Source organism: Muntiacus reevesi, chromosome 14 (genome assembly GCF_963930625.1).
Source record: "Muntiacus reevesi chromosome 14, mMunRee1.1, whole genome shotgun sequence".
Classification (NCBI taxonomy): Eukaryota; Metazoa; Chordata; class Mammalia; order Artiodactyla; family Cervidae; genus Muntiacus; species Muntiacus reevesi.
This window is the reverse complement of record NC_089262.1, coordinates 337,626-407,843: the sequence shown is the minus strand read 5'-3', so window position 1 is coordinate 407,843 and position 70,218 is coordinate 337,626. Positions and strand designations below refer to the sequence as shown.

General features: G+C 53.3%; 2 protein-coding genes across 6 annotated transcripts in view; one reads left to right on the top strand and one right to left on the bottom strand.

The window, feature by feature from the left end:
• TPPP (tubulin polymerization promoting protein) overlaps positions 1-10,459 on the top strand; it is a 17,905-nt gene extending 7,446 nt beyond the window's left edge. The window contains exons 1-4 of one of the 3 annotated variants that reach the window (XM_065905650.1): positions 3,728-3,819; positions 4,920-5,237; positions 9,844-9,997; positions 10,098-10,459. In XM_065905650.1, coding sequence (XP_065761722.1) covers positions 4,921-5,237; positions 9,844-9,997; positions 10,098-10,292 — 666 coding nt within the window. In that variant the 5' untranslated portion in view covers positions 3,728-3,819; position 4,920 and the 3' untranslated portion in view covers positions 10,293-10,459. Of the gene's footprint in view, positions 1-3,727; positions 3,820-4,916; positions 5,238-9,843; positions 9,998-10,097 lie in introns of those variants that run through there. The other 2 variants (XM_065905648.1, XM_065905649.1) reach the window with 2 other exon arrangements.
• A 6,351-nt stretch (positions 10,460-16,810) lies between these two features.
• Positions 16,811-50,585, bottom strand: CEP72 (centrosomal protein 72). 3 transcript variants are annotated; one of them, XM_065905530.1, is made up of 12 exons: positions 50,507-50,585; positions 43,580-43,707; positions 42,550-42,742; positions 39,959-40,067; positions 32,514-32,692; positions 30,989-31,153; positions 28,100-28,371; positions 26,210-26,348; positions 25,556-25,752; positions 18,891-19,017; positions 18,034-18,145; positions 16,811-17,171 (listed from the first exon to the last, which is right to left on the bottom strand). In XM_065905530.1, the coding sequence occupies exons 1-12, from the start codon at positions 50,583-50,585 to the stop codon at positions 16,997-16,999; spliced, it is 1,875 nt and encodes a 624-aa protein (XP_065761602.1). In that variant the 3' UTR covers positions 16,811-16,996. The 3 variants fall into 3 exon arrangements, with proteins under 3 accessions (XP_065761602.1, XP_065761603.1, XP_065761604.1); XM_065905531.1 differs by having other exon boundaries at positions 26,210-26,309; XM_065905532.1 differs by lacking the exon at positions 18,034-18,145.
• Positions 50,586-70,218: the final 19,633 nt, after the last annotated feature.

Here is a 70,218-nt window from a genome sequence, read left to right as displayed (position 1 = left end):
GCAGTCTCGCTGCAGGACGCAGAGTGGTCCCGGTCCTTGGTGGACGCCCACCCGCCCACCTGCCCCTTCCTTCTCGTCCCGGAGACGTCACCTCTGACTCCGTGACCTGGACCAGTGTGGCTGTGACCAGGCTGCTCCAAGGGACACCTCGCCCCGCGCGGGAGCCCCACCGCTGTGGGCCTTTCCGGGCCCCTGGCTTGAAGTGCATGACACGGGCCCTGAGTGTCTTCCTCGTCAGATGGGGCAGTCACCCGCCCCTCTCTGCGGGGCCTCCGCGGAGCCTGTGACCGGCAGGGTGGTGCGGGGGGCTGTGTCCACGCCGAGACTCCAGGCCCCATCAGCTCCGCGGGGCAGGTGCCTGCCTGGGACTCCGCAGACTGGGACGGGTGGGCACTCACCCGTCAGAGCTGGGTGGCCATGTCGTGATTCGAATGTGAACAGCTGCCAGAAGGCCGTGTTGTGCCCAAGTGGACTCTGGAAGAAAGAGAAGCTTCAGGTTGCAGGCAGCCAGAGGGTCTGCAGGCTTGGCTCCACCGCTCCCGGGGCTGTTTGCTCAGGGACTGTGCCCTTGCCAGGAGCTGGACCCGACCCTGGGAGCTGAGCTCTGGTGGGTGGGGGGCCGCAGAGTGGTGGCGTCCGCTCAGCTTGGTCTTTTGAATTTACTGTCCACCTCCTCCCCCCACCTGCAAGCTCTTCTGCAGGGGTCCAGTGCTCACACCTGGCGGGGACCTGGGGGGCGGGTGGGGGTCCTCCCCAGCCCAGCTGACCCGGTGCCCGGCCCCCTCTGCGTGGCTGCGGAGCAGGCATGCTTGGGGCTCCCGTGAGGGCAGCAGGCGTCATGCCCCCAGCCTCCCTGCTCTGCCACGTCTGCCCTGGAGGCCGAGCTAGCCAGAGGGCTGAGGTGCCCTGGGAGGCGGCCGCTCCTTCTGCACTGCCTCCGCTTTGTCCGCCCACTGCACAGGGCCTCTGGGTTCCCTCTGTGTCCTGCGGTGTCTGGCGTGGGGCCTTCTGTGGCTCAGCCTTCACGGGGCCGCGGTCAGGCGCCCTCAGCAGATGGTCAGCCTGGCCGTTGGCTGGTGCTCCGTCGAGGTCCAAGTGCGGCCTGCTTGTCAGAGGCTCGGGGGCCTGCTGTTTCCAGGGCCTGTGTGGTTCTTGCACAGAAGCTGGTCAGCCGGGCCCTGGGCCTCGGGGTCATGCTGCCTGGCCCAGCTGTGGCCCAGGGACTCGGGCTCCCGGCCCGGGCGTGGGTGCTGCCTGTGACCCAGCTCGAGGGGGTGGCCGGCCGCCAGCCGCCCTGAGGAGTCCACAGGAGCTCCAGGGCCCAGGGCCCCTCCCAGCCCAGCCCCCACTCCCGAGTGTCTTCCTGGGGACATGGCCCCCGGGGGGATGGGCTTGGCCACGAGAAGCCCAGTGGAGCGCCAGCGTGTGGTTACTCAGCGGGTGGGTGCCCCCCAGCTCTTTAAGTAGGGGTTGGGATGCCGGCCCAACAGCCCTGTCTGGGGACCTGTCTGAGCCTGAGGTGGGGGTCCAGCCACCATGGTTCCTGGGCCATGACCCCAGCTCCCCATGTTGCCAGCCCGGCTCGCTGGGTATGAGGTGGGAGAATCACAAAGCTTGGAGTTGGGGCATCCTTAGGCCTGGGGACCCCTCGCCTGCTTGGGGCTGGTTGGTCCTGGGTTTTGCAGAGCAGGACCTCACACAGCTCCTGGGGAGGTGCTGGGAGCCTGGGGTGTGGGGGGCGGAGGGTCCCCTGTGCAGGTTTGAGCTCCAGACGTGCACATCCTGCCCATCTGCACACCAGCCGAGACCCGTCCCCAGCAACGCTTGTCCTCCCCCCAGGGAGGCCGGGCCATCCGGGCATAGCCGGCACCCGCGGGAGACGGGATGGGCGCAGGGAGGCGGTGCGTCTGGTCTGCCCCAGAGACTTCAGCCCAGAGCACGCCGAGGGGTGGGAGGGGTGGGATTCCCAGGGCCAGATGCTCTGTCTGATCAGGAAGTGCCTGCAGGATGGGGTGTAGACTACGGGCAGAACGAGGGGCTGAAAGCCGAGGGAGCCAGGGGATGGAGGCGTGTTCACACCTGCAGAAGGAGGAATCCACACTCCATGTTTACTCGCAGTGCAGACCTGCCTTCTGCTCCAGGAAGGAGAACCAGGAGAGGCAGAATTGATGCTGCCTTCAAAATACCTGGTCCAGCTCACAGGCACCTGGTTCAACTCACAGTCACACCTGCCCAGCTCACAGACACCTGCCCAGCTCACAGACACACCTGCCCAGCTCACAGACACCTGGTCCAGCTCACAGACACACCTGCCAAGCTCACAGACACACCTGCCCAGCTCACAGACACCTGGTCCAGCTCACAGACACACATGCCCAGCTCACAGTCACACCTGCCCAGCTCACAGACACCTGGTCCAGCTCACAGACACACATGCCCAGCTCACAGTCACACCTGCCCAGCTCACAGACACACCTGCCCAGCTCACAGACACACCTGCCCAGCTCACAAACACACCTGCCCAGCTCACAGATACCTGTCCAGCTCACAGACACACCTGCCCAGCTCATAGACACACCTGCCCAGCTCACAGACACACCTGTCCAGCTCACAGACACCTGGTCCAGCTCACAGACACACCTGCCCAGCTCACAGACACACCTGTCCAGCTCACAGATACCTGTCCAGCTCACAGACACACCTGCCCAGCTCACAGTCACACCTGCCCAGCTCACAGACACACCTGTCCAGCTCACAGACACCTGGTCCAGCTCACAGACACACCTGTCCAGCTCACAGACACACATGTCCAGCTCACAGACACCTGGCCCAACTCACAGACACCTGTCCAGCTCACAGACACACCTGCTCAGCTCACAGTCACACATGTTTAGCTCACAGACACACCTGCCCAGCTCACAGAAACACATGTCCGGCTCACAGACACCTGGCCCAGCTCATAGACACCTGTCCAGCTCACAGACACACCTGCCCAGCTCACAGACACCTGGCCCAGCTCACAGACACCTGGCCCTGTTGCAGGCACATCACTATCATGGATTCCCAGCCCTCCTGGCTGGGACACTGTACTGATATCCTGCTGAGGCGGTGACTATGGTGTGTAAGGGTCTGTCCTGTGTGACCTTCTCTATAGGTTTTGCTACGGACACCAGTCCTAAGGGCATTGCCAGGGAGAGTTGTTCTGGATATACAGCCCCTCATCATTTCCCTGCCCCAAGGCCTCGGGGGTCTGCAGGCCGCAGCAGGGCCGGCCGGGCCATGCTCACAAGGCTCCCTCCAGGTCACCTGCCCACCCACCTGTCCTCCCACCCCTGGCCCTGGTCCACACCAGGATCAGCTGCTGAGAAGCCTCCCCTGCAAACCGGGACAGAGCCTGCTGGGCATCTTGTCTGCAGGCACTCACCTGCTCTACACCCCTGTCGGCTCCGACACGGGCTGTGTGATTTCTGCTCTCCCATCCAGACCGGCTTCTCCCCAGAACACCTAGGAGTCTCCAAGGAGTCACCTTGGAGAGCGTCCCACCCGCGCACTGGGTCTGACTGCTGTTATTTTTTGTTTTTGGCTGCGCTGGGTCTTTGTGGCCGTGCGCGAGCTTCTCATTGTGGTATCTCGTCTTCTCTTATTGTGGCTCCCAGGCTCCAGGCACCCTGGCTCAGAAGCTGTGATGCTCGGGCTTAGCTGCTCTGTGGCGGGCGGGACCTTCCTGGATCAGGGGCCGAACCTGGGTCCCCTGCACTGGCAGTGGATCCTGGACCACTGGATCTCCGGGAAGTCCTGACTCCTGTTCTTTTTGTTAAAGTAACTTTTGATTATTAAGATACCGTGTGTTCATGGTGAACATGGAGCCCCGAGTGGAGAGCTTGGCCCTGGGGCTCACGGCCACGTCCACAGCCATGGCCATCCGGCCCTGAGCCCCGGGCCCCGGGCCCCCGCAGCAGCGATGGGGCCTCCGGCACGTCTCAAGCTGTGCCAACCTTTCTCTTCGGGGAACTCGTAGGTCCTGAGTTCAGCTGGGTGTGGCGGGGACTCCCGCCATGCCAGGCGCTGCATCCTGCGCTCTGACTCAGACTTGAGGGTTTTCTGTGGGTTCAGCCGTGAATGAGCTCGCTGTCCGCGGCTCTGACCGCCCAGCCGGACCCTGTGCTCGGGCCACGTCCTGCCTGTCTCTCTGCTCGCTGACCTGGTGGTTCTCCTGAGGCCGCTGCTCCTCTGGGGACTGGGCTCTCGGGTCCTGCCCCAGCCACCGGCATAACTCTGGGGTGTCGATGCCCAGCTCCGGGCTCCCCAAAGCTGCTGGAGGTGGAGATGCCTCAGCCCCATGGGGACCCGGGCCCAGCCTCGGGGATTCACTGGGCTCCGGACACTGTCCAGCCGCCCCCCAACACGGGGCCTCCACCCTGGGCCTGGGTGCAGCTCTGCTCAGCCTTGGGGTGCCCCAGACGCCTGCCCTCACCTGGGGCCCCCTCTCCCCCCAGCACTCCGCTCGGCCACCCGGGTGAGGAGCACCCTGGTCAGCAGGCCGGGCCCTGAGGTGGGGGCAGTGGTGTGACTGCTCTGGATCCTTGCCACAGGACGGTGTCTCCCCACCGGTGCCCAGAGGGGTGTCACTCAGGGAGCCCCCAGAGCAGGAGCAGCCGGCGGGAGAGGCGAGGGGTTCACTGGAGGGGCCCTGCACCCCCTGGGCTGCTGCCCCCGTTGCTGGGGCTGTGAGCTTGGGGGACAGGTGGACAGGGTGCCAGGGCTGGAGGGGCCAGGCTGTGTCTGCAGCAGACGCGGGACCCTCGGTGTCCCCCACGGTCGCGAAGTCACTTCCGGGCAGGGCTGCTGTCCGTGGGTGGCAGGGAGTCTCACACAGCCGCCCACAAAGCAGGTGACCTCTCGTCTCTTCCTCCCAGCAGCATGGCTGACAGCAGGCCCAAGCCCGCCAAGTCCGCCAACAAGACACCCCCCAAGTCCCCGGGGGACCCCACCAAGGACAAGGCTGCCAAGAGGCTGTCGCTCGAGTCAGAGGGGGCCGGCGAGGGGGCGGCCGCCGCGGGCGCGGAGCTCAGCGCCCTGGAGGAGGCCTTCCGGAGGTTCGCGGTGCATGGGGACACCCGGGCCTCGGGCAAGGAGATGCACGGCAAGAATTGGTCCAAGCTGTGCCGGGACTGCCAGGTGATCGACGGCCGGAGCGTGACCGTCACGGACGTGGACATCGTCTTCAGCAAGATCAAGTGCGTGCTGGCTCCGCCCGGGGCCATCGGGGGTGGGTCTGGGTCCCGGCGGGCGGGGCAGACCCGTGGGGCAACCGGGTGGGGCCAGGGCCTCGGGTCGGGGGGGGGGGCAGTCACAGCCGGCCGTGGGGGCCCGAGGGTCTCGCGTGCCCGAGTCCTGCCTGCGGGGGGTGGCGGGGGTGGGAGCTGGAGGTCCATGGTGTGGCTCCTCAGCTTTGGGGGCCGTTCACGTGTGAGGAAGGGCAGGGGTAACCAACAGTGGCCGCCACATGCATGTCCACGTGTGTGTCCACACGCATGAGCACATCCAGGCTTCAGCGCGCCCCTCCCCCTCTCCTGCCCGCCACACCCGGGACCACACCCGAGAAAAGCGCCCGCGGCATCACACACGTGTGCACACACGCAGAGCTCAGGGTTCCCTGGTTGGGGCTCACCTGGAGGACGAGTGCTTTGGACAGGCCCCGAGGCTCTGTGTGCAGGACGCCTGGGCGGTGGGGGACATAGGCCCTCCTGCCCCAGGAAGGGTGACCCCAGCCCCACTCCAGAGGGCAGGACGCCAGCTGCTCGGACACGCGGGCCACCCCCGCCCCCCGGCTGCCTGGACCCCAGCGTCGCTGCCTCAGCTCGCAGGGTGCCGGCCGTCTGGGGGCGCGGGCCCAGCGAGGGTCGTGATCAAGACACAGTTAAGAGCAGCCTGTGGCTCCTTCCCGCTGCCCTCCTAAACCCAGGCTCCCCATGGGATCCCTGTGACCTGTCCCGGGGGCGCGCCCCCCAGACCTCCCGGGTGTGGAGTGAGGGGCCCACCCTCACGCTCTTGTCCTTGGGGAGAGGCGGGCGGTGCTCCGGGCAGGGTCCTGCAGGCCAGGCCAGGGACCCCAGGCGCCCAGGTCTGCAGAGCGCGGGGCAGCATGGACCTGCGCGTCCTGGGTGGAGGGTCCCCAGGTGGCGGCCCCGGCAGAGGTGCCCCGGCTCGTGGGAGCCGTGGCCGTGGACGCGGAGCCGCGGGCGCTGACAGCGACTGCTGTTTCTGTTTGGGGCGGTTGCCATGGTTCAGTGGCTCTGCGCCCGCCGGTATCTGCAGCCTCTGTTTGGGCCTGTCGCCACGGCAGCGCTTGTTTGTTTCGATGTTACTATGTGTTAAGTTTTAAACAAACTTCTTGCCGCTCTTCCCCAGGCCTTGATTGAAAACTATTGTTTCCGAGACCGGGGCTCCCCACCCCCACCCCTGCTCCGCCACCCCAGGGCCGAAGGAGTGAACTCAGGACGCCTTCCCACAAGCACGTTGGGGGTCCGACACCACTGTCGGGGGGGTCCGTGGACGGCGGGGTCCCTGCGTGTGCGCCCAGGTGGGGTGGCCGGGAGGCAGGGGTAGGGGAGGCTTCCCCTCCTGGCCCTGACTCACAGCTTTCTGGCCGATGGTCACGTTCCCCATGATTCCGGAGCCTTGTCTGGGTTGGTTAGGACAACACGGGCTGGGGCGTGACGGGGACTGTCCGAAGTGTGGAGCGTGGCGCATCCACGGGGCCTGCGGGAGCAGGTGGGGTGGGCTGAGCTCCTGGGACGGGGCATCCCGGGCCCACCAGGGCCCCTGCGTCCAGGCTGGTAGGGATGCTGCCCCTAGGTCCTGCCCTGTGGTGTTGAGGTCTCACAGGGTCCGGGGGTCCCTCTCCCGGCCCCCCGAGGCCACGCAGGCCTCCAGCAGTGCCTGTCCTGGCCTGCTGCTGCCCGCCCGGCGCGTCTGCAGAGAACCAGGACCTGGGGTGGGGGCCCAGCACCCCAGAGCTGCGTGTGAGCACAGTCGCCCTCGGGCCCCAGGCCCAGGCGGGGGTGAGGCCAGGATGCGGCCCGTGGACCTGGGAAGGAGCAGGGCCAGTGTCTGCCCGCGCCCGTGCCTGGTGCCTCTCGTGTGGCAGCCCGCATTTCCCCCGTGGTCCAGTCCCCCCAGGGGGCCCCCTGGCCCGGGGCTGCTGGGGGTCAGGCCCCACTTCCTGCTTCTTGGACGTGTCGCCGGGGTCCGGCTCCTGCAGGTCAGGGGCACCTGGAGTCGGCTTCCTCCAGCCCCGCAGGTGGCTGTTTATCTGTGGTCTGGGGGGGCCTTGCCCCGTCCTGGGACGTGTCGGCCAAAGTCCAGGGCCCTTCGTGACGCTGGCCCTGGAGGCACCGACCTCTGTCCTGGGAGGGCTGACTGGCCCCCGCAAGGATCCCTGGCCACCTGGCGTCCCCGGGTGACCTGCCCTGGGCCTGCAGAACCGGGAGCACACGCCTGAGGAGCTCAGCTCGGGGGCCACGTGTGTGCCCGGTGAGCCGGTTACCGCCAGGCCAGTGTCCCCACAGGACAGTAGTGTCTGGGCCGGGCGCCAAGTGGGAGCGGGGGCCTGCCGTGGGGACCCTCATCTCTGTGCCTTGCAGAACAGGCTCCTTGTGTCTGCGCAGCTGTGTCGAGTAACCAGGCGTCTCCGGGGAAGAGCTGGCATTGTCCCTGGAGATCTTGGGGACTGCTCTCAGCGGCGGGCCGCGGGGCCCCGGGAAAACTCCCTGCTGGTCCCAACCAGGCCCTGAACCCTGCGGGGCAGTCACGGCGGGGACGCCCACCCCCGCCCAGCGGGGCAGGCAGGTCAGCCCTGGGCCCCCCGTCCACGCGGTCTGAATGCGGCCTCTGATGGAGACCGGGCGGCTGTCCCCCCGCCCCGGCCGAGTGACTCACGCTGGTGGTGCCTGGCGCAGGGAGGGCTGTGTGCCCCCCGCTGGACACCGGGCTGCCGGTCGGGCCTGGAGCCCGTGAATAGAGACAGGCGCGCCTTTGACGACTCGGTACAAACAAGCGAGACCCCATGGCCGCGGAGGGTCACCCCCCAGCTGGGAGGGCAGGGCCGGGCCCGCAGCCTCACAGCGGCCGTGCAGGGTGGCGGGGCTTCCAGGGGCGGGCGGAACCCACGGCCCGGACGTCCAGTCTCACGAGGCCTCTCCGCTGTCGCCCTGACCTCGGCGTGGTCGGTCAGCGTGTCCTGAGTCCTGAGGCTCATGTGTCAAGCGTGAGTCCCCGCGTGTGCTGGGGCTGTCCCGAGGTGTCTGTGGTCGCCCAGCTGTTCTCAGTTCTGGTGACTGAATAGGTCGGTGAACAGGAGAGTGAGCGAGTGGGCCAGGAGGGGTCACGGGGCCGTGTGGGCCGCCGGCCTCCCCAGGGGCCCCGCCACGCCCTGCTGTGCACTCATCCGGCCTTCACGGCAGCTGTGGTGGCGGGTGTGTGCTGGCAGGGGGTGCCACGTCCGGCCACACTGGGATTCCCTCCCATTTCCCTCACGCCTGGCAGCGTGGAATGTCCTTCTTGGGCTGGTTCGCATCTGGTAGATCTTGGACAAAGCGTCCGGTTCAAATATTTTGCCCAACTTTTTACCTGGGGTTTTCTTCTTGTTGTTAAGGTGTAAGAGTAATTTGCATACTCAGATACGAATACTTTATCAAACTTTCTCCAGTCTGTGGCTTGTCTTTTGCTTCTCTTAACAGTATCTTTTTGAAGAGCATGGTTTTAAAACTTTTGGTCCAGTTCATTTTTTTTTTTTTTCTGGACTGTTTTTTGGGGATTGTTTCTAAGAAGATCTCTGCCTAAGCCAGGGTCACAAAGATTTCCACCTGGATGCTCTCTCAGAAGGTGGACAGTTCGGGTTCTATGGCAAGCGCAGGACTGTGGTCTACTTACTACTATAGGTGGTGGGGGGCAGCCCAGGCCTGCTCTCTGCACGCCGCCCACCGGTCGCTGTGGCTCTGTTTGCTGAAAAGATGATATGCGACCACTCACTGCCTCTGTGACGTTGTCGAAATCCTCCTTGTGCCCCATCTCTGACACCGTCCTGCGGCCGCTGTGGCCAGTGCCGACGTGGGCGTGCCACCTTCCACCCAGGGTGCCCTCCAGCCAGGACCCCGGGCACTGCAGCCACACTGACCCTGGAGCTCTGGGCCCCTGCAGGCGGCCTCTCTCCTCCTCCCAGGCGCGTCCCCCACCTCCTCTTGCTGTAAAACACTGAGGCCCTCACTGAACGGATTAGCCGGGGGAGATCCGCTCCAGGGGGCAGTTAAGATTCTCAGAGATGGAGAGCCAGTTCAGAGCCATCTTGAAGTTGGCAGAATGACCTACTGGGTCCAGGCAGCCGGGGTCTGCGTCTTTGCGGAGAGCTGCTCCCAGGCCCCTGGTCAGGCCGGGACATGGGAAGGCGGCCCCCAATCCTGTCCCCAGGGGATGGTGCCTCCGTGCAGGCTGGGGGGGCCCCTGGTGGGACTGAGACGCCCTCCACACTGCAGGGGGCGACATGCTTCCCAGCCCCTCTCTCTGAGGATCCGTCTCCCACGGAGGCTGCACGGCCGCCTGCTTTAGAACCAGACGAGGCCGTGTCTTGATGTCCAGTCTTTGATAAACAATGTGCTTCCTTTAAGCTTCTCTCCAAGGCAATTTATATTTGCTGCCGTTGCCAATGGCAACCAGCCACTGGGTGCAAACGCTGCAGACTGAGGTGGGCTCTGCGGGGGAGGTGAGGGTCCCCGATGTCACGGGGCCCTGGGCAGGGTTGGGGGGGGGGTCCCTGGATGCCCCATGAGACTCTGCTCCCTGCAGGGGCAAGTCCTGCAGGACCATCACATTCGAGCAGTTCAAGGAGGCGCTGGAGGAGCTCGCCAAGAAGAGATTCAAAGACAAGAGCGCGGCGGAGGCCGTCAGGGAGGTGCACAAACTCATCGAGGGCAAGGCCCCCATCATCGCGGGGGTGACGGTGAGCGCGGGGGTGGGCAGGACGGGGGTCCCCACGCGGGCTGCCCCTGCCTGTGGTCTGGGCCCCGGGCTGACCTCCCCCACGCCCCGCTCTCTTGCAGAAAGCCATCTCCTCACCCACCGTGTCACGGCTCACGGACACCACCAAGTTCACGGGCTCCCACAAGGAGCGCTTCGACCCGTCAGGCAGGGGCAAGGGCCGGGCGGGCCGCGTGGACCTGGTGGATGAGTCGGGCTACGTTCCGGGCTACAAGCACGCGGGCACCTACGACCAGAAGGTGCAGGGGGGCAAGTAGCCGGCTGGGCCTCCCCTCGCCTGGCCCCCTCACCACCTCCACTTCGTTACATTCCTGTGCTCACCGGCAGAACTCGGACCTGGGGTTGGGTGGCCGCAGGGCCGCCGGCCTCCCTCCCGCCCAGCCCTCGCGCCCCCTGGACCCCAGCTTTGGCCCCTGAACTCACCTTTCCTAACACACCTGCCTCGTCCCTGCCAGGAAGTAGACAGATGGCCCTTTCCAAAGTGTCTCCCAGAACCAGACCACACCGGCCACTGGCTCGCAGCAAAGTGGGTGTCCAAAGGAGCTGGCCGACAGGCCCTGTCGGGTTTGTGCTGACGAGGGCACCAGGGCGCCGACCTGCAGCCCCGATGACACGGAGGAGCCCAGCCAGGGCCCCGCAGAGCCCGGAGAGCAGCGTGCAGGCAGGGGAGGCGGGCACACGCGTGCACACACACACACACGCACGCATGCACATGCACGCACACACACATGCACATGCGCTCAGGCACACACGCCCGTGGACCAGGGCTGTGCTAAGGGCGGCCGCTGAGCTGAGGGCTGCTGTGCAAAGGAGGGAGCCTCATCCGTCGACCAAAGTGACTTGAACCATGAAGTTACAGGATTCTAAAACTAAGGGCAATTCATTTCATTTCACTTTTCTGAGAAGAAATAAGAAATGGCAATTAGAGTTTGCTCTCAGAACGGCTCAGGGAAGACTCAGAATGGCCCATCTCTGGGCCTCTCTCCCGCAACCCCTGTGCCCTGAGTCTTGGGCCAAGGAGACTCCTGGGCTCAAGGCTGTGGGTGGCCTGGCTGCCCCTCCCTCCCCCTCCAGCTGGCCGCTGCGGCGTCTGCGAGTGGCCCCCTTGTCCACTCCTACCCAGGAGAGCGGAAACCGCAGGGCAAGACTGGCCCGAGGAGGGCCCGAGCCGGCAGTGTCTGCGTTCGGGGTCTCCCAGAGGCCAGAGGCAGGGCCTCCTGCTGTCGCACTGGCTCCTTGGCCACGTGTCCCTTGTGCGTGAAGACGGCCGCAGCCTGGCACGTGACCCGCTGGGCCCCAGGGCCCTGGTGTCAGTCTTGGGAAAGCCCATGGCAGCCCCTGGGGAGTGCCTCGTGGAGCCCACGGCCCCGCCGCTGTCTGTCCCGTGTCCAGGGCAGCGGGCCACCTGGGGCACCCCTCCCCAGATACACGGCCGGCCCACAGCACAGGTGGCCGTGGGAAGGCCAGCACTGCCACGCACGCCGGTCCCTGCTGGGCCTGGAGGCCTGCCCCCCGCAGAGGGGCTCAGGCCAGCGCTGGACACGGACCCCGCACTGGGCTCCCCGGAATGGCAGTGGCTTCTGCGGGCAGCTTTGTCCTAAGACCCTGGGACCTCACTGCAGAAACACCTGGGAAGTGAGGGATGGAACACAGGTGTCCGGAAGCACTTGGAGGACACAGTCACTGCTATCTGGGAAGTCTGCAACTCGGGGAAACAAGGCTGCCCGCCAGGCCCTCGCTCTACTGCCGGGAAGCCGAAGGCTGGGGTGGCAGGCGGGCAGGACACCGGCCCCTTCCCTGGGCTCTCCTCTAGGAGCTGTCAGGTGGGGAAACACGTGTGCAGACAAGAACATGCAGAGTCCCGTGTCCCACACCCCCCTGGGCTGGCCTGCAGGGCAGCACAGCCCGCTGCGGGAGATCGGCTCCCCACGGCCGCGCGGCCCTGCCCCCGGGCCAGGGAAGGTTGATGCACGGTGGCCACCCCGGCCCAGCCCCATGCTCTTGGGCTCCTGAGGCGTCCAGAGGTATCCGGGTGGGTCTTGTGTGTCCCTGGCCCAGCTGAGGTTCCCTTCCCAAAGTGCAGCTCTGGAAACGCACCTCCAGCTCAGGGCAGGGCGAGCGGAGGTCCCGGGCCTGCCGCCCCGTAACTCAGCACAGATGCAGATCCCACGCTCAGCACGGACGCTACGGACACAGGCAGGTGTGCATCTCGCTGCATGTTCTCTGCATCACCCGCTCGCTTCCACTAACCGCAGTCATCTAGAAATCACGTGTCTGTGAGCCAAGGAAACTGCACAAGCCCGCCAGGACGCGGGGACGTGGTCGGGGCACTCCTTGTGGATGGCGCCCAGCCAGGACCGCAGCGCGCACGCGAGTACTGCCGCCCCCGTATTTATTTCTATTTAACGCTGTAGGAGAAGCAAGCAGGCAGCAGTCAGGTCGCCAAAACTGAAACCATGTACGTTTAAAATATTACAGGAAGAGGTCTATATTTGTACTGGAGTATTTTTACACCTGAGTGTCCTCAGTCTTAAGGTTCGAGCAGGTGGAAACCAATCAGGAAGAAGCAGGTGGGGGCTCGGGCCCGTCCACACCCCAGGGGCCGCCAGCTCAGGGCAGGCCGAGGCGGCCCCTCGAGGCCCAGGGGCGGAGGCTCCACGGGAAGCCCAGTGGCCTGCGGTCAGGAGGCTTCTGCGGCCCTGTGGGTGGAGGGTGGCGGCGAGGCGCAGGCCCATGAGGCCTGCGGTCACTGGGAAGGCCGCCGGTGCCGACCCCCCAGGACTCAGCGGGCGCCCCTCGCGAGCGGTGTCCCCACACAGGCGGGCACACCCCATCCCGTGGCACACGCGGGTGGGGATGCACTGTCACCTGTTCCCACGGCACAGGCTGACGACTCAGCCGTACTGTGAAGTGGCGAGACCGTCCTCAGAGCTCTGACCCCGAGCGGCCTCCCTCCACGGACTGACTACTGAACGCTCTGGGGCTCCGCGGCTCAGCGGTGTGGCCTCGCCCGGGGAGGGAGGCGGCTGCCCTGCACTCGGGGGTGCTTTGGCTAACGCTCTTCCCCAGACCAAGCCAAACAACAAGGAAACGCACATAACTCAGACTTGAAAGGGATCATAGGCTACTAGTTTGTATTAAGTCTTTTCAGGAAAGGGAAATAAATGTACATAGAGATGCGGTCTATTTTTGCACTGTTTTCTCACTGTGAGGGAGTGAGGAGAGCGTCGCCTGGTCAGTGTGCTAGGACTCAGAGCCTCTCTCCAGGAGCTCCGGGGGTGTTGGGGGGGCTCGGAGCTGCTCTCCAGGAGCTCTGGGGGCGTCGGGGGGGCTCAGAGCCACTCTCCCGGAGCTCCGGGGCATCAGGGGGGCTCAGAGCCGCTCTCCCGGAGTTCCAGGGGCATTGGGGGGATTCAGAGCCGCTCTCCCAGAGTTCTGGGGGCATCGGGGGGACTCGGGGCCACTCTCCCAGAGTTCCGAGGGCATCGGTGGGACTCGAAGCCGCTCTCTGGGAGCTCCGGGGGCAGGCACGGTGCTCCGCCCGAGCCGCTGTCCGAGGCCTGCTCGCTGTCCGAGGCCTGTGGTGAAACAGCTCATGTCTGTCTGCATACCTCCTCGTGTGCCCCCTGTTGTGAACATTGTGTCCGGTTGGTGACAAATAAAGGTGTTGAATCGTGGCCTGTGGTCCTCCAGCTGCGCCGTGTGCGGGCATCACGTGACGCCCAATAGGGCCCGTGGGTCACAGCCGCGCCTGCCGCGGGCCAGGTGTGAGGCGGGGAGCGGGGTCTGGACACAAACCACGTCACGAACGCCCGCAGCAGCCCCGGATGCGGGCTGACGGCGCCCTCAGGAATGACAAAAAGGGTGTTTTTGGACCATAATGGGGGCACGCCAGTCAGTAGGTGAGAAAGGAGATTCCAAATGCAGAAGGCAAGTCTGAGCCCTAAAGGGGAAAGTGGGACAAAGAGTGAATGGTAAATAACCACAAACAGTGACTGTCCGGTTACACAGAATACTTCCCTGCGGCCGAGCGCTGTGTAAGCCGGATGGGGGCACGGGGAGTCACGTGCTCAGAGCTCCTGTGTGGTGTCTGCCATGCCGATCAGACACACACAAGCGTGCTGTGATGCCACCCTCACCGGGAACAGGGCACACAGTGTCCACACTTGTAGAGGTGACAATGTGAACGATAGAAAACTATCCAAAAACAGCAAAACCAGAGAGGAAAAAAAATCACACAAGTAGAACAAGCAGCACGAAATGAGACGGCCGATTCAAACTCAAACCTGTAGGTTACATTAGCTGACAAAGCAACAGACACCGGAGTGGGCCGTGGCACCGCCTGGCTCGGGGGGACGCAGGAGGGAGCGGGGCCCTGCCCACGGCCAGGCTCGCCAGGGTCTTGGGCAGTGACCGGAGGAGCCCCTGGCCCTGCTGGGGTCACTTGGCTACTGGCTGGGGCACAGGCAACAGCACGTGTGTGAGGAAAGGTTTATAGGACAAGGGAGAAAAATCGCATGGTCATCCCAAAGTGGCAGAAGAGTGTCTTATTAATAAAATTCATCCATTCATGATGACAAATTCTTAGCAAACCAATAACAGAAGGAGCAAGGTCAAAAATCCTATTTCAAATTTATCAGAGAAATGGTGAAAGGCCTCCTTGGTTCTGCATCAAGACAGGCGCCCTGTACGGCCCCATATAATCCACACTGCACTAGATGAGCCCGCCGGCACCGAGAAGCCAAACTCGGAGCAAAACCAAAGCGAGCGCATACAGTAAAATCGAGTGACGGCATGGAGCAGAAGAGCCACTTCTCACAGGAACCACAGGTGTCCTAGGGAGGTCGGGACACCTACAGGAAAACTGGTAAGAGTTTAACAGGATTGCTGAGTATAAATTTAATGTACCAAAAAATCAATTATATTTCCATATAATGAAACACATTCTAAAAATATATCTTTTAGATATGGCATCACAAAATAAGAAAAACCTAGGAATAATAGACAAGAGGTAGATAAGACCCCCACGGAGAAAAGTATAGAAGTGTAATAGAGGAGATCTGGTCACGGCCTCTAAGACCCGCTCTTACCTGTGTCCACTCTTTCCAAGCGACCAACGCAGTCTGAGACAAGACCCCAACTGAACCAGCTGATTGTAAAGCTCATGAAATTCTAAGGGTCACAAGTAGCGCAAACGTCCTGAGAGGGGATGGGAGGCCCTGACCTGCGGCTGTGGTGCTGTTCAGGGATGGATGGGATAGCGTGGGGAGCAGAGAGAAACCACTCTGACCGAGCGGTCGTGCGAGTGAGGACCTAGGTGGAGGGACCCTGGAGCTGGGCTGCTAACCCACACCACGTGCAGTCAGCTCCGGGGGTAGCACGTGTCTAAAACTCAAAACAGAGCTGTGCACTCTTTTAAAAGATACACGCAATGTGTTATGACCACAAAGAAAAATCATCATGAAAAAGACTGATTAATTGCCTCCTATTCAATTTTCTCTTCCTCAAAAGACACCATTAAAATGTGGAAAGACTTGAAAGAGCTATTTGCAAACATATTCCACAAAGTACTAGTATCCAGAATTATAAATAGCTCCTACAAATAAGTAAGAGACAGACCGTCCAGTAGGAAAACAGAAGGCCTGAAGAGGCCCTCTGGAGACCCAGGTGCTTGCCTGGGGCAAAGGGGTGCAGGCCTCAGGGAGGGAGGCGGGCTCGGGAAGCTGCGAGGGGGGGCAGGGCCCCAGACCCGCTGGCAGGCGTGTGAACTGCCTCAGCACCGCCGTTTCCCAGGACCTGCAGTAAGGTTGTTCAAAATACGGTTGAACAGTTACATGAAACGTGAACATACGGGAAATAAAACCTTTACAAGAAAGGCTTCTTTCCTTTTTATAAAAGAGGACCAAATGGAATTTTAGGACTAAGAAATATAGAATCTCTGAAATTAAAAACTCCTTCTACAAGCCCACAGCACATCAGGCAGGTGGAGGAAAGGGCAGTGAGCTCCAACAGGATGGGAGAGGCTGAGAACCAAGGAGGAGATGTGAGTGCAGGGAAGTGGGGGCCAGACCCAGTGCTTTAAGCGGCACTGTGGAGTCCCAGGAAGGAGGGCGGGAGGCTGGGTCAGGGGAGAAACACCGAGACATGGGGGCCGAAACTCTCCCACGTTTGATGAGAAATACAAACTCAGGTTCCAAGAGGCTCAGCGCAGTCCAAACCAGAAACTAACGGCACGGTGACAATTTCCTACAGGTTGAAAATGGATTAATGCAAATATCTTTAAATTAAAAAAAAAATCTGATGATGACCCCCCTCCCCCAACTTCCCTGCGAAGTTACAAAAATAAAACATGACCTGCAGGTGGGTGATGCTCCCCGCCCGGGACCCACACAGCCCCCATCTCCACCTGGAGCTCTGCCCCAAAATCTACCATAGGCCATTTCAGCAGATCACATCATTTCACCAAAGACAGCAAGTATCCCATGACATACGTTTCCACACTCAAAATCTAACTCCTCTGTTAGGACGCAATTCTCAGAAATGCCCTGCAAGCAAGAGCCAGCGCTCACGCAGGCATTCCCCCCGTGGGACGCCAGCTCTGCAGACAAGTCTCCACAGCCCTAAGGGCGCCTTGTATTCAGTCTGGGTTCTGACGGTTCCTGCTCATCAACCGTGGAGCACAGCTTATTTCATAACAGAATTCATTGTGAAACTCAGTTACAATTAGAGCCAATTTCTAGAACAACGTGTTTATTAAATAAGGTTGTCTGTTACACAATAAATTATATTCTTTAATCCTAAAGACCTACTTTCTTACATGTTAGGCAGAAAAATGCAACATTTTCTTTACCTCAAGATAGTTGATAAAAAAGTAAAGATCTGACTGTCTGACACATGAAAGGCGTGGATGAATCTGTCTTTTTAGGATACTTCAGGCCGTGAAGACACGGTGGAGAGGTGCTCATAGGGCGCGCGGCTGGGAGGCGGGCCTCGCGTCTCGGGGGCTGCTGGGGAACAGCGCAAGGGTCTTCTTGAGTTCCTTGTAGCTCCAGTGCAGCTGCTCCACCTCGGCCTGGTGCTGAGCGCGCATCTGGTCCAGCTCCTGCAGCAGGCGTGCGTTGGTGCTGACCAGGGAGCTGGAGGGGCAGCGACAGCACTCAGCCCGGAGTCCGTGTGCCCTCGGGCCCCCTGCCTCCCCTGCCGCTGCCCACTGCCCCTCGGGGCTGGGTCTCCTTGGACCTGCGCTGGCGGGGGCCCACTGGCCTGTGAGCTGAAGGGGCAGGGAGGGCCCTCAGCACTGACAACTGTTTCACTTCTAAAAAAGGCTCAAAGATGGAGACTCTTCTAATTCCTGGTCAAACACAATCCTGATGTGGACACAGTAAACTGGAAGTCCGGATTCTGGGTCACTGGGGCCGTCTTTAACTCTGGAGGGATCTCAGGAGGAGGGTGGGGGTGGACCCTGCCGACCAGGGCCGTCACTGACTGAGGGCCTTCATGGCATCACTAGCAACTGATGGTGCAGGGCCATGTTCTCCACAGAGCTGCCCCCAGGGACAAACCCTGCATGCCAGGACGGCAGAGAGCCAGGTGGGCGCCCAGCACTGCCCGTGGCTCCCAGAGGCACCGCAGCCCCACCTGCCCACACTAGGCTGTGGCGCTCCGTGGCCAGGACCTGCATGGCCCTCCCCTCTGGGTCAGGGGCTGGGGTGGGCAGGGGCCGTGGCCCTCCATCCCCACAGGGTCACGGTCTGGCTCCACTGGCCACCCCCTGGCCGGTGTCCCCTCTGCAGACCTCACCCCCTCTCCCCACAGGTCTCATCACAAAAACTGGGCCAGGGAGTGAGGTGGGATCTCCACGTTCTAGGAGAACAATCGAGAACCACACCAGGGGCCACGTGTAGGCCACCAGGCGGCACACTCCCCCCCAACCCAGGAGACTGCGGCAGGAAGGGCCTCGCTGCTCGGGGGCCGGGGTCCGGGGCCCGCTGGCAGAACCTGTGGCTCTCCTGCAGCATCTGAGTGAGCTCCTGGATCTTGTCGTAGTGCTCCAGGTGCTGCTTGAGCTCCACGAGCTCGCCTGAGAGCCGCTTCACACTCGCCTGGAGTCCTGACGAGACAAGGGTGGCCGTGCTCAGGGAAACCATTGCTGTGCTGGGAGACTAGACGATTCTAGGGCATCGGTGAGCCCGGGGAGGGTGGGGCGAGGTCATCGGGGTGGACAGAGTGGCCCCGCCTCCTCATCCTACCAGGCTCAGGGCCAGCCCTGCTGGGGGTGAAGCCCCGGACCCCGCCCCCCTGGACACCCCTGAGGGGCACGTGTGGCAGGAGCAGAGAAAGGCAGAGCGGGCTGGATCAGTTGGATGGGATGGCCTTCAGGGAGAGCCCAGAGCCAACGTAGCTGGGGTGAAGGTCGGAGGGGTCGGTCACCGAGCAGGCAGGCCCGGCAGAGCCTCTGCTGTGGCCGTGCTCCTGCCTGAGATGCATCTGCCCGGCCCTTCAGGGAAATGCTTCAGGCCTCTGAGAGGTCAGAACGGAGCAGGTGCTCAGACTGAAGCCCCCCAGGGGACCTTGTGATACCTCACCTACCCCAGGGCAGGCCACACCCCAACTCCAAGTCCCAAGGGCACACCTGCAAAACTGGCAAAACAGAGTCCAAGAGAGGGAAGAGAAGAAACCAACATTGACCTGGGTACAGACCGAGCCATGAGCAAGGAGCGCTGGGCAGGGTCCTGCAGCCTCTCGGGGTCAGTGGGCTGGCCCTGCACACGCCCACCCAGACGCGCTCACAGCTCCTGCCGAGCCTGGGCCCAGTGACACGGGGCGGCACACACGGATGAGAGCCTCGAGCTCACCGGAGATCTGCAGGTTCAGCGCGGACGGAGCATCAGCGGTCCTCACGTCTTTCTTCATGCTGAACAAAAGCGACTTCAAGCTACTGCTCTCCTCCAGAGATCTGTCCAGATGCTGCCTCAGGTAATCCTGGATGGAGCAACGCATGCAAACAGGTCAAACTCTGTCCACCACACTGCTACAAAGCCGGCACCCCGGTCGGTATGCCTGGATGCAAACGGTCCCAAACTGCACAGGGTGAGAAGCGGTGCCAGCTGATCATCCTCCCAAGCCTCCAGATCCATGGTCCTGCTTCCAGGCCGCTCTGCCCCAAGGGACGACGTGGGAGCCGTTGGTGTGCAGACACCCAGCGGCTGCCGGTACCACATCACTGCTTTCACGTGTCCCTCTAAAAGAGGCTCTGTGTGGGGTCTCTGTCTTGATACAACAATGAGCACCAAACGTTTCTGACACTTGTCTCCAGCAACCTCCTGGCTACTGTCCCTTCTGTTCCACAAACGAGGGGACGGAGCAGAGGGTGCTCTCACCCTGGGAGGCAGCCCCTCTAAGCGGGCCATCCCCACTGCACACACAACACACAGAAGCCACAACGCACACCCTCAGGGTGGCCTTCCGCCTCAGCATCCTTGTCAGCAGCTGTTGCGCTGTGACTCCCAGGACTGCCTGGAATAAGTGCAGAGGCTCCCTTGAGCCTTCGGAGGTGACCACAGCCCCAAGTTACAGCCTGATGGCAACTTCAGGAGACCCCGAGTCAGACACAGAGCTCACCTGCGTTGGGCCCTGACCAGAGACCACACGGGGAAGCATGTGGTGTCTGAGGTGTGACCAGGGGGTACTCTCGGCAGCAACAGACAACCTGACACAGAGGGTTCGGCACCTGCTGCCTGCCCCACGGCCCATCCTCTCGACCACGGGGCAGAAACCGAAAGCTTCTGCACAGCCAAGGACACCAGCAACAAAATGCAAAGCCAGCTTGCAAACTGGAAGAAAGATATCTGCAAACCATTTATCTAATAAGAGGTTAACAAAAAAAAATACATAAAGAACTCACACAACTCAACAGTGAAAAAACATCTGATTTCAAAATGGGCAGAGGATCTGAACAGACATGTTTCCAAAGCATACAGATGGCCAACAGGAACATGAAAAGACGCTCAGCATCACTGATCATCAGGGAGATGCAGATCAAAACCACAGTGAGGTACCCCCATCCTTGTCAGGATGATCATCGTCAAAAAGACAAGTGATAGCAAGTGTTGGTGAGGGTGTGGGGTAAGGAGAACTCTCCTCTGCTGCTGGCGGGGATGTACACTGGTACAGCCACTACGTAGAATTGTATGGAGAGTCCTCAAAAAGTTAAAAACAGAGCTACTAGGTAAAGTAATTTCATTTCTGGGTATTCATCTGAAGAAAACAAAACCACTAATTTGAAAATATATGTGGACCTCCATCTTTCACAGAAGCATTACTCAATTCCCAAGATATGGAGCAACCTAAGTGCCCATTAACAGATGAATAGATAAAGATGTGGTATAGATACAATGAAGAAAACAAACGCCACACAATCTCACTCTTACATGGAATCTAAAAGAACAAACAAAAGAAGTGAAGCTCGTGGATGTAGAGAACTTGGTACCTGCCAGAGAAAGAGGACATGGGTGGGAGAAATGGGTCAATTGTTTTGGTTTTCTAGTTTAAATCAACTGAATTTTTAAAAAATGCTACTGCAAAGAAAAGGTAGAGGTTGTTAATTAGATAAAAACAAAAGACCCAAGTGTATGCTGCCTACAAGGAAGCCACCTTAAATATAAGCACTATGGCAAGACTAAGGTGGCAATGCTAACTAACATCAGACAGAGCGGAGTAAGACAGCAAGCACGTGCGGCCACAGAGGGGAAAGCGTGAGGGGAAGGACGGCATGCTCAGGGCGCTGACGGGAGTGACGGCAGGTGGGAGTCAGGTGACGGCGCCGCACGGAGGGAGAGGCAGAGAGGGGCCTGCAGGGGCGCACACGGAGCGGCAGCTCCCAGAGGACTCTCACTGCAGACACCAGGCTGAGCACAGGGGTGGCCACGGCAGCTCGCCCGCAAACGGGGGCACAGTCGTGGGCCTGGCCGCACGGCACAGGGTGGCCAGACTCACGCCACCAGGCAGCCTAACTCCAGCGCCCACACACTCAACCGGACGACACCCGAGTCTGACCACAGCAGCAATTATAGTGTGTGAGTCGAATCTACTTTCTTGTTATAAACTATAAATAAAACTGAAATAACAGAACACTCTAAATAGTTCCCACACCATTAACCTGAACCCTAGTGATTAGAGGTGAGTGCATGACGGTCTCCCTTCCAAACCGCACGCGGTCGAGGCACCCCGATGACACCACGTGATCTGCACATGCAGGGACGCAATCCCCAGACAAGCCAGCGCACACGTCCTCACAGAGCAAACATATTTTGGAGATGGGAGCACCAGGACTCTGTTCTCAACAGAGCTCCAGGGTCAACGTGGCCTGGCTGACATGACTGTCAGCCACGCATTAGAGCCCTGGACTAACCCCTAGAGAACTGCCGCTCTGCCTGGGCCCACAGCTTCCCCACCTCCCGCTGAGGGTGACCATCGGTCTACCGGCTGCTTCTATAAACTCAACTCTTAGATCCCAGGTATGAGATCACGGAGGTTTTTCTTTCCATGTCTGACTAACTTCACTTAGACAATGCCCTCAAGGTCCATCCAACATGACCAACTCAAGAGACACAAGTTTGAGCAAGCTCTGGGAGATGGTGAAGGACAGGGAAGCCTGGCGTGCTGTAGTCCATGGGGTCGCAAAGAGTCAGACATGACTGAGTAACTGAACAACAACAAAAGCTGAATAACCCGGAGTAGGAAACGGCAACCCACTCTGGTATTCTAAGCTGGAAAATTCCGAGGACAGAGGAGCCTGGCACATTAGAATCCATGGGGTTGCAGAGTCGGACATGACTGAGCATGCACACACAACAACACAGCTGAATAATATCCCACTGTACACACATCACCTTTATCTGTTTACTCATCAAAGGCCTCAGGCTGTTTCACACCCAGGCTGCTGTGAATATGCCACATGAACACAGCAGTGCATTTCTCTCTGAGATCCTGATTTCACCTCCTTTGGATAAACACACAGAAGTGGGATTGCTAGAGCATACAGTAGATGAAGCCTGAATATTCACTGGAAGGACTGATGTTGAAGCTGAGGCTCCAATACTCTGGCCACCTGATGTGAAGAGCTGACTCGGTGGAAAAGACCCTGATGCTGGGAAAAACTGAGGGCAGGAGAAGGGGATGGATGACAGAGAATGAGATGGCTGGACGGCATCACCGACTCGATGGATACAACTTTGAGCAAACTCTGGGAGACAGTGAAAGAGAGAGAAGCCTGGCGTGCTGCAGTCCATGGGGTCGCAAAGAGTAGGACACGACTGAGTGACTGAACAACATGATGGTTCTACTGGCGGTTTTTGAGGAATCCCCACACTTTCCCACGGCGTCTGTATCAAGTCCCATTCCCGCCCACAGAGCGCGAGTGCTCCCTTGTCTCCACGCCCCCACCTGCTGCCTCCTGTCTCTTGACGAAAGCCACTTTGCAGGTGTGCAGGGGCACCTCGCTTTGGCTTTGACTTGTGCTTCCCTGATGATTAGTAACACCGAGCATCCTTTTCATATGTCTGTCTGGCCACACCACGTGGCTTGTGGGATTATAGTTCCCGGCCGGGGATGGAACCCACACCCCCACAGGGGGAGCAGAGTCCTAACCACAGGACTGCCAGGGACTCCCTTCCAGGAGTTTGACAGTTTCAGGTCTTATCCTTAAATCTTTAGTCCGTTCTGAGCTGGATTTTGCGTGTGCTGTTAAGACAAGGCTACAAGTTCATCTTCTGCATGAGAACATCAAGTTTTCTCAACACCATTTACCAAAGAGATTACTCTTTCACCACGGTGTGCTCCTGGTGCCTTGGCCAAAAATTAGTTGACATCTATGTGAGGGTTTATTTCTGCGCCCTTTATTCTGTTCCAGCAATCTATGCCTTTTTTTATGCCAGCACCATACTGTTTGATTACCACAGCTCTGTAACACAATTTTAAGCCAGAAGTGTGATCCCTGAAAAATGATCTTTTTTAAGATCACTTTGGTGATTTGGGGTCTTTGTAGAACTAGAAAACGAAAAATACAAATGATAAAAATAATACAAATTTTAGAATTGTTTTTTATATTTCTGTGGAAAATGCCATTGGAATTTTTACAGGGATTACACTACATCTGTAGATGTCTTTGTTTAAGATCTTTAACCTTCTTGGTTAAGTTTATTCCTGTTTTATTCTTTTTGACACTATAAATGGAATTGTTCTGGAATGCTCATTGGTATAAAGAAATAAGAATGATCTTTGTTATGCTTTGTATTCTATAACTTCACTGAATTTATTCTAATTTTCTCTCATGGTATCTTTAATGCTTTATACATCATTTACAAGCAGAGGTGACTTTACTTCTCCCTTTCCAATCTGGATGCCTTATATTTCCTTTTCTTGTCCGCTTGCTGTTGTTAGTATACCCGACCCCTGAACAACGGCGGGTGGAGACGGTAGGGGCGCCAACTCTCCTTGTGGCTGAAAATCCACAAATAATTTATAGTCAATTTACAGTCAGCTGCCCAAATCTGCAGTGCTGTATCCAAAGATGCAACCAACTTCCAATTGTACAGTATTACTGTATTTACTGGGCCTCCCAGGTAGTGCAGTGGTGAAGAGTCCGCCTGCCAATGCAGGAGACATAGGAGGCACAGGTACTATACCCGAGTTCAGAAGATCCCCTGGAGGAAGAAATGGCAACCCTCTCGAGTATTCTTGCCTGGACAGAGGAGCCTGGCAGGCTGTAGTCCATGGGGTCACAGAGTCGGGACACAACTGAGCGAGGGAGCACAGCACATATACCATTTACTAATTAAAAAACCTGCATATAAATGTATCCATGTAGTTCAAACCCACATTGCTCAAAGGCCAACTGTCCTTCCAGTAGAAGAGACGATACAAGAGTGGACATCCTTGTCTCATACTGGATCTTACAGGAAAAACTTTCAGTTTTCTCCACTGATCGTGAGGTTGGCTGAGGGCTTCTCATAAACAGCCTTTATCATGCTGAGGAAATTTTCTTTTACACCTATTTTGTTGAGTTTTTTTTAAAATCATGAGTGGATGTTGAACTTGGTCAGATGCTACACCTCAGTGAATTGGGCCGACAGTGTTTTATCTCTCCATGTGTTAACGCATCTGTGTACACAGCTCCCTCAGGGGTGTGTACAGTCTTCTTGATGTGTTGCTGGACCTGGGATGCCAGTCTTCTGCCGAGTCTCAGATCCATTAATATGGTGTGTCTGTGTACAGCCTTGTTCATGCGCTGCTGCACTTGGGATGCCAGTCTTCTGTTGAGTCTCAGATAGCGTCTGTAGTTTCTCTTCTTGTGAGTCTTTGCTTTGGTGTCCAGGTAATGCTGGCTTCATAAAACAGTGTGAAAGTAGGCTCCCTACTTCTATTTTTTGGAAAAGTTTGAGAAGGATAAGCATTAATTTTTGAGTATCTGGCAGAATTCAGCCATGAAGCCGTCTGGTCCTTGCTTTTGGGGCTTGTTTCTTAAGAGGTTAATTACTGTTTCATCTTATCTGTTATTGACCCGTTAGGCTTTATTTCTTCTTAACACAGCCTTAGTAGGTTATGTTTTGAGGAATTTATCCATTTCTTCTAGGTTCTCCAAAATGCTTGTAAATAATCATTCCTTGACCTCATTTCTGAGGCATCCATTCTAACGTATCCTCTTTCAAATCTGATTTTGACTCCTCTCTTAGTCTACCTAAGAGTTTGTCAGTTGTGTGTATCTTCAAAATCCAACTCAGTTTTGCTAATTTTTTCCTGTCGTCTCCTATTCTCTACTTATTTCTGCTCTGATCTTTATTACTTCCTTCAGCTTACTTTGGGTTTAGCTTCTCTCTAGTTCCTCAAGTTGTAAAGTCAGGTTGTTTATTTGATATTTTGCGTAGGCATTCATGAAGACGGTCTCATGTTGACGTTACAGAGGATGAGGGTGGCCTGTCCGGCTGGAGTCAGGCCCCACTGCCAGGTCCGTGCCACGCTGGCTCTGGCTGCCCAGTGGTGCCACCTGGTGGTGGAGCCCTCGTAGGTCCAACAGGACACCCCAGCCGCGCCGCTGGCCAGGGCAGGCAGGACAGCAGCAGGGACCCAGGTCACCCAGGTCCCTGCAACCTCCTTGCCAGTCGTCCCAGAGCCTGGGACAGGGAGCACCGGGACCAGAGAATCTCCCCCTCAAGCCAAGCCTCGCCCTCTCGCCTCTCTCAGAACAGAGCGAAGCCGCCCGGGATAGGCAGAGCTGGGATTGGCGGCAATGCAGATGTCTACAGCCAGTGCCATGAGGGGTCCTGGAGCGAGAGCCAGGCTGCGTGCCTCAAGGGCAGCTGGCGTCCTGGACGGGGAAGCCTGGTGGAAGAGGGGGCTCCTGTTCTGCACAGGCAGCAGGGGCCCCAGGGTGCCCGACAGCTGCCAGGGAAAGCAGAGCTGAGAAGCTGCTCTCTGTGAGGTCAAGGCCGTCTTGGCCCTACTGAGAATAAACGGAACTGACCATCTCCTTCCGCGTGTCGCTGAGTTCCAACACCACCTCAGTCATCTTCACGCCGTACTGTTGCTGCAGCTCAGCAAGGCGACTGTGCAAAGACTTATTTTCCAGAGTCAGGGAACTAATTTCTTCATTCACAGTTGTCGAAGTGTCCTGAGTGGTTGTAAACTCTTGAGCAGATGACAAAATGTGTCTTGCCTGAGCTAGAAGAGAGAATGTTGGGAGGATGAGTGTAGATAAAACGTGTTCAATGCATTTTGAAAAACACAGGCTGCACACCTCAAAAACAGACAGGTATGAAGACTAGAAAAGGGACATGTATGCCATTGAAATGACCTTGTCAGGTCTGTTTACCCCCAGGAGTGGATGGGGACGACAGGCAGACAGCAACAGCTCTAGGGACCCAGAGGAAGGAGCCAGCATTGCTGGCTGCTGATGCCTTCCAGGAAGCTGGGCACCAGCAGGTGCGGAGCAGCAGCCACTGGCCACTGGCGCCTCCTTGTCTGCCCCTCCCGAGCACCCAGACACCCTGAGCAGGGCCCGCAGGACACCACCACAGCCCAGAGGGCAGTGAGGCCAGGGATGGGGCCAGCGAGGCCAAGGGACCAGGGCCCAGCAGCAGGCACAGGCGCCAGCCTGCGGAACCCTGGCCCAACTCACCAAGGAAGACTTCACTGCTGTGCAGGGACCCACGGCCGTTCCAGTGCACGTCCACCAGGTCGAGGAGTGCTTCCAGGAGCAGCATCTCCAGGGTGGCCTTCTTCCTGGGCAGCACGGCGGAGTGCAGTTTGGGACATGCCTGCCCGGAGACAAACCCACCCTTGGCTCCCGTGCCCGACCCAGCAGGTGCGATGCAGTGTCAGACTGCCGCCTCGTCCGCTACCTACGCCACGGTGGAGGGTCACACCGCACACACCTGAAGGCGTGGTACATGGGACTTGCCTCCCTACCCTCCGCATGCCTGTCCATGTCTGTGGGGCAGGAAAACCATCCCGCAGCGGGAGGAACGGCTGAGCTGTGGCCTGTGTAACAGTCAGGAAACCAGGCGGTTCTGAGCAAGGGGGTCCTGGGCCCTCGTGACCAGCCCCTGCCACTCTTGCGGGGTGGGGAGGGGACAGTCTCAGCCCAAACGCTCACTGGAGTCCCAAGGCCCGAAGTGTGACCAGCGCACACAGGCCCAGAGGGCGGGCTGGCTGGGTAGGTGCCACACCAGGCTGCCAGGCAGAACCCTCACGGGCCCACCTGGGCCCGACCATGCTGGGCCCACAGTCACTGGCATTTCCATCAGTGCTCACTTTTCTTCCCTTTAGAAATCATTTCATCAATTTTAAGGGATTACTGCGGAAAGGGAACTGGCTTCTGCCCTCCGGCCCACTTTCTGAGTCTCCAGGGAACATTTCCTGAGAAGCAGGGATTTAGTGAGTAAACGTCAGCAGGGCCAGAGCTGGGATGAGGCCCGGTGCCCTGTTAAGACAAAGCAAGGGTTTCCTCATAAAGAGCCTCTGGGACAGCCAGCCAGACCCGGAAGGGGGTGTGGGAGCCACCGGACCCCTCACTCCCGCCGCCCCCACCTGCGGGAACCCAGGGTATGGGGACGCACAGGCCCGTGCGGGGTCATCGGGCTGGGCAGCTGTCCCCTGGGACTGGTCGGGGAGACGCTGAGGCCAGCAGCTGGCCACAAGCACGGAGGGTGAGAGCGTCCAAGGGCACCAGCATCAACACTTCCATCAGAAGCTGCACCGATGCAGCCTCAGGCGCGGGAGCAGAGCCCAGTGGGGTCAGGCTTCTGCCTCCCAACTGAGGAGCGGGGGCCAAGTCCTCTCCAGGACAACCACTTGGGGCTACAGTGCTGAAGGAGGGGCACTGCAGGCAGCATCCCCTCGTGCAAAGTCCCAACCCCATAGTGAGGGGGTCCGTCAGGGCGGCTCTGCCCACGGTTAATGTCCATTCGGGGACAGGAAAGCCCCAGCACGGTCCCAACTCGCACAAACCTCTATTTTCTCTCCTTCCCTCAGTCCAGTGAGTGACTGAAGACGCAGCCAGACCAGCTGCGGAAGCAGACCTCAGCCCACGGCCTGCGGTAGCCACCCAGGAGTCACCCAGCACCTACGACCCAGCGTCCTCTCAGCCGGGTGCTCTCCCCCCTGCCCACGTGGGGGTGCTGTGGCAGGGCTGCCCGCCTCCGTCTGCACGGCGGTCCTCACTAGAGCCTCAAGGCTTTGAGAACATCTCAGCCTCCAACTTGGCCGTAAGAGTGGCAGCGAGCCACCGTCTAAGACTACTCTGGGACAATCTGGGGAGAACCTCCTCTCGTGAACCAGAACCACAGAATGCACGGCCGGGACTGTGTTCACAACAGCCCCGGGGGGCACCAACCGCAGGACGAGAGGCCGTGCGGCCGGCAGGCCCAGACGACACCTCGTGGTGCCCTGCACCCAAGGACAGCCCGGAAGTGCACTTTCTAACGACAGCGGTGACGACACGACGGAGGCGTCCACGTGAGGCCGTGTCCACCCTGGGGGCTGGGCACCTCGCCCCACACCGGCTCACCTTGCTCGCGCTGGGCGGCCTTGGGGTCTCGGGCCCCAGGGTAGCCAAGAGGGAAGAGGCGGCCTGGCCCCAGCCCTCCGAGCCGCTCCTCCGGCTCACACTCAGGCTCCCTTCCAGAGAGCTGAGACACGCCTCATCCATGGGCCCCTGGAACCTCCCGCCAGGCATCCTCCGCTTCCTGTACTTCTCAGCAGGCAAGGGGTTTAACATCTTTTGTGTCGACACACTGGACTTCTGAGAAGAAGCGCCTGAGTCCTCAGTCTCCGTGGCGTCTGTAACAGAGAAGTGGGCAGAGCCCTCCCCATCAGGCTCCCGGGGCTCAGGGCTCAGCACTGCAGTTCTGTGCACACAATACGGGAAATTAACCAGAAAGTGACGAAGCTGACCAATTACTGTGTCTTCCTGCCAAAACTATGTATTACAAACTGGGTCAACCGGGTCTGTAAGTGGATGAACCACTGTGGTCTGGCTGCCTGGGTCAGAGACCACCTGGACACCAATGCCCCCCGGTTCCATGTCCGTCACCAAGTCCACCTGACCAGTGTCAGCAGGCCACCACCGCCGCCCTGCCAGGACAGGTCTGACTCACCCCAGAGGGACCCAGTCACCCTCCATGCGGCACCCCCACCACATGACACTGCCCCATTTCCCCCTGACCTGCGGCAGCCCGGGGCTTCTGCATGACCCCACCTCCCACAGCAGCGCAGCCGAGCCTGGCCACAAGCAGCCTGCAGGGCAAGCCGCCTGGCACTGAGGGCGACCCCACAGAAGCACAGTCTGAACGCTTCAAAAACCCAGAACAGACTCGACGGGAACCGAGGACGTGTTCTTGCTCATAAGCATCTGAGACATGACAGGAAGAAACTCCACATGTACTGGATGGATCCTGGACCAGAACACGCACACAGGCACCCCCACGTGAATCCGTGTGAAGGGACACGTGTGAGATCTCATGACACAAAGTAAATGAAGCTGGTGCAAGAGGCCTTGACTGCAGTCCACAGGCACCAGGCAGCCACCACCACGACCTACCCTGCCTCCAAGGTCCCCACAAGCTCACCTGGATAAAACTCAGGAAGGGACTAGGTTTGCTCACACTTTGGAGGTTTTGATGCTTTTTCCACATTCATGCAAACAACACTCTCAATTAACTTATTTAGCTTCCCTTGTCTTTGTGTTATTCAGTTGCAAAGTTGTGTCTGACTCTTTGTGACCCAAAGGATTGCAGCATGCCAGGTTCTTCTCTCCTCCAGAGCAATCTCCCAGAGGTTGCTCAAATTCATGTCCATTGAGTCAGTGATGCTATCTAACCATCTCATCTTCTGCTGTCCCCTTCTCCTTGTGTCTTCAATTTTCCCAACATCAGGGTCTTCTCCAATGACTCAGTTCTTCACATCAGGTGGCCAAAGTATTGGAGCTTCAGCTTCAGCATCAGTCCTTCCAATGAATATTCAGGGTTGATTTCCTTTAGGATGGGCTGGTTTGATCTCCATGCAGTCCAAGGGACTCTCAAGGGTCTTCTCCAGCACCACCATTCAAAAGCATCAATTCTTTACACTCAGCCTGCTTTACGGGTCATACCTGAATGGTCTAGCGGTTTTCCCTACTTTCTTCAATTTAAGTCTGAATTTCGCAATAAGAAGTTCATGATCTGAGCCAGTCAGCTCCCGGTCTTGTTTTTGCTGACTGTATAAGGCTTCTCCATCTTTGGCTGCAAAAAATACAATCCATCTGATTTTGGTGTTGACTATCTGGTTATGTCCATGTGTAGAGTCTTCTCTTCTGCCATTGGAAGAGGGTATTTGCTATGACCAGTGTGTTCTCTTGGCAAAACTCTATTAGCCTTTGCCCTGCTTCATTCTGTACTCCAAGGTAAAATTTCCCTGTTACTCCAGATATTTCTTGACTTCCTACTTTTGCATTCCAGTCCCCTATAATGAAAAGGACATCTTTTTCGGTGTTAGCTCTAAAGGTCTTGTAGGTCTTCATAGAAACATTCAACTTCAGCTTCTTCAGCGTTACTGGTCAGGGCATAGACTTGGATTACCTGATATTGAATGGTTTGCCTTAGAAACAAACAGAGATCATTCTGTCGTTTTGGAGTTTGCGTCCAAGTACTGCATTTTGGACTCTTTTGCTGACTATGAGGGCTACTCCATTTCTTCTAAGGGATTCTTGCCCACAGCAGTAGATATAATGGTCATCTGAGTTAAATTCACCCATTCCAGCCCATTTTAGTTCACTGATTCCTAAAACGTAGACATTCACTCTTGCCATATCCTGTTTGACCACTTCCAATTTGCCTTGATTCATGGACCTAATGTTCCAGGTTCCTGTGCAGTATTGCTCTTTACAGCATGGGACCTTGCTTCCATCACCAGTCCCATCCACAACTGGGTGCTGTCTTTGCTTTGGCTCCATCCCTTCATTCTTTCTGGAGTTATTTCTCCACTGAGCTCCAGTAGCATATTGGGCACCTACCAACCTGGGGAGTTTATCTTTCAGTGTCACATCTTTTTGCCTTTTCATACTGTTCATGGGGTTCTCAAGGCAAGAATATTGAAGTGGTTTGCCATTCCCTTCTTTAGTGGGCCATGTTGTGTCAGAACTCTCCACCATGACCCATCTGTCTTGGGTGGCCCTACACAGCATGGCTCATAGTTTCACTGAGTTAGACAAGGCTGTGGTCCATGTGATCAGATCGGTTAGTTTTCTGTGACTGTGGTTTTCAGTCTGTCTGCCCTCTGATGGAGAAGGATAAGAGGGCACAGATGTTTTACAAATGTCAGCTTCCATTTGTAAAGGAGCTTCTTCCCTTAACACACCTCAGGGCCACACATACACACAGCCGAGAGAAGAGGACCACAGCACACCCGGGGTGGGGGTCACCTGGGGTGAAGTGCTGCGGGGGGAGCTCGCCGCAGCGCTGGTCCTGCAGCCTCGGCTCCACGCAGCCGGCCCTGGAGCTGCTCCTGCGCCTCTCGGGGCCTTTCCACAGGGCGTCCCCGCACTGGTGCTGGGCTGACTGCGGGCTCAGTCGGTGCCGCGACTTTGCTGTATTAAAGAACAGTTAAAAGGTTTACTCCATTAAAACTTACATGTCAGGTTTCTGACAGTGTAGCATACATGTCAAGCACACTCCTATGTGAGGTAAACAGGGAAAAAAGTTGAGTGGATAACACAGCACCAGCCACCCTATGAGGAACCTGCAAGCATCACTCCCACAGCACCCAGGTGAGGTGACCCAGCCCCACATCCAGCGGGAAACCGCATCTAGCCGAGGAGTCAGGACAGACACAACAGTCGCCAGATCCAGAGACTCAGGTCACTGAACAAACAACACTGCAAGGTTGTCTTTGCAATAAATGTCACTGGTACAGCTGGATACACACTGGGACAGACGGACAACCTGAGCCGCGACCTCACACCACACCCAGAAATTCCCTTGAGAGAGCAGCTCTCAAATCTAAGTGCAGGTCCCCAGGACGTGGACAGGTCTGTGGGAGGAACCCTCCGCAAGCACAGTCAGCACACTGAAAAGCACGACCATGAAGGGGAACAGGGTGAAGTGATTTCACTCAAATAAAACCGCTCCTGGAAGCACTGTTTAGAAAATGAAAGGCAAGCCACAGGGTGGGCAGAAATCTGAGACAGGCTATGTTCTACCAATATGATGGAGTCCGGGGCATCAATATCAAGAAAGGAATGGAGAGAGGGCCAGCGGGAACAAAAACTGCTCAAAGATGACGTGAGCGCATGAGCAGGCTGCTGGGACTCGTCTCTAAGAAAAGCGAACTCAAGCCCTGAGGAGACACCACCAGGCAGCCAGGACGGGCACCACAGTGGAGAGCCCGGCGGGCCCAGGAGGCGGCGGGGAGGCTGAGGCGGGGCGCCACTGCAGCAGGAAGACCCAGCCGCTGTGACCTCACGAAAAGCTCCTGGGACCCACGAGAGGAGCAGCAGCAAAGCAGCTGAAGCTCACACATGGGCCCTGGTGGAGAAGCCGGCACGGGCGTGAGGAGCTCACACACCTTCCTCGTCGGGTCTCAGCCCCTCACCCACATGCAGCCGGAGTCAGAGAGGAGCCCCCTCGCGGCCGGCGGGGACTCAGCCCCTGCAGCACAGGACACCTCCTCCTCGTCTGCTCAGACTCCTCACATGTTTGCTACCCCTACAACTGACCTGAGAGGGACTTGAAGTAAAAGACTTGCAGTATGACTACATCCACCTAAATATACTGACTTCTCTGCCTTTAATTCCATGATCAAATTACTGATATTTACAGGTGCACAAGACTTCCTGAAGATTCTACATTTAAAGGTAAGTTCTCTTAAAAAGACAGCGTGGATCCTGAGGCAGCAGTCAGCCTCCCAGCCGGGCTGTGTGCCCACCCTCTCAGCGAGGAACAGCCTACCTTGGGAGCTCTGGAGGCTGGCCTCTGATTCCTTCTGACTGGAACTCATGCTCCCAGGAGGGTTGCTGAGGTCCCACTCGCACTCGGCAATGAGGTTCAGGACCGCCTCGTCATCAGCGTCCATGACCAAGCACTTTTTGGCGGAGGGGTCAGTGCACTTGACCCTGGAGTGATGAGGTCTACAAAGAAAAGCAAACCTGGTCTGGTCCTCCTACCTGCACCCGCGTGTGCAGACCCGGGACACAGATGCCTGCACCCCTGACAACTGCCTCAAGGTCTCTGACGAGGAGAAGCAGGGGCTTCTGCCACAGGGAAGGTGGAGTGAACTCAGCCAGGACGACTGGTCACCACACTCGGCTTCATTAAAGGGTGACAGTTCCAGGAACCCCCCCGTGCGAGGATCTCCTAGCACTGCGGTACATGTGACCAACAAAATTCAAGGAGGGACTTGCCCAGCAGTCCAGTGGTTAAGATCCCATGCTTCCAATGCAGGGGGCACGAACTCTATCCTTGGTCAGGGAAGTTAAGATCCACATGGACCAACCAAAAAACAAAACAGAAAGTTCAAGAACATGGTGTTTCAAATTTCTATTTTCACATTAAGTGAATATATTTCTCTAGTAACTGAAATGTGAGGTTGTAGAATAGGATGTCCTTCCACACAAAGGTAAACATTCACAGCGGACCTAATTTCTAACAAAGGCAGCTTAAGAATCACTCTTCAAAACAGAATTCAATCACACACTACGGATGTTGGCCTTATGACCCTGATCACACGTTGAGAAGTCAATGACATTCTATTTTCTACAGCCAAGAGTCTTCCAGGTCCCTGCAGAAAGAAGGGTCTGGGTTCTCCTTCGAGGTCTGCCCACAGACACCTGACGGTGGACACATACAGCCTGTTCGGGTCTCTACTGTCACCTCTGGATAATAAGGTCATTGCACCAGACCATTTAAACTCTGTGATAACTTAGGTCTTGAGATAATCAAGGACAGGACAACTGAAAACACGCTCCCCAGGTGGCTCAGTGGTAAAGAATCCATCTGCTAATGCAGGAGATGCAGGAGACACGGGTTTGATGCCTGGGTTGGGAAGATCCCCTGGAGGAGGAAATGGCAACCCACTCCAGGATTCTTGCCAGGATAATGCCATGGACAGAGGAGCCTGGCGGGCTACAGTCCATGAGGTCGCAAAGCATTGGACACGACTGAGCACACACACATACTGCAAAACATTGCTGAAACAAAGTGAAGATGACATAAGTAAGAGGAAACATGTGCATGGACTGGAAGACTCAACACTGTTAAAATGTCCACTGCCCAAAGAAATCTACAGAATCAGTGGAATCCTATCAAAATCCCAATGGTATTTTCCCCAGAAATAGAAAAATCCATTCTAAAATGCATCTGGAATCTCAGGGGGCTCCAAATAGCTATAACATCATTGAGAAGAGCAAGCAATAGAACCAGGTTCAGAAACACTGGATGAAATCAGGCTCTGATTTTAAACAACTATGAGTGATAATGCTGTAAGATCTAATGGAAAAAAGAGACAACATGCAAGAATGGATGGGAAATGCAAGCAGAGAGTCTAAGAAAGAACCTAACAGAAATGTTAGTTAGAAACACTGCCAGAAATGAGAGGTGCCTCTAACGAGCTCAACAGTAAACTGGACATGGCTGAGGAAAGAATCTCTGAACTTGAGAATGTAACAATAGAAACTCTAATATTCAAAAGCAAAGATTAAAAAAGACTGAAAAAAAAGAAAAGCCAGAATAAAATATCTAGACTCGTGGGACAACACCAAAGGGATAACATTCACATGTGAGAACACTAGCGGGAGGAGAGAGCGGAGCTGACACCAGATCACAAAGCCTCTCAGCTAAGTGACGCCTGTGCTTTCTCATGCTGTCTAGGCTATCCAGCCAGTGCATCCTGAAGGAGACCAGTCCTGGGTGTTCATTGGAAGGTCTGATGCTGAAGCTGAAACTCCAGTACTTTGGCCACCTCATGCGAAGAGTTGGCTCATTGGAAAAGACCCTGATGCTGGGAGGGATTGGGGGCAGGAGGAGAAGGGGACGACAGAGGATGAGATGGTTGGATGGCATCACTGACTCGATGGACATGAGTTTGGGTGAACTCCGGGAGTTGGTGATGGACAGGGAGGCCTGGCGTGCTGCGATTCATGGGGTCACAAAGAGTAGGACATGACTGAGCAACTGAACTGAACTGAACTGAGGTTTGTCATAGCTTTTCTTACAAGGATCAAGCAACTTTTAATTTTATGGCTGCAGTCAATGTCCACAGTGATTTTGGAGCACAAGGTAAGAAAAATCTGTCACTGCTTTCACTTTTCCCCCTTCTATCTGCCATGAAGTGACAAGACCAGATGCCATGATCTTAGTTTTCTTACTGTTTTCACTGTACTTAGTTTAATTAAGGGAGAAACAACATTATGTTAAAAAACAATGTATACACTTTAATTTTAAAATGTTTTATTGCTAAAAGTGCTAACCATCATCTGAGCCTTTCACAAGTCATGGCAGAAATGAGATCACTGATCACAGATAACCATAATATAAAAAGCTGAAGAAGTTTGAAATACTGCAAGAATCACCAAAATGTGACACAGAGACATAAAGTGAATAAAGAACAAATGCCACTGGGAAAATGGCATGACAGACTTGCCTGACTCGAGGTTAACACAAACCTTCAATCTATGAAAACATAGAATCTGCAAAGCACAGAAATGAGGTCTGCCTGCCCTGTGTGCTCAGGGTGACCACCAAGTGAAGCGATGAGCATAACTGACGTGCTGAGGGGGAAAACGGAATCATTGAAAGATCACGTCAAGCCATGAAAGGAAGGGAAAGACCAGAAGACAAAGTAAGAACAAGGGCATCAGAGAGGAACAGTGAGCACAGCAGCTGTTAACCCAGCTGCATCAAGAATCACTTCACACATCAGGGGTCTAAACGCATCACGTGAAGGGCAGAAACGCTCAGCGCGGATCAAAACACAAGGCCGACTGCATGTTACCTACAGAAGTCCCCTTCAAATATAAAGATACATAGGTTAAAAGTAAATGGATAAAGAAAGAAAAACAGAGTATGCTAACACCAATCAGGACAAAGTGGAAGTAGCTACATCACTCTCAGACAGAGCGGACTTTGGGCAGAGAGCAACCTGGGATAGAGGGGTAAGGACTCAGGGCAGCTCTGCCAGAAGACGCAGGAGCCTGGACACGCTTGCACCAATAAGACAGCATCAGGTTACACAACAGAGACACTGAGGGAGCTCAGGAAGATGGCTCCACTTCCCCACCCCTGCATCGGAGGGGGCAGATCCCGCAGGCAGACAGTCACCAAGGACACAGCTGGCTCGAGGCCACCACCGGGAGGTGCCGGCATGCCCCTTGTCCAGACAGCAGGATGGGCTGTTCCCAGTCACACGGAATACCCACCAACACAGATCCATCCTGGGCCACAGAACACACCTCCACGCGTTAGAAAGAAAACAAATCATGTGTTTGTTCTCAAGGCACAATGGAATTAAATTTGTAGTAAGTAACAGAAAGATAACTGGAAAATCTCAAAAAATGGGAGCTTAAACAACATATTCCCAAATAGCATAAGTCGAAGAAGTCTCGAAGTATTTTGTACTTCAAAATAAAAATATTTTCAACTAAATTAAAAAGAATATACACCTCACCGAAATTTGTGGGATGCAGTGAAAGCAATGGGTAGAAGGAGATACATAATATTGAATGCATAGCAGACACAGTACAATCCAACATCAATAACCCTAGCTTCCACCTTAGGGAGCTAACAAAATGAATTAGATCCAAAGCAGGAAGAACAAAAGTAGTAGTAAAATTTAGAGCAAAAATCAATAAAGTTAAAAACAGGAAAAAAGAAAATCAACAAATCCAAAAGCTAGTTCTTTATTAAGATAAATAAAATGGAAAAACCTCTATCTATACCAGGTTAACTAAGAAAAAAAAAAAAGACACATCATTAACACAGGAACTAAAAGCAGCAGCTCCACTAAAGAGCCCAAGGACATCAAGAGGGTAACAGAGAACACCAGGACACTCTGCCCACAGATGTGATGACCTGGATGAGATGGAGTCACTCCTGGAAACACACAGTCTTCCAAGACCCACACCAGGAAAAGTGGGAAATAAGAACAGATTTGTACGGATTACAGACCTTGAATCAATAATTGATAGCATCCTAAAATACCAGGTCCAGATGGGTTCACTGGTAAATTCTACCAACATTTAAGGAAGAAATTATACCATTTCTCTAAAATATTTTCCGGAAGGCAGAGAGGAAACAGAGGGAAGGCATGCTGACTTATTCTGTGAGAGCAGCATCACCTTAATGCCAGAGCCAGCAAAGACAACACGAGGAAACTACAGACCCTTCGCCTCCCGTGAACACGGATGCAAAAAAGCCCCAACAAATACCAGCAGTTTGAGGCCAACAATGCATGAAAAGAAGTCTGCACCACAGCCGAGCAGGATTTATTCCAGGTATGCATAGCTGGTTCAACATTTGGAAAAAAGTCAGTGTAATCCATCACATCAACAGGCTCAAGAAGAAGAGTCACATGACAATATCAGTAAATACAGAAAAAGTATTTAACAAAGTCTAATACCCATCCATGATAAAATGGTCAGTAAACAAGGCATTGATGGGAACCTGCTCCATTCGATAAAGAGCACTGATTAAAGCCCTCGGGTGACGTCGCACCGGTGAAAGACCAGCTGCCATCCCGCCAAGACCAGGAACAAGGCGAGCACGTCCCGCTACTCACTGCCTTGACCGCATCCTGGAAGTCCCAGCTAACGCAGTAAGACGAGAAAAGGAACTTAAAGGCATACAGACTGGGAAGGAAGATATATAGAACTACAGATGGTATGTTCAAAGATGACACACCATCTACAGGAAATCAAACAATCAATTTTACAGCAAGCTCATAAAATTCAAGGGTTACACTGTGTCCCTAAAAAGGGATGCTGAAGTCCCAACACCCCACACCTCAGAGCACGACCTTATTTGGAAGTAAGAGTCTTTACAGAGGTAATTGAGTTAAAATGAGGAAATTATGGGGAGCCCTAACCAATATGACTGATGTCCTTAAGAAAGGGGAAATCTGGACACAGGACAGACGAGCACAATGGGAAGCTCTGTGAAAAGATGCAGGGAGAAGACAGCCACGTGGAGAGAAGGAAGGACTGGAGAGAACGCTGGAGAAGGCCAGCAAACCATCAGAAGCTAGAGTCATGGAATGGATTCCCTCTCAGAGCCTCCAGGAGGAAGCAGGGCTGACAACACCTTGATTTCAGACTTCCAGTCTAAGAACTGTAAGGCAATACATTTCTGTTATTTTAAGCCACCCTGTTTGTGGTACTTCATCACCAGCAGCTGCATACAAGTCAAATGCTTTCATATATTATCAGCAATGAAACGGAATTTTAAATTAAAAAGCCTAAATTAGCCTCAAAAAAACAACATACCAAGGCATAAGCCTAACAAAATATATATAGCACAAACCTCTGATAAATGAAATCAAAGAAGAACTAAATAAATGGATAGTCCATGTCCATGGATGTGAAGACTCAATAGCCTTAAGATGTCAGTCCCTTCTCATCTGTAATTCAACACAATCTCAATCAAAATTCCAGCAAGGTATTTTGTGGATATTGATAGGTTAATTCTAACAGTTATATGGAAAGTAAAAAGACCCAGAACTGGCAACTCAATATTAAAGGAGGGCAAAGTCACAACACTGACACTGCGTGACTTGTAAACACACGTGGATGAGGACGGGGCTAGAGAGCTCTGCGGGGTCTCTTTTGTAGGAGGCTCCACCCGCGGGACCTCATCGCCTCTAACAGGCCCTATCCCCTAAAGCCACTGTGTTGAGGTCGGGACTCCAGCGTGTAAGTCTGAGACACACCATACTCAGACCATTCTGCAGGGTCGGTCAGCCGGGTGAGGAATAGGGACGTGAGGGGAGGGGAACTCCAAGCGAGGCAGCTGAGGGAAGAGGAGATTCCGGGAATTTGGAATTGATCTTAAGATGTTAGAACAGAAGTTGGCAAAGTATGGCCCACAAGTCAAATCCGACCCACCGCCTGTGTTGTAAATAAAGTTTTATTGGAACACAGTCATTAGTTTATGTATTGCCTATAACTGCTTTCATCTACAAAGTCAGGGTTTAGAAGTTAAAACACAGATCTTACGGTCCACGAAGCTGAAAATATTCTCCCCAGCCCTTTACAAAAAAAATCAGCTGACCTCTACATTAGAGAAACTTACAGATGAACTACGGTGTATGATGCAAGAGAAAGAAAACTATTAAAAGCTTCAGACAAAACAAAACGGTATCTAAGAAGGAATATATAATCCTCATACATTACAAGCTAGGTAAACACCACTGACTGACTTACACCTCTAGAATCAACCAAACACATGAAGACTATGCTTTCAGAACACACGTGCTACCACCCTGACAATCTCAAGTCAGACATAAAAATGCAGACGACAGGCGCTGGGAGGTGGTGAGAAGCCAGGCACAGGCGGCAGAGGCTCCCACAGCCCGTCCCAGCCAAGTGGGAGCCCTGGCCGCAGAGCACAGAAAGGAAGGGAGACGCCGGAGAACTAACACCAGCGGGGTGGGAAGAGGCGGCTCCAGCAGCTGCCAGGTCTGTCAAAGTGCTCCCACCCACAAACAGCAGTGTCTGCACTGTCTGAGATCAGAAAGGAACACACAGAACCTGGAAGCAGCAACGATTAGAGAAGGGCAAGCGGCTGCCCCTGAGGAGTGGGCGGGAGCTGGGAGGCGGGACCGAGGCTTCTCGCCACAGGTCTTTTGTGCTGTGTCTCTGACATCAATTACTTACAACGTTTTCAGTATTGGGTCGGCCAAGACGTTCACTCAGGTTTTTCATACCATTACAGAAAAACTCAAACAAACATTCTGGCCAACTTAAGATTGAAAAGTAACCTACAGAAAACGTGGTCGACAGGAACAGAGACTGTCCAACGGTATCCTTTATCCAGCTGATATGGGGCGTTTCTCCCACCCCCCACCACGTCCCCTGCATGTCTGCCCTCTAAGTGGCAATCCACAAGCAAAGTTTACATCTTCCATTAATACAGAAGTTGCAATTTTTCTATCAACAATAAACACTTCTCAAGATGTTTAAACACCACTTCTATTCAAGGGCTTCCCTGATAGCTCAGCTGGTAAAGAATCCACTGGCAATGTGGGAGACCGGGGTTTGATCCCTGGGTCAAGAAGATCCCCTGAAGAAGGGCAAGGCTACCCACTCCAGTACTCTGACCTAGAGAATTGGAGTGTATAGTTCATAGGGTCACAAACAGTAGGACATGACTGAGCAGCTTTCACTCTTTTTCTAAAAAGTTCATACCTTTCTTCTCTGAAAACAGACAGGAAGCTCTGCTTTGAGTCCAACGATTCCTCTGAACCAAAATGTAGCCGGGACGCTCTCCGCTCACTCTCCCTCACGGGGCGGTCATCTATAGAAAAGACACCAACGGGAAAGTAGCAGACCACGAGGCAGGTGCCAGGCCCCTCCATGGCGCGCCTGCTGGCCTCCCCTCGGGAGTAAAGGTGTCCTGCTGCCCACTCAGCCTCACACGCACATGACCAGGGGCACTGCCCTGTTCTGAGGCCCTTCCGTCCCCTGAGGGCTGACCCACCACAGAAGCTTGTGGAGATGCTGAGCGTGATCCTCGGAGGCGGCAGCTCACACCCGGCTTGAGCCTCAGACAGGAAGCAAGATACACACACAAGTTCACATGCAGGCATGCCCTTCGTGTCTCCTCTTTACACATATCCTGGGTGCTGGGCAAGGACCCAAACCACACTGAGCACCCCTAATAAGTGTCCACGGGCGAGGAGCCCAACACATTGGAGAGAAGACGCCCAGGCCACATGCTGGCATCCAGGGCTTACCTCCTCAGATTCTAGGGACTGGAACAGGAGACAGAGCCAAGCTTAACTGTCTGCGCATGTGCCCTGGACCCAAGAAGACCTCACGTATCCACATCCACACCTCCTCAGGAGTACCCGAGGGAGGCTGCCCTCCCAAATGCTGGAGGTCGGCCCCCAGGATCTTGTCGGGACTGTCTCAGAATTGCTCAGGAAGCCGAGTTCACAGCACCCAGGGGTGCACATCCCAGTGAGAAACAAGGACCGAGCTGTGGACTCTGCATGGCAGCCCCGGCCCCACGCGGGGTGCTCCCAGGAGCCCCCTCCACACACTGAACCTCTGGCCCTGCCGCCGCCTCCCCGCAGGGACCCCATCCAGCACACGCCATTCTGAGGCCTCCTGGTCTCTGCGCTCTCACAGCCTGGACGCGGCCTTCATGCCAACAACTCACGACCCTACTTGCTCAGCCTGAATTTCACTGAGTCAGCGCCATGCCCCTCACCTGAACTCAAGCTCCAAGTGGCTAAGACCAGTGCAAACCCGTCTCACCCAGACCACACCCTCTCCACACAGCAGCGGCCCCCAGGCCCGGCGAGGGCCTCCTCGGCTCCTGGTCAGAGCGCTTGGGTTACTCCCTCGGAGCTCCCATGGCGCCCTGCGGGACAGCGGGCCTTCTAAGAGCTCCACAGCTCCGGCAACATGGACTCCAATGACTCTCCTTTTTCATGTCTGAGTACCTTTCAGACTGGAACAACTCTGTAAGACCGAATGTGAAACTTTTATCACAAGTGGAAACTGATCATTTAAGACTGAAGACTGCACAACTTTCAAGGATTGTAATGCTTCAATTGTTGACAGAATACTTACAGTCAACTAAGGACACAAGCCCCCAAGTATCTAAAAACCAACGTAACGTTGAAACCCTAAGTAGGTCTGAACAAACAGGGTGCCTCTGGGGATCAGCGCCCCAGGCCCAGGCCGGTGTGGCCTAACCATGCAGCCGGGCTCCCCAGAGCCGGGGCCATCAGCCCGGGGACAAGGAGGAGAGCCAAGGCAGGCACAGCTGGGGTGCTTGTGAGAGACATTCTGTGCAGCTGAGGGGGCAGAACCCAGAATGTCTGCAGGCCCTGTGGACACTGAACAGGCAGGAGCCATGGTCTGCCCGCTGCCCAGCGTCCACCTGCAAGCGCTGCTGTGTGGGTCTCACTTCATTATCTCAGCACCTGGGAGGTGGAGACACCCTGAATCCCTCCAGCCTCCCCAAGCGGTCAAAGGCTCTCTGAATGGAGAACACGCTGTGATCACTGGGGGCACAGAAGGATCACCACCCTGCAGTCAGACAGTCCTAACTGCCCCCACGTGGCACGTCCACAGGAGGACCAGGTCCGAGACCCTAAGCCCCCCTTCCCCAGGCCTCCCGGCCAGCACACCCTCATCTCCAGCTGCAGCTCCCTCCTCTGAAGCAGGATGCGGGGCGGGGCGGGGGGGCGGTCACAGTGCCTTGGGCCACCGTGCTCACAGCACAGCAGCTCCCGAGAGCCAGGTCAGCAGGTGAGGGCTTGGCCTCCCTGAGCACAATGCTCCTGACCGGGCATGGCTGGTGGGCACCCTGGTCACTCGGCCCACAAGCCCAAGAGATTCGGTTCTTCTCGGGCCAGAAGCCACCAAGCCAAGGCGGCGGCTGCACCTGCCAAGAGGACTTCCTGCTCTCACACTGTCGCCCGGGGAGTGTGCGGCACAGTAACCTCTCGTTTCTGTGCTCCAGGCGGACACAAACCCAGGCTGAATCCAGCCGTCCGGCTGAGCCTGGGGCAACGCCCAGGAGGTCATGTGAGGAAATAGACAGCAAAGCTTGAGAACAGCTGGAGAGCCGAGCCAGCCCACACCTGTGTCCGGGCCAGCCCAGCAGGCATTCGTGACCTCCAGAAGTGACTCCCTGCCGCCTTCCCAGGGGGCTCTCCTGTGACAGGAGGAAACCAGTTCCCCTCTCCAGAAGGGCCAGCAGCATGACTGCCCCAAGAACACGAGCGGGGCGCCGAGCGAGGCCGGGAGCACGGCCGGCCTACCCAGCTGCTGGAGTCCCGGGAGCATGTGCACCACGAAGAGGCGGTAGTCAGACTCGCTCTTCACCACGGGGTTCAGCCGCAAGTCCACATCCGAGAGCGCTGCCAGGGAGTGGAGCCGGAAGACCTCCGCTAGCGAGGAGATGCGGTTGTAGTAAAGGTTGAGGCTCTCCAGCGCCGTCAGGCACTCAATGCCCTGCTGGGACAAATGCAGGGTGAGACGGGTGTCAACACACACACACCACACACACACACACCCCCGCCACACACCCCCCCCCATCACCGGAGAGCAGAGCAAAGATGAGTTCTGCCGCGAGCTCTGCTCCGGGGCTGTAAGGTGGCCGAGTGGGTCAATCCCTCCCTGCAGGGCCTCATGTGCCAGCTGAGCAACGCATCAACCATCACGCTTCCGCACCCAGCCCTGTCAGCGGAACCACCGCTGCCCCCATTTCACAGATGGGAGGACTGAGTGCAGCCTGGATGAGAGAACTTGCACCAGACTCTGACTCAAGGCTGAGGGCTCCTAACCCCGGGTCAGGGGCATCCCTTTCTCCCCACCGCAGGCCCTGGCAGTTCACACTGTGTTCCCACTCGCCATTGCCTGGTGACTTCTTGCGTTCTCTCCACCACCAGCGCCTGCCGTGTCAGGCACGCAAGCCATTCAAGGGCCCAAGGCCACTAACAGCCGGACACACACACGAGAAGTGCAGTGTGGATGCAGAGGACAGCTGAGCAGGATGGAGGACGGGCACACACACGCTCATCTTTCAGGCCTTTTCTCCTTTACAGACACAACCATCTTCAGAGTGCGGTGGTTTCATGTTATAGTTGGAACACAATGTGATGCAGAAGAAATCCAGCTCACAGCAAACACAAGAAAAGCAGCGCAGCACTTACAGTCACTTACGTGTACAGTTTACACGTTTCAGAAGCAGCCATAAAACAGATTGCTTTTTTTTTTTTTACCATAAATGTACTTCCCACTGCTATTATAGCAATAAGTTTTCTGTTAAGAAACAAACCTAAAACTTACCTCTAGACTAACCAAGGAGTTTCGTGAGAGATCTAGAGATTTTAGACCTGTTAAATTCATCAAAGAATTTCCTAGGTGAGTAATCTTTTCTTGGTAAGTTCCAGGAATAGATAATGACCGAAGTTCAGCTAAGAATAGAAAATTAAGAGATTTTAACTTTATTATTTTACTGAAAATAAATTATTATAGTAATTTATTCTCCCTCCAAAACTCACTCACCAGGAAGCCCTCCTAAGGGGGCTGCCACTACCACACTGCTTAGCCCACTGCCTCCGAGCCTCCACGCAGGGATCACATCTGAAACCCTCTCAGGAGCTGACCTGAGGTAGCACTGTTACAGAACACACCCAGTGAGCGCTCATGAGACAAACGTCACTACAAAAGTAAGTTTCCCTAATGAATAGACACTCTGTGTTTGGATACACCAAATATTTTCCTGTGAACTTTTGTTTTAAAACACATTTTGATTAAATATGAAACTGGTTTTTGAGCTTCCAGTTTCAGACAAAACAGAGTGGACACGTTTCACCCTATTCCTCCCCATTTATTAGATCTAAAAACCCTGGACAACAACATGGGAAGCAAGTGCCTGGCAACTGAAGCATGGGGGCAGAAGGCCAACTGTCTAGGGACCTAAAAAATGGTCAAGCACCGAGGGTTGGTTTTGTTGTCTCCTATACATCCCAATCTGAATGCAAGAGAAGCTGGCCACCCAGAAACACCCATGGACATCTACCAAAAGATATGGGAACGCCTGCTGTCCACTGTCAAAGGTGAACAGTGATGGCCTGGCAGGAGAGACAGACTTGCAGGACAGACTCCTGACAACCCCAGCCCCACTCCCACCCAACACCGAGGGAAAACCATGGACCTTGCACCCCTGGCCTTGTACAGTGGCCTGCACTGGGGCCGTGAGAGCAGGCCTGACTACTGCCCTGGGCTGCCTGTAACAAAGCATCTGTGGAGGCTGTGTGTGTGACAGGGGCCTGGCCACCGCCTCAGCCATAAGGCAGCATCCAGGCAGTGACAGAACTGAGCAACGGGATTTAAACAGGAAGCAGAATCCCAATTAAAACGATCAATCAAAAATGATGAAGAACTAGGAAAATCTCAACCTGAATGAGAGAAAACAATAGACACCAATAATGAGAGGAGAGAAACCAGAACTGTCTAACAAGGATTTTAAAGCAACTGATACACAAATACTTCAAAGAGCAATTATGAACATGCTTTAAAAAATGAGAAAGTAGGGATTCTTGGCAAAAAACCAAAAGATATAAAGAAGAAACAAATAGAAATTTCAGAAATGAAAAATACAAAAACTGAAAGAAACAAACAAAACCATGGGAGCAGCTTAATAACAGAATGGAGACGAAAGGAAAAAATTCAAAGAGAGTAAATGCAAAGATAAACAAAATTGTCCTATCTGACCAAGAGAGAAAACAGACTAAAAAATGAACAGAGCTTCAGGGTCCTGTGGAAAAAGAAAAAGCAATCTGACATTCATGTCCTTGGGAACCCATGGAGTTCCAATTAGTTTCAAAAAAAGAAAAACAGCATGGCCTAAACAAACAAACAAAAAAAAAAAATTAAAGAAGTAACAGCTGAAAACTTTCCAAATTTGGCAAAAAAACCCCATAAACCGACACATTCAAGAAGTTGAAAGAAACACCAAACAGAATAAAGGCAAAAGCTAACATATCAGAATCAAAAACACTAACAGCAACGAAAAAGTCTCGAGAGCAACCAGAGAGAAAGGCATCATCCAGAGAGAGAAACAACTCCCATGGTAGGGAGTTACTCTTCAGAAACCATGGTGGCATAAAGGGAGTGCTCTCACATTTTTCAATTGCTGAAAATAAGAACTTTCATCCTAGAAATCTATATTCTTCAGTAACAGTCTTTACGACTGAAGGTGAAATACAGATATTCTTAAATGAAGAAACACTAAGAGAACTTTTCACCAGCACGCCTTCCCAAAGACAACTGCTTAAGAAAGATCTTTAAACATTAAGGAAAGATAAAGGAAGGAAATCTGGGACATTAGGCATGAAGAAAGAAAAATGAAACAGGTAAACATGTGGGTTAATGCTTCCTCCTAAGCTATTTAAACTGTCAGACGGTTGTAAAAGGAAAAAAATCTTATCATTACTGTGGTTCTTAGGTATGCAGATGAAATATCTAAACAAATCATATAGTGGAAGCATAATGAAACCTAAATGGTGGTACATCTGCAGAGTACATCATGTGAAATGCTGGGCTGGATGAAGCACAAGCTGGAATCAAGATAGCCAGAAGAAATATCAATAACCTCAGATATGCAGATGATACCTGCATATATCATGTGGGGTGGCAGCATTCCCTGGTGGCTCAGAGGGTAAAGCATCTGCCTGCAATTCGGAAGACCCGGGTTTGATCACTAGGTTGGGAAGATGCCCTGGAGAAGGAAATGGCAACCCACTCTAGTATTCTTGCCTGGAAAATCCAATGGACAGAGAAGCCTGGTGGGCTAAAGTCCATGGGGTTGCAAAGAGTCGGACATGACTGAGCGACTTCACTTTCACACAGATGACACTACCCTAATGGAAGAAAGTGAAGAGGACCTAAAGAGACTCTTGATGAAGCTGAAAAAGGAGAGTGAAAAGGCTGGCTTAAAACTCAACATTCAAAAAACGAAGATCATGACATCTGGTCCTACCACTTCACAGTAAATAGATGGGGGAAAAAGGCAAACAGTGAGAGACTTTATTTTCTTGGGCTCCAAAATCACTGAGGATGTTGACTGTAGCCATGAAATTAAAAAAGACACCTGCTCCTTGGAAGAAAAGCAATGACAAACTTAGCATATTAAAAAGCAGAGGCATCGATTTGCCAACAAAGGTTCATATAGTCAGGCTATGGTTTTTCTAGTAGTCATGTAGAGATGTGAGAATTGAACCATAAAGAAGGCTGAGCACCAAAGAACTGACGCTTTTGAACTGCGCTGCTGGAGGAGACTCTTGAGAGTCCCTTGGACTGCAAAGAGATCAAATCAGTCAATCCTAAAGGAAATCAACCGCGGATGTTCATTGGAAGGATCAATGCTAAAGCTCCAATACTTTGGGCACCTGATGCGAAGAGCTGACTCATTGGAAAAGACCCCAATGCTGGGAAAGACTGAAGGCAGGAGGAGAAGGGGGCAGCAGAGGATGAGATGGTTGGATGGCATCATGGACTCAATGGACATGATTGTGAGCAAACTCCAAGAGATAGTGAAGGACAGGGAAGCCTGGTGTGCTGCAGTCCATTGGATCTCAAAGAGTCGGACACGACTGAGCAACTGAACGAAAAAAAAAAGTGGTAAAATTTCTATTTTCACTTGACGTGGTAAACCGTCCACACAAGTGAAGTGTGTTAAATCACATAAACACTGTATACTGTAATATGTAAAGCAATGACTAAAAGAGCTATATGATGAGATATGCTCAGAAATATAATAGGTAAATCAAAATGAAATAGTAAAAAAAATACTCAAGTAAGGAAGGAAGGGGCTTCCCTTGTGGCTCACGTGGTGAAGAATCTGCCTGCAGTGTGGGAGACCTGGGTTCGATCCCTGGGTTGGGAGGATTCCCTGGAGAAGGAAAAGGCTGCCCACTCCAGTATTCTGGCCTGGAGAATTTCATGGACTGTATAGTCCATGGGGTCGCAAAGAGTCAGACATGACTAAGGAAAAGGAAGGAAAGAGGAAACACAGAAAGGAAGGAAGTAGGAAACGAAGAAAAAACAAAGGGAATAAATAGGAAAATAATAAATGGCACACAGAAGCCATATTAATATTAATAAATGGTCTAAATATACTATAAAAGGGAAGCTTCCCTGATGACTCAGACGGTAAAGAACCTTCCTGCAATGCAGGAGATGAGGAACCAATGCAGGGTTCGATCCCTGGGTCAGGAAGATCCCCTGGAGAAGGAAATGGCTACCCACCCCAGCATTCTTGCCTGGAGAATCCCATGGACAGAGGAGACTAGCAGACTACAGTCCATGGGGTCACAAGGAGTCGGGCACAACTGAGCAACTAACACTTTCACACTGTAAAAGACAGAGGTTAGCAGAGTAGATTAGAGATTACATATAGTATATACTGATTCCCTTGTTAATTCAGTCAGTAAAGAATCTGCCTGCTATGCAGGAGACCCGGGTTCGATTCCTGGGTGGGAAAGATCCCCTGGAGAAGGAAATGGCAACCCACTACAGTATGCTTGCCTGGAGAATTCCATGGACAGAGGAGCCTGGCGGGCTACAGTCCATGGGGTCACAAGAGTTGGACACAACTTAGTGACTAAACCAACATATACTGCCTACAAGAAACTCATTTAAAATATTACGATACAAGTAAGCTTACAGATGAAATAGTAAACAGACAGATAAAGACATGCCCTGTGAACACGAGACTAAAGAAAGCTGGAGAGGCTACACTCAGTCAGTTCAGTCGCTCAGTCATGTCCAACTCTTTGCAACCCCATGGACTGCAGCACGCCAGCCCTCCCTGTCCATCACCAATGCCTGGAGCTTGCTCAAACTCAGGTCCATTGAGTCAGTGATGCTATTCAACCATCTCATCCTCTATCATCCCCTTCTTTTCCTGCCTTCAATCTTTCCCAGCTTCAGGGTCTTTTCCAGTGAGTCAGCTCTTCGCATCAGGTGGCCAAAGTATTGGAGTTTCAACTTCAGCATCAGTCCTTCCAATGAATATTCAGGACTGATTTCCTTTAGCATGGACTGGTTGGATCTCCTTGCAGTCCAAGGGACTCTCAAGAGTCTTCTCCAACACCACAGTTCAAAAGCATCAATTCTTTGGCACTAGGCTTTCTTTATAGTCCAACTCTCACATCCATACATGACTACACTAATATTAGATAAAGTAGATGTCTCACTGTAGAAAATTATCAGGGATAAGGAGGAATGGACTGTAGCCTAACAGGATCCTCCATTCATGGGATTCTCCAGGCAAGAGTACTGGAGTGGGTTGCCATTTCCTTCTCTAGGGGATCTGCCCGACCCAGGGATTGAACCCGGGTCTCCTGCATTGTAGGCAGACGCTTTACCGTCTGAGCCACCAGGGAAGTCCAATATTAGATAAAGTAGATGTCTCACTGTAGAAAATTATCAGGGATAAGGAGGAATATTACATATGTTACAAAGGTCACTCCAATATGAAGACATAAAAATCCTAAATATGTATGCACCAAATAGCACAGCTTCAAGACACATGAAGTGGAAAGAGACAAATCCACAATTTCAGTTAGGGATCTCAATACCTATCTCCTGGTAATTAAGAGACTCACTGGACGGAAAATCAGCAAGGATAAAAAAGAACTGAGCAACATAAGTCAACAGAATCAAACTGATGTTTATACAACACTCCAGTCAGTGACAGAGTACACATTACTTCCAACTGCACTTGGTACATATAGGCCAGATCTTGGGCCATAAAACAAACCTCAACAAACTTAAAACAATTAAGATCACACAGAGTATGTTTTCTGACCATAATGGAATCACATCAGAATCAATAACAGAAATAAAAAAATACCAAGCTAGGAAAACCTCCAATCACAGAAAAATGAAAAAACACATTTCTGAACAATCCATAGGTCTAAGAGAAAGTCAAGGGAAATTTAAAAAACACAGTGAACTAAATGAAAATGAAAATACAACAAAACTTTTGGATGTAGCTAAAGTTGTGCTTAAAGGGAAACTTACAGCACTAAAATGAAAGTGTCAAATCAAAAATCTAAATTTTCATCTCAAGAATCAAGAAAAAGAGCAAAATAAATGGAAAGCAGCAGGAAGAAGACAATAATACAGAACCAATGAAATTCGAAACCAAAAAATCTATGACTAAAAACCCAAAAGCTGGCTCATTGACAAGTGTAATAAAATCCATAAACCTCAAGAAAAACCAAAAAAGAGAAGACAGAAATGACCAATATCAGGAATGGAAGAAGGGTATCACTACAGACCACACAGACATTAACAAGCTAATAAGGAAATACCACAAACTCTATACACATAAATTTAACATGTTAGATGAAATCAGTTTTGCAAAACCCCACATAACCATAACTCACTTAAGATGAAGTCGATAATATGAATAGTTCTATAACAACTGCAGACATTGTATTTGTAATTTAAAAGCTTCAAATACAGAAGTTTCCAGGCGCATAAAGTTTCGCTGGAAAGTTCTATCAAGAAAAAAAGAACTGGCATCAATTTTACAGAATCTCTTCTAGAAAACCGAAGAAGAGGCACTTTACCCACGATGTCATGAGTTCGGTATTACCTTGATACCAGAACCAGACCAAAAAAAAAAAGAAAAAGAAAACTAGCGCGCAACATCCATCTTGAACACGAGTCCAGAGATCCTCGGCCTGGGAGGGGCGAACGAAACCTACCACAGGACAGGTCGCCCCTTCTCCAGAAACGAGGTACTCCAAGCTTTCGCAGAAAACCAACCTAATCCAGGTGACTAACGGGTGAAAGAAAACCCAAGTGATCTTACCAATTAACTCAAAAATCAGCGCCACAAAGGCTCCGCAAACGCGCCCCGGAGGGGCTCCCCTCAGACGGCGCGAGGGCCGGGCGGCCCCCGCCCCTCAAGGGCCTCCGCTCGGGACCCCAGCTCGCCCGGGCCCTGCTCTTCGAGGGCCCCAGGCCCGCGCTCTCAGCGCCACCGCTGCCCCGCCCCTCTTCGCGCTCCCCGCGCCCCCGGGGCCCGCCACCCCCAGCCCACCCTTCTCCCCCGCCCCTCAGGCCTGGGGCGGCTCGGAACCGAGCGGTCTCCTTCGGCACCTCTGGCCTGACCGGTCCTCCGACACCGCAGCGGGAAGCTCGCGCCCTCGGCCAGCGCCGCCCGCCGCCCGCCGCCCGCCGCCCGGCGCGCACCCAGGTCGCAGTGAGGCGCCAGGCCGCTCTTCTCTCGGATCTTCTCCTCACACAGCAACACCCGCCCTCCCGGCGCCATACTTTCAAACGGCGCTCACCTGCCCGCGCCTGCGCGCCGGGGGCGCGAAGAGCAGCGAAGGGCCGCGGGGAGGGGCGGTGCCAAGGGGCGGGATAGAGGCGGGGCTGGAGGGGAAGGGAGGGGTCAAGGGCGAAGTGGGCGGGGCAAAGACCTGTAAGGTGTGGGGGTGTGGGTGTGGGTGTGGGGTCTGAAGGGAGGGGCGGGGCCGAGGGCGGGATCGGGGCAGGGCTGGAGGCAGGGGCGCGGGAGGGTCAAGGGGGGAGTGGGCGGGGCCAAGGCTTGTAAGGTGCGGGGGCGTGGGTGAAGGGGCTGGAGGGAGGGGCGGGGGCAAGGGCTGGTGGGCGGGGCCAAGGCCTGTAAGGCGCGGGGATGTGGGTGTGGCCGAGGTAGCCTGGAGGCGGGGTTTGGGTAAATTGGGGCCCGCCCCAGGGCATACCTGAGTTCCCGTCCCACTTGGGGACCTCGCCTCACCAGGGCACCTGCCCCAGCTGGTCTGCATCCCCAGATTGGTCTACATCCTGGGCTGCGGCCCCGCGGGTTCTGCCCGGGGTTGCGGGGGCTTAGATTGGGTCTCGGGGCTCTCCCGCCCGCCACGGTCAGGTCTCTCTCGGCCACAGCGGGTCCGGCTCTGCCCGCGTCCGCATTTCTTAAATGACAAGCCGGGAGTCTGAACCGCGGGGTTCACTGTGTGTCGGGCTCCATGGGCCTTTTGTGGAGCGCCGCCAGGGAAGACCTGCATTCCCGTCTGTCTGACTCTGCCCCCGGCAGCCCGCGTCCTGGGGGTGCCCTTTCCCGGGTCTCCTGGTGCCTGGGGCGCCCCTGCAGCCACTCAGCCCAGATTTGCCTGGCTTCTTGGTAGCCCCCCCTGGCATGTCACAGCCTGGGCGGTGGCACCGGGGGTGTGGGTAAGATTGTAGGGGCAGGTATAGGCGCTGTTGTGGGGCAGTATGGCAGAGTGTAGGAGAGGCGTAGACAGAGGGTGTAGGGCAGGGTGTAGACAGGGGCTGTGCTCAGGGGGCTGGGGTGTGGTTCCTCTGCAGGGTACTAGAATCTCTCTTGAGCAGGGCAGGGCTTCACACCTGCTGGGCCAGGCCCCGTGGGGCCCTGTGCCAAGTCATCTATGGAGACCAGCAAACACTCAGTGATACTTCATAACTGCCCAGTGTTCCACTTCCCACAAGACCATGGAGGGACTCTGGCACAGCCAAGGGCATTTGGTCACCAGCCGGGGCTGCCTGAGCAAAACTGGTGCAGCAAGGATGCTAGAAACAGAGCAAATATCCTGGCTTTCAGAAGTAAACAGGGACAAACAAAAAGCTTCTGTCACTGACCAACTCCCCCCTTGCCCCCCCACCCCCCGAAAAGCAGCTTGTCAGTCAGGGCACAGTCCACACTCCAAACACCACTGCTTCCTCCTGCTGCCAGTCACTTCAGGTCGGGCAGCCCAATCCTGAGTCCTTTACAGCTTTCTAGAACATTCCAGGGAGGCTTCCAGGGCCCTCAGCCTTGAGCCCCAGACCAGAGGGTCAGTCCATCCCAGGGAGAAGCTGGCCACAGAGATGGAGACCTGAGGATGAGCCCTAACAGTCATGCGCTGGACAGTGAGAGGGGTCCTCCAGGGCGCTGGCGGCCTGGGACATCTTGGACTTTTCCTGCACTTTATCTGGCCTTGACTGGGCGGTGGGGGGGAGGGGGGGTGGTGGTGGGAGGAGACAAGGCGAGCAGCTGTGGCACTGGCCGTGGGCCCTGGGAACTGTGACCTGTTGTATCGGTCTCTCCACCCTGGGGTGGACGCCAGCATGGTCACTTCACCCCCATGAAAACACCGGTCAGCTGGGGGCACCTGGACCGAGAATCAGACTTGAGCTTAGCCCAGGGGTGCTTCTGCACCAGGCCCTCCAAACGGGAGACACCCGAGTCGCCCAACCCTGCCTCCACTCCACTGAACACCTCTGGCAGCCCGAGCTCCAACTCAGGCGGCCATTCCCCTGCCACATGGCAGGGAACCCCCTGTCACATTCAAGGCACCGCCCAGCGGCCGGGGCTCTGGGGCCTCACCCATCAAGACGCAGGCATCTGGTCAAGGACAGCTGCTCACTGGTTCTTGTGCTCATTCGTTCATAAATGTTAAAGGAAAGAGCCATTTCCCAGCGGTTTTTATACACAAGGTCAACACCAATATGTGTGAATTGTCAATGCATCATTTTGCCAACTAGCCTGTATCCAAAGTGTGGCATACAATGGGGTGTGATGATGCCCGCAGCTGTTTGGAAGGTGAACAGGATTGAGAGTGGGCAGGGGCTCATGGGAACATCTTACTATCATGACTACCTCAACTGAACACAGAAAGGAGTCTGTGTTCACGTGTATGTAAATGCTTGTATCCAGCTGAGCTTCCAGTTAAGATGCAAGTAAAACCCACTATACCCAGGAGCTAGCAGGGGGACCTGACGTACAGACAGCCGGCTAGAGTCCCTAAAGTGGGCTGGGCTCAGCTTGGCTGGCTGGCAACCAAACCTCTCTCTTGGACACCTGGCCACTCAGCTCGGTTCCCAGAGGCAGGGCTCCTTCCTGGCTTCGTCCAGCTAGAGATCCTGCCCTCCCCACAGAGTCCACAGCCTCAAGAGTCCCCTGTCCTGCTGGCCTGGGTGGGCTGTGCCCAGAGCTCCTGATCCGCCTCTGTGCCCACCAAGGTGTCAGGTAGGTGAGGAGGTAATTGAAGCCAGCTTCTCCCTACAGTTGCTGGCACCCAAAAGCCTGAGTGCAGTTCAGTCACTCAGTCATGTCCAGCTCTTTGTGAGCCCATGGACTACAGCACTCCAGGCTTCCCTGTCCACCACCAACTCCCGGAACTTACTCAAACTCATGTCCATCGAGTCAGAGATGCCATCCAACCATCTCATCCTTTATTGTCCCCTTCTCCTGCCTTCAATCTTTCCCAGCATCAGGGTCTTTTCCAATGAGTCAGTTCTCCACGTCAGGTGGCCAAAGTATTGGAGTTTCAGCTTTAGCGTCAGTCCTTCCAATGAATATTCAGGACTGTTTTCCTTTCAGATTGACTGGTTTGATCTCCTTGCAGTCCAAGGGGCTCTCAAGAGTCTTCTCCAACACCACAGTTCAAATGCACCAATTCTTCAGTGCTCAGCTTTCTTTGTGGTTCAAAGAACCATGTCCATACTGGAAAAACCATAGCCTTGACTATACAGACCTTTGTAGGCAAAGTAATATCTCTGCTTTTCAATATGCTGTCTAGGTTGGTCATAGCTTTTCTTCCAAGGAGCAAGTGTCTTTTAGTTTCATGGCTGCAGTCACCATCCACAGTGATTTTGTAGCCCAAGAAAATAAAGGCTATCACTGTTTCCATTGTTTCCCCATCTATTTGCATGAAGTAATGGAACCGGATGCCATGATCTTAGTTTTCTGAATGTTGAGTTTTAAGCCAGCTTTTTCAGTCTCCTCTTTCACTTTCATGAAAAGACTCTTTAGTTCCTCTTCACTTTCTGCCATTAGGGTGGTGTCCTCTGCATATATGAGGTTATTGATATTTTTCCAGGCAATCTTGATTTTACCTTGTGCTTCATCCAGTCCAGCATTTCACATGATGTACTCTGCATGTAAGTTAAATAAGCAGAGTGACAATATACAGCCTTAACATACTCCTTTCCCAATTTGTAACCAGGCTGTTGTTCCATGTCCGGTTCTAACTGTTGCTTCTTGACCTGCATACAGATTTCTCAGGAGGCAGGTAAGGTGGTCTGGTATTCCCATCTCTTGAAGAATTTTCCACAGTTGGTTGTGATCCACAAAGTCAAAGGCTTTGGCGTAATCAATAAAGCAGAAGTAGATGTTTTTCTGGGATTATCTTCCTTTTTCAATGATCCAGGGGATGTTGGCAATTTGATCTCTGGTTCCTCTGCCTTTTCTAAATCCAGTTTGAACATTTGGAAGTTCTCAGTTCACGTATTGTTGAAGCCTGGCTTGAGCATTATTTTGCTAGCATGTAAGATGAATGTAATTGTGTGATAGTTTGAATATTCTTTGGCATTGCCTTTCTTTGGGATTGGAATGAAAACTGAACTTTTCCAGTCCTGTGGCCACTGCTGAGTTTTCCAAATTTGCTGGCATATTGAGTGCGGCACTTTAACAGCAACATCTTTTAGGATTTGAAATAGTTCAGCTGGAATCCCATCACCTCCACTAGTTTTGTTCATAAGTAATCGTTCCTAAGCCCCACTTGCCTTCACATTCCAGGATGTCTGGCTCTAGGTGAGTGATCACACCATCGTGATTATGGGTCGTGAAGATCTTTTTGTATAGTTCTGTGTACTCTTGTCACCTCTGCTTAATATCTTCTGCTTTAGGTCCATACCATTTCTGTCCTTTATTGTGCCCATCTTTGCATGAAATGTTCCATTGTTATCTCTAATTTTCTTGAAGAGATCTCTAGTCTTTCCCATTCTTTCATTTTCCTCTATTTCTTTGCAGTGATTGCTGAGGAAGGCTTTCTTATCTCTCCTGGCTATTCTTTGGAACTCTGCCTTCAAATGGATATATCTTTCCTTTTCCCCTTTGCTTTTCCCTTCCCTTCTTTTCACAGCTATTTGTAAGGCCTTACAAAAGCCTGAGACTTCTCAGGAAAATCAAAACTTCCAGCTCTTTCTGAAAGTACGGAGACAGGACAACTGGATGTGAATTTCTGCATGGCAGCAGCGTGGGTGTGAACAGCGGCCACCCCACAGGCAAACCATGGTTCCACCTGGACAGCCCCTCAGGCCTCTCACCCAGAGCAGCGGGACTGGGTGCCCCCAGGCTCTTCCAGGTGGGAGCTGCCCTGCCTGCCCCTCCCCGCAGCACACACCTGCTCATCCCACCAGGGGAGACACAGGGATGAGGGCAGACCTCAGCTGAGACAGCAGGGGCCATGGCCCTCCCGAGGACCATGGCACCTCAGTCCTGTCTGGAGCCCTGCAGCCTTCTCCCCACCTCTGAGGCTCCAGTGAGGGGCCTTTGGACCGGGCAGAGTATGGCCTGGGGTCAGCAAGCATCGTCTAGTCCCTCACCACCAGCCTTGGTTAGCTGCCTTCACTCCCCTCCGAGAACCTGCCTGCGCTGACCCTGTAGATTCCAGCATCACCCTGCCTGCCCTGGACATGCTGGTTCCCAGTGGGCTTGGAGCCCTCATGTGGCAGAGCTTGGGGCTCTGCCCCAGCAAGGGGCCAGGTGCTGCCATGCTTTTGAGGGTCATTGGTTACGTCTCCTTTACAGCGGGCAGTGAGGAGGGCAGCAGGGCTGAGAGCCAGGCACTCAGGCTGAACAGCACAGCCGGAGGAGGGCCTGTTGTGGGGCACGGGGGAGCCAGCCTGTGACAGGCAGGATGCCCTGGGCTGGCTTTCTGGCCTGTGTGGCTTGGGCAACCTCCTTTCCAAGCACAGTCTTCTCATCTCTATAAAAAAGAATTAACAAGGTTCTCCAGGGGAGCGGTGGCTCCAAGCCCTCCGCAGCCTTGTCTGTTTAGAACGTAGGGGGTGAGACCCTCGCTGTACCTCTGACAGCTGTGCTTGGCCAATTCTGACCGATGAGAACATGCAGGGGGCTGCAGTGGCACTTGGGGATAAAGTTTTGATTTTCTGGAAAAAGGACTAAGTCTAGGCGACATATGCCAGGACCTTCTCTTTTGCCTTGACACAGTTGTGACGCCTGGAGCTGCAGCAGCCATCTTGGCACAATGAAGGAGGAAAGAAATTGACTTCACAGAGGTGGCCAGCCTGTGCTCCAAACCAATGCCAGTCACTGGACTCCAGCCTCCTAGCTCAGTGAGAAGAGACTAATGTGGAGTGACCGGTGCTGCAGCTGAAGGCATTCCCACCTGATCCCGGAGTCTGTTGAGGTGAGAGATGAAACGTGTGTGGTACTGACTAGACCACACAGTCAAGCATGTTTGAAGCACGTGCAGCTGTAAGGCAGACGTGTAGAGGCAACTGCGCCAAAGGAGGGCTCCCTTTCCACTTGGGGGAGACAAGACATGGTCCCTGAGGAGCAAGGGGGGGGCATGGGGGTGGGTGCTCCTAGCAGACGAGTGGGGAGCGAGAGGCCCCAGGCTCAGTCAGGGAAGAGGAGACGGACCGGGTGGACCTGTCACTCCCTCTTCTCAGGGGCCCAGTGTGACTCTGAGTGTGGGTCCAGCCTGACCCAGTCCAAGCTTCTTGATGATGATGGAGCGGATCAGGGCAAAGTACAAACAGAACCTGAAACTTAGCTGACTGGTTTCCCAGCTACAGAGTGAGTGTGAACTCTGAAGCCATGCCTTCTGCCCTTTGCCGCTTTTAATGACCAACAGTTGAAATGAATAGTCCATGATGAGGCTTCCAGAGACGCAAACAACGTAGCGGGAAATCTTTGCTCCGGGAGGCTTACAGTTTCCTGGATGGTGTGTTTTCTGAAGCTGAAAAATGCCCCTTTCCCCCCAAAGAACCCATGTGGAGCCTGTGGAGCTCCTGAGTGTGGCCTTGTGTGTCAGAAGATGAGATTGACGTCAGGGTGCCTGGGCGGCACCGTCACGGGGGTCCTGGTAAGAGAAGAGCCGACGCAGACACACACACACACACCGAGGACCGCACGCTGATGGAGGCAGAGTGGGTGCGATGCAGCCACAGGCCCGGGGTGTCCGGAGCCCCCAGGAGCTGGGGGAGGCAGGCGGCCCCTCCCTGAGGCCCTGTGCGGGCGGGCACGGCTCTGTACACGGGTACATGTATGTGTGAGCCTCTGCAAAGAGGCTCCCTGGGGTTCTGCACCTTCTCACGCCTCAGGGGCACCTGGAGGGACCTGGAGGCCCAGGTAGGTGTCCTGAGAGGGGCTTCGCCAGCCACGGAGTCTCAACCGACAGCCACAGGATCCCCGGGGTCAGGGGCATGGCTCGGTGCTCACCTGGCCTCAGCTCTCCAGCAGTGACGGAGACCACCCACCGTGAGACCCTGCGGCGCCAGAGAGGAGGGGAGGTCACGCAGCCAGCCTCCCACAGAGGGCCCAGGCACAGGCTTTCTGGGGTGGGTCCTCCTGGAGTCGGGTCGCCTGAGGTGTGCACCTTCCCCGGGGCCCCAAGGCAAAGACCAAGGCGTCTCCTGTCCTCTGTGCTGGTGTGCGTGCCCGGTCGTGTCTGACTCTTGGTGACCCTGTGGACTGCAGCCTGCCAGGCGTCCCCGGGATTTCCCAGGCGAGAACACTGGAGTGGGCTGCCATTTCCTCCTCCAGGGGACCTTCCACCTGGGAAGCCCCTTTCTGCACTTACTGAACCTCAAACAACCGTTTTCAGAACTCAGTCTCTGTTAATGGGTTCGTTCAAAGGGCTCTTTTCAGTCTCAGGGAGCAGGAAGCAATATCCTTTCAAAAACCAATTAGCTCCATATTTTGGCTCATTAAATAGAGAGTTTTCCTTTGGACTCCATTGATTTTTGAGATCGTGAACAACGGGCTGAGTCACCTGTTTGCAGCCCCTTTCCTCTGGGACCTTTGAAGTCCCGGGAGGCACCTGCTCCGCACAGGGTGGGGCCTGGTCACGTCCCGCAGACACACACCTGAATTCTCACCAGCTTCAGGGAAGTGAAAAAGTGGGCTTTGATTTGCTGGCATCTCCCTGCAGGGAAAACGCCAAGAGGATTCAAAGGGCCTCGAAGGGGCATGGCAGAGACGTGGCGCTGGGCCAGGTCCAGCTCTCAGTGTGGGTGTCTGAGCTGATGGCGAGGTCAGCTGTGACTCCCTGCGTGAGGGCACGGGGCAGAGAAAAGCCAGTGGCGGCCACCGTGATGTGGAAACAGGAGCCCCACCTCCCGAAAGCTGCCTTTGAGCTTCCCTTTTGTAGTCAAACCCTGCCCCCAGTCCAAACCCCTGGAGAACATTCATCTCTGAAGTTTTGTCTTTTTCAGAAGGTCACGTAAATTTACCTTTTGAGACCGGTGTCTTCACTCAGCAGCATGTGTTTGGAGTCACCCAAGTTGCCATGGGATTCAGTCATTTGTTCCCTTTAACTGCTCCCTGGTATTCCATCCACAGACATCCACTCACCTGTTGAGAGACATGAAGTTGTTTCCAGTTTTTGATTGTGAATTCAAATTGCTAAATAGAGTCAGGTGTAGATTCTACTATGAATCAGGCTTTCATTTCTCCAGGGTAGATGTCTAGGGATGACACAGCCGAATCATATGGTAGAAGAATGTTGAACTTTGAAGGAAACTGTTGAAAACACCCTTTGCCAGAGTGGCTGCGCCACATCCTCTCCCACCAGCAGTGCGGGCTCGTTGCGGTTGCTCTGCGTCCTCGTCAGCACTTCAGAGCGTGAAGCTCTGCAGGCAAGAACACTGGAGTGGGTGCCATCCCCTCTCCAGGGGATCCTCCCGGCCCCGGGATCGAACCTGCGTCTCCTGCCCCTCCTGTGCCGCAGGCAGACTCTTCACTGCTGAGCCACCAGGGAGTGCGTGTTATTTATACATATGCATCCATTAAATCTGTACACATTTTATTTTGGACCAATTATGAATGGCTCAGAGCTGTAAATTTTGGTCTCTGTGTGTCTGTTGTTAGAATATAAAAATGTGATTGATTTTTGTGTGTTGAGCTTATATGCTGTGACATTGCCGAATTTGTTTGTCAGCCCTAGGTGTTCTTTTTTGTAAATTCCTTAATTTTTTACATAAACAGTTGTAACACCTACCAATAGATATGGTTTTATTCCTTCCTTTCTGATCTGTAAACCTTTGTGCCTTTATCTTCTTTTGCACTAGGACTTCTACATGATGTTGAAAGGAGTGGTGAGACACACTTTCCTTAATCCAGATTTTGAGAAGAAAGTATTCAGTTTTTAGCCATTGAGTGTGATGTTAGGTGTACATTTTTAAATAGACGACGTTCATCAGGTTAAGGGTACTCCCTTCTATTCCTAGTTTGCTGAGACATTTTGTCATGGATGGATCTTACATTTGTCTTTTTTTTTGCATCATCTGAAATGATCACATAATTTTGCTTCTTCATCTGTTAAATATGGTAGATTATACTGGTTGAACTTTAAGTGTTTATCCAACCTTAACATGCTACTTAGTCACAGTGCATTATCATTTTTACATCTTGTTTAGTTCAACTTTCTAATATACTGTTGGGCATTTTTGCATCTAGGTTTATGAAGTGTATTTCCATGCAGTTTTACTTTTATGCTGTCACTTGTCTAGTTTCGCTATCAGGGCAATGCTGGCCTCAGAACGTCAGATAGGAAGAATTGTTCTTCTGTCTTCTGGGGGAGATTGTGTAGAGTTGGTTGCTTCTTCTTTAAATATTTATAAAATTCACTAATGGAACCATCTGTATCTGGAATTTTCATTTTCAGGTTTTTCACTATGAATTCAATTACTTTAATACAAGAAGGATTATTTGAGCTGTTTATTTCTTCTTGGATGAGGTTTGGTAGTCTGTGTTTCAAGTAATTGGTCTGTTGCCTCTGAGTTGCCAAGAGCACGCACTGGAGCAGCTCTCGGTGGTCTGTACGATGCCTTAACATCTGTGGGGTCACCAGGCATCTCTTCTCCACTTACTTTATGTCTCCTGTTTCCCTCTCTCATCCGTTTGGTTAGAGGTTTGTTAGTCTTGTTGATATTTTTAGAGAAGCAGCTTTTAGCTTCATTGATTTTTTTCTGGATTGTCTTTCTACTTTCAATCTCATTAATTCCTCTTATCTTTATTATTTCTTTCCTTCTGCTTGCTTTCAGTTTGACTTGGTCTTCATTTTCTAATTTCTTGGTGGAAGCTTACATTGTTAATTTCCATTTTTATTCTGTTTTTAATATTTCTTTATTCCTTCTAGTTAAATGCTTCTAATACAAGCAGTTATTTCTGTAAATTTCCCTCTAAACCCTCTTTAGTTCTGATATATTGCATCTTTATTTTCACTCAATTCACATAATTTCCAGTTTTGCTGAAATATCCTCCCAGACACATAGATTATCCAGAAGCATGCTTTTTAATTTCCACCTATTCTGGGAATTTTCCAGATGTCTGTTATTGATTTCTTTGTTAATTCCTTTGAGGATTTTTTTTTAAGTTTATTAAGTGTGTTCTGAAGTCAGAAGGAGAAGAGGGCATCAGAGGATGAGATGGTTGGATGGTATCACTGGTGCAATGGACATGAACGTGGGCAAACTTCAGGAGATGGTGAGGGACAGAGAGGCCTGGTGTGCTGCAGTCCATGGGGTCACAAAGAGGTGGACACGGCAGCAGCCAAGTGTGTTTTATGACCAAAGATTTGTCTATCACGGTGACTGTCCCATTGGTGCCTTGAAGGGAACGCGTGTTTTGGCCGTGTTTGGTGTATTCAATAAATGTCAGTTAGATCCAGTTGGCTAATGGTCCTGGTGGGTTCTTATACAACCTTGCTAATTTTCTGCCAACCGTTTTTTCAATTACCGAGAGAGGAGTTGTTATGGACTGAATTGTGCTTCCCCCAAAGAGATTTTGAAGCCCTAAACAGTGTTTCTGTATTTGGAGAGGGGGTCACTAGGTGGTAATTAAGGTTACATGAGGTCATGGAGATAGGGCCCTAAGCCACAGAGCCGGAGAGGGAGACGCCACATCTCTCTCTGTGTCTCTGTCCGCCTGTGCCTCTGTTTATCTCTCTCTGTGTCTCTGTCTCTCTGTGTTTGTCTCCGTGTCTCTGTCTCTCTCTGTGTCTGTCTCTGTCTGTCTCTCTGTGTCTCTGTCTCTGTCTCTCTGTGTCTCTGTCTCTCTCAGAGTCTCTCTCCCCCAGCCCTCTCAGCATCCACCCCCCTCTGTCTCTCTCTGTCTCTCTCTGTCTCTCTCCATCTCTGTCTCTCTCTGTCTCTCTCTCTGTCTCTCTCCATCTCGCTCCCCCACAAGCACAGAGGAAGGTCACGTGGGGACGCAGCAGGAAGGTGACTGTCCATCTGCCTTGGAGAGGACTCTGGCTGGGACCAGCCCTGCCAGCCCCGTGATCTTAGACTCGCAGCTCCAGGATGTGGGAAGGTCCTGTGGCTTGCCGGCCGCGGGCTGGCTGAGACTGGCAGGTGGGGCCCCATTTACAGCCCTGGGCCATCCTCCCTCTCAAGTCCATTGCGATGGGCTCGTGTGATTTGAAGCTCTGCTGTCAAATGCCCATGATTGTTACGTCTTGGTGACTTGGTTATTTTGTCATCATGTAACCTTCTTTACTCTGAGGTTTACTATGTCACCTCAGTTTTCTAGGTTGGTGTTTGCTTAGTGTCTTTTTCTATCTTTTTATTTTCAACGTCTGTATCATCATATCACAGCAGGTTCTGTAGATGGCTGTGGAGAGGTCTTGTTCCCTGTATCCGGCTGACCGTTTCTGTCTTCTTTGGAGTCTTAGGTCATTTGCCCTTATTCGCTGCCGTTATTCAGAGCGACTGCTGTGATACATGTTCTGTTTGTCTCTGCCTCTGCTCTCCCATTTCCTGTCTTCTCTTGGATTATTGGAATATTTTTCAGTATTTCATTTTGATCTGCCTGCTGGTTTTTAAACTAAATCCATTTGCATAGGGATTACTATATACACACAAACTTCTCCCTGTACTTATCAATCTAGTAGAATTGGCATTTCACCATCTCAAGCCGGACGTGAGAAGCTCATCCGTCACTTCCTTACCCGGTATGTTGTGGTTGTTGTGTGTGTCGCATCAACATCCACTGAAACGCCACTGTCAAGTTATAGTTGCTGCTCGCAACAGTCATGTCTTAAAGACACATCTACAAGCTACCTGCAACTTAAAATATAATAGTGTAGGTAGGTTATAAAGGAATGGAAGAGGTTATATCAGACAAACATCAATTAAGTAAAAATCCTCCAATGGCCCTGTCAGTGTCAGCAGATGGACTTCAGGACCAGGAACACACGCAGGCGTGATGAGGAAGGACACGTGCTGAGCCGCCCCCTCCCTTCTTCTCCCCCCTCCCCCCGCTTCCTCCTGTCCCTCATTTTGATGATGCTCTGATGAACACACAACTCTGACTAGGTGGCCCTTTGGGTTTGCCTTAAGTGTTTGTTTTTTTAAGTATAATTTAATTGAGTTGCAATGTTGTGGTGGTTTCAGGCTCACAGCACAGTGATTTAGTTTTATGTACGTACATATCTATATTCTTTTTCAGATTCTTTTCCCATCTGGGTTATTATAAAATATTGAGTATAGTCCCCTGTGCTCCACAATAGGACCTCGCTGTTTCTCTATTTTACATATAATAGTGTGCATATCTCTTGACTTCCTACTTTTGCATTCCAGTCCTCTGTGATGAACATCTATTTTGGTGTTAGTTCTAGAAGGTCTTGTAGAAGGTCTAGAAGGTCTTCAAAGAACCATTAAACTTCAGCTTCTTTGACATTAGTGGTTGGGGCATAGATTTGGATTACTGTGATATTGAACGGTTTGTCTTGAAAATGAACTGAGATCATTTTTCCATTGGTGAAATTGCACCCAAGTACTGAATTTTGGACTCTTTTGTTGACTATGAGGGCTACTCCATTTCTTCGAAGGGATTCTTGCCAACAGTAGCAGATATAATGGTCATCTGAGTTAAATTTGCTGATTCCCATCCATTTTAGTTCACTCTTTCCTAAAATGCTGATGTTCACTCTTGCCATCTCCCATTTGACCACTTCCAATTTACCCTGATTCATGGACCCAACATTCCAGGTTCCTACGCAATATTGTTCTTCACAGCATTGGCCAGCTGAGGAGAAGAGCCAACTCACTGGAAAAGACCTGATGCTGGGAAAGATTGAGAGCAGGAGGAGAAGGGGACGACAGAGGACGAGATGGTTGGAAGGTGTCACCAACTCAATGCACATGAGTTTGAACAAGCTCCAGGAGACGGTAAAGGGCAAGGAAGGCTGGCGTGCTGCAGTCCCTGGTATTGCAAAGAGTTGGACGCGACTGAACTGAACTGAACTGAGTGTGAATATATTTATCCCAAACTCCTAGTTTATCCCTCCCTCCCCTTCCTCGCTGGGAACCATAAGCTTGTTTTTTCCCCACTGTATTTTGTAATTTTTTGTTGAAGTTTAGTCGATTTCCAATATAAATTAGTTTCAGGTGTATAGCATAGTGATTCAATATTTTTACAGTTTATTTAAATGTGATTACAAGACAATGGCTACAATTCCTTGTTCTGTTCGCATCATGTGGCCCAAGTATTGGAGTTTCAGCTTCAGCATCAGTTGTTTCAGTGAATATTCAAGACTGATTTCCTTTAGGATGGACCGACTGAATGCTTGCAGCCCAAGGGACTCTCAAGAGTCTTCTCCAGGACCACAGTTCAAAAACATCATTTCTTTGGCACTCAGCCTTCTTTAGGGTCCAGCTCTCACATCCATACATGACTGCTGGAAGAACCACAGCCTTGACCATACAGGCCTTTGTCACCAAAGTGATGTCTCTGCTTTTTAGTCTGGGTTTGTCATAGCTTTTCTTCCAAGGAGCAAGTATCTTTTAATCTCATGGCTGCGGTCAGCATCCTCAGTGATTTTGGAACCAAGAAAATAGTCTTTAAATAGTGGCGCTCACTGTACTCAAGAAGACAGATATAAGAATGAAATTTCAACAGAAGATTGGAAACTATCAAATAATGATACAGCAGATTTGAACAAGAGCCAAACAGAAATTCTAGGACTTTACTACAATAACTAAAAATTACGAACACACAAAAAATAAGTTTAACACAAGATTAGCAAGACTCAAAGAGCAATTCAGGAACTTGGAAGATGGTTCAGAAGAAATTATCCAGAGTGAAGTCAGGAAAACCAAAGAGAGGCGGACAAAGAGGAGAGGGCGCATCACAGTGAGATATCCGACACGTGCATGGTTAGAACTGCTCAAGAAAAGAGGGAGAATCTACATGGAAGGAGATGGCAGTTGAGACGTTTTCAAAAGTGGGTGAAGACGCCAATCTACGTGTTCAGAAATTCCAAAGAACTCCAAACGAAATGAACTGGAAATGAATCCAGGAGTTCCGTGGTGGTTGCCAGTGGTTAGGACTCTGTGCTTCCACCCGCAGGGTCCCGGTTCAATTCCCGGTCGGGGCACTAAGACCTTGCAAGCTGCATAACACAGTCAAAAAGAGTTATAAACACTCTAGAAAGCCACAGCTTACACACGTCATAGTAAAGCGGCAGAAAACAAGAAGGGAAATCTCAAAAGCAGCTGGAGGGCAGAGTAAGTCTGCTCTAAAAAGAGCAACGCCTCCCTGGCGGCCCAGGACTTAGAGTCCGCCTGTCAACGCAGGGGAGCCGGGTTAAGTCCCTGGTCTGGGGGGATCCCACATGCTGCGGGCGACCGAGCCCGTACGCCACAAATGCTGAGCGCTCTAGTGCCTGCAAGCCACAGTCCCTGGAGCGCGCGTGCTCTGGAGCCCGTGCCCTGCAAGAAGAGACCCCGCTGCAGTGAGAAGCCTGTGTACGACGAGAGAGTGCAACCCCGCTCACTGCAGCAGAGAAAGCCCGTGCGCAGCAGTGAAGAACCTGTGCAGCCAGTAACAAATGCAATAATTAATAATTAATTAAAACAGGAAGACAAAAAAAAAAAAAAGGAGTGGCACTTTGATAGACATCTAACTTCTCAACAAAAGTAATGAAAGCTGGGGGCTTCCCTGGTGGCGCAGTGGATAATAATCTGCCTGCCAGTGCAGGAGACATGCGTTCGAGCCCTGATCCAGGAACATTCCACACGCTGTGGAGCAGCTGAGCTCATGAGCTGCAGCCACAGAGCTGCATGCTACAGCTACTGAAGCCTGCAGAACCCATGTTCTGCACCAAGAGAAGCCACCACAATGAGAAGCCCTCGAACCACAAGGAAGGTTAGTCCCTGGTCCCTGGAACTACAGAAGCCCATGCAAAGCAATATGAAGATGCAGCACAGTCAGAAATAAAAATTAATTGGTTTCAAAATAATGAAACCCAAGGGCAGTGGAATCATGTCTTTAATGCTCTAAAAAAGAAAAAATAACTCCCAACCTAGAATATTGTATCCAGTAAAGATGTTATTCAAGAATGAAGTTAAAATAAAACTATTTTCATACTAAAGATAAAAGAAAACAACAAAGTGTGGGAGAACAACAAAGGTACTGCAAAGCAGTCTGTATAGCATGATCTTTTCAGTGAAGAGCGTGGGATCAATTTCATGTCTTCATGGGAAATGCTGAGATGTGCCTAACACAGGGCATCTCCTCTGAGTCCTGAGATGCCAGTCCCGGCAGTAGGGGCCCCTCTCAGAAGTCTGAGCTTTAAAATTTTAATAACTGTAATAATTTAAAATTTTAATAGTTCCAATCTTCCCCCCTCCCCCTCATCCACAAACTCGGTACCTGCTTTTGGAATTTTCTACCTATGGATACAAGATACCCTTCAGGGAATTCCCTAGTGGTCCAGTGGCTAAGACCTTGAGCTCCCCATGCAGGGGCTGGGATTTGATCCCTGGTTGGGGAATTAGATCCCACATGCCACAACTAAGACCCAGTGCAGCCAAACAATTAAATAAATAAATAAATTTTTAAAAGATACCCTTCAGTTACCTGATAAACATCATATCCAGTTAACAACACTTTCTATTCAAGTCTCTGTGTAAATGTGACTGTGGGAAATTTTAGAATAAAATCTGCAACTCTAGTGTGAGAGTTGGACTATAAAGAAAGCTGAGTGCTGAAAAACTGATGCTTTTGAACTGTGGTGTTGGAGAAGACTCTTGAGAGTCCTTGGACTGCAAGGAGATCCAACCAGTCCATCCTAAAGACAATCAGTCCTGAATATTCATTCATTGAAACGACTGATGCTGAAGCTGAAACTCCAATACTTGGGCCACATGATGCAAAGAACTGACTCATTGGAAAAGACCCTGATGCTGGGGAAGATTGAGGGCAGGAGGAGAAGAAGGGGATGGCAGGGGATGAGATGGTTGGATGGCATCTCTGACTCAATGGATATGAGTCTGAACAAGCTCCAGGAGTTGGTGAATGACAGGGAGACCTGGCGTGCTGCAGTCCATGGGGTCACAAAGAGTTGGACACGACTGAGTGACTAAACTGAATATCTTCAAATAATTGAGGTTCTTCTTCCTGCCTGTGCCCTCATTCACTGATACACAAGGTATATGACTAGTTACCATTGACTAAAATATTATCGACTATTTTCAAATAGTGAAACTTCATTATAATACATCATTGACAGTGCATATTCTTAATAAGAAAATTATACTTTTAAGATGTCAAGGAAACCCATCTAATTATGCCTAATGCCTTCTTTCTGGTCGTGAGAGACCCTGATGCAGTCTTTCTTCTACCGTGGCTGCTGTGTTTCTGTTTGGTCATCTCTTGTACCCTGAATCAACTTTATTTCTTGATTATTCCTAACTGTGCCTTCACATGCTGAGATCCCCCATTTTTCTCTTACTTTCACTGTGGACCAATAACTTCATCTATAGTTTATGGAAAATATTGTGTCTGTGATTATTCATTCATTCATTAGAAAGCATTTATCTTCCAAGAAATTTTTTTTCCAGATTCTTCCTCAAGGCAAAAGTTGTGCTTTTCTCTTAGAAATTGTGTGTAGTAGAATAGATACGGAAATTATCTCTATCACCAGCTTTGTATCTGGGGCAGTTTCTGCATCTCTCTGCAAGGCCAATTCCTTCTGCAGAAAAACATGAAAATTAAACAGTGTGACTGTTAAGTTCTTGTCAGATGTATGATCTTTTGCTACAAAATGTAGCACAACATTAGAGACACACCAAGCAGCCAATAAATGTTCATTTAAAATAAGGGAGGTCCACCTCAATGTGCTCCCATGCAGTGGCCACCCCGCAGAGCGCGTGTTCCTCCCCGCAGAGCCCGTGATCCCCCCGCAGAGCCCGTGCTCCTCCCCGCAGAGCCCGTGACCCTCCCCGCAGAGCCCGTGACCCTCCCCGCAGAGCCCGTGATCCCCCCGGCAGAGCCCGTGCTCCTCCCCGCAGAGCCCGCGCTCCTCCCCGCAGAGCCCGTGACCCTCCCCGCAGAGCCCGCGCTCCTCCCCGCAGAGCCCGTGATCCTCCCCGCAGAGCCCGTGATCCTCCCCGGCAGAGCCCGTGACCCTCCCCGCAGAGCCCCCGATCCTCCCCGCAGAGCCCGTGACCCTCCCCGGCAGAGCCCGTGCTCCTCCCCGCAGAGCCCGTGATCCTCCCCGCAGAGCCCGCGCTCCTCCCCGCAGAGCCCGTGACCCTCCCCGCAGAGCCCGTGATCCTCCCCGCAGAGCGCGTGCTCCTCCCCGCAGAGCCCGCGCTCCTCCCCGCAGAGCCCGTGATCCTCCCCGCAGAGCCCGCGCTCCTCCCCGCAGAGCCCGTGACCCTCCCCGCAGAGCCCGCGCTCCTCCCCGCAGAGCCCGTGACCCTCCCCGCAGAGCCCGTGATCCTCCCTGCAGAGCGCGCGCTCCTCCCCGCAGAGCCCGCGCTCCTCCCCGCAGAGCCCGTGATCCTCCCCGCAGAGCCCGCGCTCCTCCCCGCAGAGCCCGTGACCCTCCCCGCAGAGCCCGTGACCCTCCCCGCAGAGCCCGCGCTCCTCCCCGCAGAGCCCGTGACCCTCCCCGCAGAGCCCGTGATCCTCCCCGCAGAGCCCGCGCTCCTCCCCGCAGAGCCCGTGACCCTCCCCGCAGAGCCCGTGACCCTCCCCGCAGAGCCCGTGATCCTCCCCGGCAGAGCCCGTGACCCTCCCCGCAGAGCCCGTGATCCCCCCGCAGAGCCCGTGCTCCTCCCCGCAGAGCCCGTGATCCTCCCCGCAGAGCCCGCGCTCCTCCCCGCAGAGCCCGTGATCCTCCCCGCAGAGCCCGTGATCCTCCCCGGCAGAGCCCGTGACCCTCCCCGCAGAGCCCCCGATCCTCCCCGCAGAGCCCGTGACCCTCCCCGCAGAGCCCGTGACCCTCCCCGCAGAGCCCGCGCTCCTCCCCGCGTCGTGATCCTCCCCCATTCACACCTTGTGCAGGCGCCTCCCTCACACCAGGGAGGCCTGGGGAAATGGCGGGTGTGAAGGGGTGTCACTTGAGCTGGGCCGTGTTCCTACCTGAGAGCTGTCTCATGAGGCTCTGGCTCTGGGTGTTGCCCCAGTAGCCTGTGGGGTGAAACTGACGCCGCCTGCCAACCCAGGTGCATGAGCTTGGGTGCACATCCACCAGCCCCCAGTCAGCCTCCAGGTGGGAGTGCAGCTCCCCTGAGACCCCCTGACTCGGCGCAGTCAGCCAACCCCCAAATCTTCACCCAGGAGCCGGCAGCAGTGTTTGTTCTTTCCGGCTGCTGAAGTCTTTGGGCAGTTAGTTATGCAACAACAGATAGCTGACTCCTCTGTCGACAGTTTGGGTGGAGCTCAGGGGTTTGGACTCTGGATGGTGTTCCCTTCAAGTATGAGTGATGACTTGGTAGTTGTCTTTCTTCAGAGAAAAGACCAACATGTTCCCAATCACATCATTTGTGACTAAGCAAAGCAGTGGCCTGACTGCAAAACAAGGATATGGAACACAGTGTCCTATGGATTAGCTCTCAAAGTGCCTGGGCCAGCAGGCTCAGCCCCAGCTTTTGGAGAACCTTCCTGCAGGACCATGTGGCACCAAAAAACACCTCTCTTCTGAAGGTGGGAACCTCTGAGCCATGAACAGCAAAGTGGCCCCCCAGTCCCTGGCACGTTGACTGGGGTCCCCTGGGGGTGCCCAGAACAGCCCAGACCTCCACCTTCCATCCTGGTAGAGCTCTGCCTCTGTGGTTGCTCCTGCGGGTATTGCTGAGAGCTAAGCCTCAGTGCTCAGGGAAAATCTCACTGGAAAAAGGCAAATATACAGGAAAGATACGAAACCAACGACATATACTATACATTTCTACTAGTTAGTAGGAAGATTAAATGACAAAAGTAGTCAAATCTTCTATATCCATGATAAGTAGTTAAGGTACACCACAAAACAAAAAAATATAACGTCAAAACAGTATTCGTGAAGGAGGGAGAAAATTGTAGAGTTGTTAAAATGCATTGAGTTTAAGAGATCAAGTTAAAAGCAACTTAAAATAATCACATGTAAATACAGATTGTTATATAAAAACCTCATAATTGCTGCCAACCAAAACTTTATAATAGGTGCACAAAAAAGAGAAATGAATCCAAACTTAACACTAAAGCTAGTCATCAAATCACAAGGGAAGAGCAAAAAAGAAAATGAAAAGAACAAAAACAGCCCCCAAACAATTAACAAACGGCAATAAGGGGGCTTCCCTGGTGGCCAGTGTTTCGGGCTTTGCCTTCCAGTGAGGGCGTGTGGGTTTGATCCCTGGTTGGGGAGCTAAAGAACCCATATACCTTGTGGCCAAAAAAACCAAAGCATAAAACAGAAGCAATATTGTAACAAATTCTATAAAGATTTTAAAAATGGTCCACATTAAAAAAATTCTTTAAAGAATGGCAATAAGTCCATACCTATCAATAATTACTTTAAATATAAATAGACTAAATGCTCCATTCAGAGTAGCTGAACGGATATAAAAACAAGACTCATATATATACTATCTACAAGAGACTCACTTCAGAGCTAAAGACACACAAACTGAAATTGAAGGGATGAAAAAATACATTC

Excerpts from the sequence above, each read along its gene's own strand:
- CEP72 (XM_065905530.1), bottom strand. The coding sequence starts at position 50,585 with ATGGCGCCGGGAGGGCGGGTGTTGCTGTGTGAGGAGAAGATCCGAGAG. Across the intron at positions 31,154-32,513 it reads CAGCCTCCAGAGCTCCCAAG|CAAAGTCGCGGCACCGACTG; the intron begins GTAGGCTGTTCC and ends TCTTTAATACAG. Across the intron at positions 17,172-18,033 it reads ATGCTGCAGGAGAGCCACAG|CTCCCTGGTCAGCACCAACG; the intron begins GTTCTGCCAGCG and ends CTGCCCCTCCAG.